The following is a 58,087-nucleotide window of genomic DNA, read 5'->3' on the forward strand; positions in this document are numbered from 1 at the left end:
AGGAACAGTCTGGTCAGGCCCCTGCTACTGCTGCTAGGCCCTGCTGCCCCTGCTCCCCCTGCTGTCACTGCAGGTGTGAGCAGCCTCTAACCCCTGCTGTCATCCTTGTGACTGTCACTTCATATTCAATGTCTCAGGATGCACTACCTGAATTGGGGAGAGGTGACTCTTTGAAAGAAAACAAGTGTTATTATGATGGAGAAATGCAAACTGTGCAACCAAAAAATGTGAAACATTTGCCCTAACAAGCCAGGGTCAGTTGAAGGAGTCCTGACTAGCCACACTTGGTGTCTAAGGCCCAATCCTTCTCCTCACCATGATGAAAGATATCCCTTGTATCTAATCTCTTTCTCTTTCTCTCTCTTTTTCTTTTTTCTTTTCTTTTTTCTGAGACGGAGTTTCACTCTTGTTGCCCAGGCTGGAGTGTAGTGGCACCATCTCGGCTCACTGCAACCTCCGACCATCCGGTTCAAGCGATTTTCTTGCCTCAGCCTCCTGAGTAGCTGGGATTACAGGTGCGCACCACCAAACCCGACTAATTTTTTTGTTGGGGTTTCGCCATGTTGGCCAGGCTGGCCTTGAACTCCTGACCTCAGGTGATCCGCCCTCCTCGGCCTCTCAAAGTGCTGGGATTATAGGCGCGGGCCACTGCGCCTGGCCCAGAATGAATAATCTATGAGGAAAAAGGCATGTTCCTAGTGAGTTTTCTAACTTGATGCATCCCACCAAAGTTAGAAGCAGTAACTTGGCTACTGTGTGGGGAAGGCCTGTTTGAAAACAATAGCAGCACGGAAATCAGCAGAGCAGGAGATGGAGGCAGCAAGATCGAGTCCTGAGGCTGCTGTTCGACACCTTGGCTTTACCTGTGGCTGAAGTCAGCTCTTCCTCTGGATTTTTCAGTTTCGTGAGCCACTGAATTCCTTGTCTTGCATTTGCTAGCATTGTTAGAGGTGTTCAAACCAGAGGGATTCCATCTTGAATAGTGGCTGGGTAAAATAAGGCTGAGACCTACTGGCCTGCATTCCCAGGAGGTTAGGTATTCTTTTTTTTTTTTTTTTTTTTTTTTTTGTGAGATGGAGTTGCAGGCTGGAGTGCAGTGGCGTGATCTCTGCTCACTGCAACCTCCACCTCCTAGGTTCAAGTGATTCTTCTGCCTCAGCCTCTGGAGTAGCTGGGACTACAGGCATGCAACATGACGCCCAGCTAATTTTTGTATTTTTAGTAGAGACGGGTTTCACCATGTTGGCCAGGATCGTCTAGATCTCCTGACCTCGTGATCTGCCCACCTCAGCCTCCCAAAATGCTGGGATTACAGGTGTGAGCCACCAGGCATTCTTAATCTCAGGATGAGACAGGAGGTCACAAAGATACAGGTCACAAAGACCTTGCTGATAAAACAGGATAGGTAAATAAGCTGCCCTAAACCTACCAAAACCAAGGTGGCAATGAAAGTGACCTCTGGTTGTCCTCATTGCTCATTATACACTAATTGTAGTGCATTAGCATGCTAGACACTCCCACCAGTGCCATGACAGTTTACAAATGCCATGACGTCAGGAAGTTATCCTGTATGGTCTAAAAGGAGAGGAACCATCAGTTCCGGGAATTGCCCACTCCCTTCCTGGAAAATTCATGAATAATCTGCCCCTTGTTTAGCACATGCTCAAGAAGTAACCGTAAGTATACTCAGTCAAGCAGCCCATGCTGCTGCTCTGCCTATAGAATAGCCATTTTTTATTCTTTTTTTTTTTTTGAGACAGATTCTGTTGCCTCAGCCTCCTGAGTAGCTGGGACTACAGGTGCCAGCCACCATGCCCGGCTAATTATTGTATTTTTAGTAGAGATGGGGTTTCACCTTGTTGGTCAGGCTGGTCTCGAACTCCTGACCTCATGATCTGCCCACCTCAGCCTCCCAAGTGTTGGGATTACAGGCGTGAGCCACTGTGCCTAGCCTGAAGGCAAGTTTATTAAGAAAGTAGCTGGGGCCAGGTGCAGTGGCTCACGCCTGTAATCGCAGCACTTTGGGAGGCCGAGGCAAGTGGATCACCTGAGGTCAGGAGTTCAAGACCAGCCTGACCAACATGGTGAAACCTCCATCTCTACTAAAAATACAAAAAATTAGCCAGGCGAGGTTAGGCATGCCTGTAACCCCAGCTACTTGGGAGGCTGAAGCAGAATTACTTGAACCCAGGAGGCGGAGGTTGCAATGAGCAGAGATTGCACCATTGCACTCCAGCCTGGGCAACAAGAATGAAATCCCTCTCAAAAAAAAAAAAAAAAAAAGAAAAAAGGGAAAAAGAAAGTAGCAGGGCACGGTGGCTCACGCCTGTAATCCCAGCACTTTGGGAGGCTGAGGTGGGTGGATCACCTGAGGTTAGGATTTCGAGACCAACCTGGCCAACATGGTGAAACCTCGTCTCTACTAAAAATACAAATATTAGCCGGGTGTAGTGGCGGGCGCCTGTAATCCCAGCTACTTGGGAGGCTGAGGTAGGAGAATCGTTTGAACCTGGGAGTGGAGGTTGCAGTGAGCCAAGATTGCACCACTGCACCCCAGCCTGGGTAGCAGAGGAAGACTCCATCTCAAAAATAAGTCAATAAATAAACAAACAAACTTGTTTTTGCTTTACTCTATGGACTCACCCCAAATTCTTTCTTGGGTGAGGTCCAAGAACTCTCTCGGGTCTGGATTAGGACCCTTTTCTGGTAACAGTATGTTTCTGTGGCTTGCAACCAAAAGAGTCCTAACCAATAAACCCTCTTTTTTGAGTGCTCCTCTCCCCTATATAGGCCAGAAATAGACCAGACCTATGTCTACACTCAAATGGAGAGTGGAGGACTGGAAAGCCATGGTCCTTTGCTCACAGGAAACAAATTGAACCCCGGCCTAGAAAAGCTCAGTGGGCACTGGTGATTTTCCTGCTGGCCCAGATACCTGCATAATCTGCAGTTCTGTCCCAAAGTTGGGCCCCAAGTTACAGCTTTTTAGTTCACATTCTAACACTCAGCCACTGTTCTCCAAAGCCGGACACGTAAGAGTGGCTGGACCCAGAGAGATTTCCAGCCTTAGCCAGATGCCATATTGAAACCAGCTTCTCCACTGAACTCTAGGCCTTTGTTTTGGGCCCTGTTTTCCAACCCAAATGCCCACTTCTTGGTAAATTGTCCTTTGTCAGGGGTACTCTGCTTAACCCAGAAAAATTCTCTGAATTTCAAGTCTTGAGAGTTTTATTTCTGTCCCTACTAAAAGACTCTGGGCTGCTATGCAAATTGGTCCACCCCCTCTCCAGGGCTCCTCATACCAGGGAATCTCTAGGAGATGCTCAGTTTTTATCAAGGATGTTGTCAAAGCTATTTAAATTGTACATTTATAGGATAGTCAGATGTGGCCACAGGAGGAAAGATAGGAGAGGCTTGTAGAAGAAAGTTTATTATACTCAGGTCCTAAAGAGGGGGTCACCACATGCCATGCAGAGATCACTGGGGAATGTGGGGGTAGTCAGGAGGCAGAACACTGGGATGGGGGAGAGCTTGGGCCATGGCCTTTATTGACGTTTCTGAGGCAGGGCAGGTTAAACAGTTGAGGAGTGGCCAGTTGAATAATCTTTTTCTTTTTCTTTATTTTTCTTTTTTGAGACAGGGTCTCACTGTCGCCCAGGCTGGAGTACAGTGGTGCCATCACGGCTCATTGCAGCCTCGACTTCCTGGGCTTAAGTGATTCTCCCATCTCAGCCTCTGAGTAGCTGGGACTACAGACATGCCATCACACCTAGCTAACTTTTGTTTGTTTTTTGAGACCAGGTTTCACCATGTTGCCCAGGCTGAAATTTCAATAGGCTCTAAATTAGATGGGTGGCCCCTAGTTGCCTAGTAGCAGGGCCTGGGATGATTAAGGGAAAGGAATAGTCTCTTCTGGAGTGTAAGGGCCAGATAGAGCTAGGATGGCTGTAGATTAGTTAGTTTGCGCATAAAGGCATGCTCTTGGCTAGTGCCTTTGCTATCTCTAAGAATTGGCTATCTCTGATAGGGGCAGTCTCTCCCCAGCTAGAATGATTTTTCAAGATGTTAAAACAGGCTGGGCGTGGTGGCTCACGCCTGTAATCCTAGCATTTTGGGAGGCTGAGGCAGGTGGATCACCTGAGGTCAGGAGTTCGAGACCAGCCTGGCTAACATGGTGAAACCCCATCTCTACTGAAAATACAAAAAATTAGCGAGCATTGTGGTGGGCGCCTGTAATCCTAGCTACTCAGGAGGCTGAGGCAGGAGAATCACTTGAACCCAGGAGGAGGAGGTTTCAGTGAGCTGAGATTGCGCCATTGCACTCCAGCCTGGGCAACAAGAGTGAAACTCTGTCTCAAAACAAAAAACAAAACAAAACAAAACAAAAAAGTTAAAACAGCATAATACACAGAAAATTTAAAATATACACAATGAATCAAGTAACAAAGCCTTACTTTCCCTAGGACAAAAGTGTGCCTTTATATTTGCATACGAAAATAAGCCATTTAAGTGATTTTGCAGAATGCAGAAAATCTGCTCCTAGATGACTTTATTTCTGCTTATTCAGGGAAGCAGCTTCTGTGGTTTTCAAAAGGTAAAAGGAAGAAAAAAAGCTCCTATTTCCCAGTAGCCTGCATTGTGAACAATTTCTACTTGCCAAGTTAGTCTCTGTTTTCTTTCCATATCCCAGCTCCTATACCTTTGCAGTCTCTCAGCTTAACCTTTCCCCTCCCATTTTCGGAATTTTACTTTTTTTTTTTTTTTTTTTGAGACGGAGTCTCGCTCTGTCGCCCAGGCTGGAGTGCAGTGGCATGATCTCAGCTCACTGCAACCTCCGCCTCCTGGGTTCATGAGATTTTCCTGCCTCAGCCTCCTGAGTAGCTGGGATTACAGACGTGCGTCATCACGCTCAGCTAATTTCATATTTTTAGTAGAGATGGGGTTTCACTGTGTTGGCCAGGCTGGTCTCAAATTCCTGACCTCAAGTGATCCACCCACCTCGGCCTCTCAAAGTGCTGGGATTACTGGTGTGAGCTACCGCACCCAGCAGAATTTTACTTTTTCTTTAAGGGTCAATCCAAGATTACACTGCTTATGAATTAATTATATAATCATTTGCTGTCTTGTTTTCCTAAATATTAGTCTTTTCTCTTAACTAGTGTACACATGCTTTATGTGTAGGAACCACATTTTCCTTGTTTATTCTTTAGCGCTTAGCATTAATAATAATTAGTGAGTGAATAATTTCATGAATAATCAAATACCTTTTGTAACAAATGGTACTTCGAATACTTGAATTTTCTTCACTTTACTTCCTTTTTTTTTTTTTTTTGAGACAGGGTCTCACTCTGTGACCCAGGCTGGAGTGCAGTGGCTCTATCTTGGCTCAATGCAACCTTCGCCTCCTGGGCTCCAGCAATCCTCCCACTTCAGCTTCCTGACTAGCTGGGACCTCAGGCACACACCAGCACGCCTGGCTAATTTTTTTGTATTTTTGTAGAGATGGGGTTTTGCCATATTGCCCAGGCTGGTCTTCAAACTCCTGGGCTCAAGCAATTCACTCACCTTGGCCTCCCAAAGAGCTGGGATTATAGGTGTGAGCCACCATGCCCAGCCCTGGAATTTTCATGTAAGTTGATGTAACATTAAAGTCTATAAAGATTGAAGTCTATAAAGCTCTTCATTGTATATTGTCATTAGTGTATTAATTTTTACATATTTTCACCATACATGCATTTTGAAAACAGGATTTTATTTGTTTAACAATCAAAATAATATCTTTTACACATTTCTAAGATTAGTATTCAGAAATTTTACATTTAAATTAATTTTAACATTTTTAAAAAGTTTTTTTTTTTTTTTGAGACGGAGTCTCACTCTGTCACCTAGGCTGGAGTGCAGTGGTGCCATCTTGGCTCACTGCAATCTCTGCCTCCTGGGTTCAAGCAATTCTCCTGCCTCAGCCTCCAGAGTAGCTGGGATTACAGGCACATGCCACTGCGCTTGGCTAATTTTTGTATTTTTACTAGAGATGGGGTTTCTCCATGTTGGCCAGGCTGGTCTTGAACTCCTGACCTCTAGTGATCCACCTCCCTTGGCCTCCCAAAGTGCTGGGATTACAGGTGTGAGCCACCACGCCCAGCCATAAATACATTTTTTAAAAGTAATTTCTGCTTGTCAAAGTCAAATGATTTAAAATTTGGCTTAATTTAATGTCTGTTTTCTGTTGCTATAAAGGTGAATATGCAGTTTGATATTATAAATAGAAAGAGCTTTTGTGTGTGTGTCCTATAAACATTCCTCCCTTAAATCCTCTTGTGGAAAAACATCTAGCTCTGTAAGTCAGTGGCACTGTACCCTAGAAAAATGGTGAAGGGAAAGTCCTTAGGAGAATGGGACATTTCTGAACTCTTAGACTTTCTGTTTAGTGGCTCACTTTGAAAAGTGAAAGGGAGGGAATCACGTACTCCTTTCCCAACAACTAGTTTTCCATAGGTATATATACATACACAGAGTGAGAGAATTTCAATAGGTATATATATCTACTATATATGTCAGGTATACACACACAAACACATACACAAACATACATATACATATCCCTGAGTTTACATACAATGTATAGTTATCATGAATCAGGGACTTTTAAGATAAATATAAGATTCAAATCTCTTTTGCTGACTTTAGTAACATGTGGGAAAAAACCTCTATTTCAAGATGTGAAATTGGAGACTGCTTTTCCATTTCTTCAGCTCCTAATAAGCACTAAGAAGCAATTTGCATCAATTCACCACCTACTCCTTGGCATCCCCAATTCCTCCAGCAGTTATTGCGAAGGTGGCTTCATTTTCAGGCATCTCAGGACTAACAGAATACAAGGGAACAGAAGTTTATAAAAAGCTCTATTTCTATAAATACTATATTCATGTCACAGGCATTATGTGCCCATCAGTCTGAATCTCCAGAGACATCTCAGAGTTGGTACAACCAAATGTGGCCTACAGAACTTACCCAGAAGTATTATTAACCCTCACAAACATTTATTGAGCAACTTCTATATATAAAGTTCTGAATGTCAAGAAAAATTACTCCAAACTTGGAAACAGGTGAAAGGATAACTGGATGTTCTTTCATTTATTTATTTTAATCTTTTTTTTTTGGCGAAGTCTCGCTTTTGTCCCCCAGGCAATGGTGAGATCTCGTCTCACTGCAACCTCTGCCTCCTGGGTTCAAGCCATTCTCCTGCCTCAGCCTCCCGAATAGCTGGGATTACAGGTGCCTGCCACCACGCCCGGCTAATTTTTGTATTTTTAGTAGAGACGGGGTTTCACCATGTTGGCCAGGCTGGTCTTGAACTCCTGACCTCAGGTGATCCGCCTGCCTCGGCCTCCCAAAGTGCTGGGATTACAGGCGTGAGCCACTGCGCCTGGCCAACTGGATGTTCTTTTAGTATAGTGTCAGGCATTGTATAGCAGCCCCTTAGAGGTTTATCTGATTCTATAGGGGTATGCACCTTTCTCATGACTAGACTAATGTAGGAGCAAACTGTAAAATACTTTGAAATAAATTAAAAGATTACTGAGTACCTTCCATGGAAACATAGGTTGTCTAGCACATCCTCCCAGGTTATCCAATTCTTTATTGTTTTTTGTTTTTGTTTTTTTTTTTTGAGATGGAGTCTCGCTGTGTCGCCCGGGCTGGAGTGCAGTGGCGCGATCTCGGCTAGTCTCAAACTCCTGGCCTCAGGTGATCCGCCCACCTCGGCCTCCCAAAAGTGCTAGGATTACAGGTGTGAGCCACTGTGCCCGGCCAAAATCTGTAATTCTTAATTAAACACGTAAAGTGCTGAGAAAGAATATAGGGTATAATATACTGAGTAGCCTAGACTGTAAGGGTTAGGGAAAGGTTCCCTGAGAAAGTGATGTTTAAACTGAAACCTGAAAAACAAATAGAGTTAACCTGGCAAAAAGAAAGGAGGATATGTTCCCATACTTGATACTTACCTTGTACTTAACACAATTTAATTGGAATTGATGATTTCATTATCTAGGTGTATGCTTTGAAAGGTCAGGGACCAAGTCTATGTGTCAATAGAATCCCTCAATCCCTAGTACCTAGTAACAGTAGGGACTTCCCAATAAATTGAATAATTTTTTAGAAGGAAATTCAAACACACAGCATCTGGCAGTAATAATTACAGCCTTGTGGTGGCTCACACCTATAGTCCCAGCACTTTGGGAGCCCAAGGTGGGAGGATCACTTGAGCCTAGGAGTTTGAGACCAGCTCGGGCAACATGGCAAAACCCCGTCTCTACACACACACACACACACACACACACACACACACACACACACAGAATAAAAAAAATTTACCTGTCATAAATCTTGGCAATTCTGAGCTCTCCTCTTCCCTTTCGCAAGCTTATTCTTGTTGTTGAAGCATGAGCCAGAATGTGTCCCCCAATGGGTTTTTTGGGATCTGCCTGAAAGCTGAATTAATAAAATACTCTTTCAGGTTTCATCATATGGACTATACATGGCAATATCTGCAATTACAAGGCAATCTTTCTGTGGTGGATGTCAGGAGTTGGAATAAGTGTATATTCTAAACAAGCAGAGGCTTGTTCATAAACTAAGGAGTGGGGTGAGTTTTGGAGCTGCTATATACCCCATCTAGTCTAGGCTTTTGAGATTCCTATGATAAATAGTTTATATTTTGTTTGACTTTTTTTTTTGAGATGGAGTCTAGCTGTGTCGCCCAGGCTGGAGTGCAGTGGTGTGATCTCACTCACTGCAACCCCTGCCTCCTGGGTTCAAGCGATTCTCCTGTCTCAGCCTCCCAGGTAGCTGGGATTACAGGTGCCCACCACCACGCCCAGCTAATTTTTTGTATTTTTAGTAGAGATGAGGTTTCACTGTGTTGGCCAGGCTGGTCTCGAACTCCTGACCTCATGATCTGCCCGCCTCGGCCTCCCAAAGTGCTGGGGTTACAAGCACGAGCCACCGCGCCCAGCCTGACTTTAAAAAATGAGATTACTGGCTGGGCGCGGTGGCTCGTGCCTGTAATCCCAGCACTTTGGGAGGTCGAGGTGGGTGGATCACTGAGGTCAGAAGTTCGAGACTAGCCTGGCCAACATGGCAAAAACCCATCTCTACTAAAAATACAAAAATTAGCCAGGTGTGGTGGCGTGCGCCTGACGCTTGTAATCCCAGCTACTCTGGAGGCTGAGGCAGGAGAATTGTTTGAACCCAAGAGGTGGAGGCTGCAGTTAGCTGAGATCAGCCACTGCATTCCGGCCTGGGCAACAGAATAAGACTCCTTCTCAAAAAACAAACAAACAAAAACAGAAAGAAAAAAAGAAAATGTGGGCTTAGAAATCATCAATAAGGGAACAGCACAAACTAAAGGTTATACTTGATCAAAATAAACTATGATATAGCATAATAGCTTCAGTTCTGAAAGAATATAGTTACAAGTCAATTCAAGTTGTGCTTGCTCCATTAAAGTGTTCATGATTCTGGTCACTCTAAGCTTCAGGCTTGGTATAGCAAGGATGTAGCTGACTGGCATGAGGTTAAATATTTAGACTGTAGGTTCGTCGGGATAAGAAGCTTTTTGGTAAAGGAGTTTGCTGAGATAAACTGCTACTTGATTAAATGGCTCAGAGGTTAGGACCAGAAGACCCCTGGTTGGTGCTGAATAGGATTAAGATTCAGTAGAAGCTGGACACTATGGCACATATCTGTAGTCCCAGCTACTTGAGAGGCTGAAGCAGGAGGACCACTTGAGCCCAGGAATTCAGAGGCTAGCCTGGGCACCATAGTGAGGCCCTCTTAAAAACATTTTTAAAAAAATGTTTTAAATGCAAATGCAGCAGGTCCAACATAGGAACAAGGACAAAGAGTTAGTTTTGGAGTGAACCACTATCAAGAAAGTAGTAGCCAGACAGTTGAGACTAACGGCAGTTAAGAAGTCAGAAAGCTGGGTTGCTTTGCCAGGCACCTGACAGGGTAGTAAAGCAATAAAGCCTTCTCAGTTGGATAAAATAGCTAGATAAGTGAGTTGTCTCTATAATGCTTACAGATCGATGCCACTTAACTTTTCAGGTCACCCTACCTTACAGGTGGTTCTTCATGGTTTTAAAATAATCTTATGTTCTATATAGATGGGCTGCTTGAGACCCTGAGGATATTCTCAACTGAGCTATGAACTCCGAGCCTGCAAACACTGTATTTATGCTTCTGTAATGTACTTTTCATGTTCTGCCTTTAGTACTATTATTTATTTACTTATTGTATTCCTTCTTAATTCCTCTCTTATTCTCTATCACTAAGCTCCTTAAGGGCAGACTATATTGTGTTTAGTTCTGCACAACCAGGCACACAGTGGGTGTTCAAAATTGTTTTTTCAGCTACGTGGGAGGCTGAGGCAGGAGAATCGCTTGAACTCGGAAGGCAGAGGCTGCAGTGAGCTGAGATTGCGCCACTGTACTCTAGCCTGGGTGACAGAGTGAGACTGTCTCAGAAAAAAAAAAAATAGTTTTTTCAGCTTAAGATATTTATGCTACAACAATTCCAAGGGGAATATTGGACTGCAAAAAGATTGGTGTTTTCACAGAAGTTAAGAAAAAATAAAATTGAGACCAGTTGGAAATTTCTATCAAAAGGAGCTAAGAACGGATAGTCAAGGTTAGCTAAATGGGCAGAGAGAAGTCTGAACACAATGCTACTGCTTCTCCCAGCTAGTCTCTCAATGCTGCTCATTCTCCTGTGTGAGCATGGTTGGCTTTACTGCCTAACCTTCAGTAGTCTCCTTAAGCCCCCTTTTCCATTCTTATCCCCTCACCTTGGACGACATTGCCTGCTATTTTATAAAGAAAATAAGGGCTTGGCCGGGCGCGGTGGCTCATGCCTGTAAGCCCAGCACTTTGGGAGGCTGAGGCAGGCAGATCACAAGGTCAGGAGTTTGAGACCAGCCTGGCCAATATGGTGAAACCTTGTCTCTACTAAAAATACAAAAATTAGCTGGGTGTGGTGGCGTGCACCTGCAGTCCCAGCTACTCAGGAAGCTGAGGCAGAAGAATCACTTGAACCCAGGAGGCAGAGGTTGCAGTGAGCCGATCGCGCCACCGGTGGCCCTCCAGCCCAGGCGACAGAGCGAGATTCCATCTCAAAAAAATAAAATAAAACAAAATAAAATATAATAAAACTAATAAATAAAAAAGAAAATAAGGGCTCTCAGGAGGACATTTCCTCAACTTCTTCTTTCTGTCCACCACCTATATACTTAACTACAGTTGTACTCATGTTTTCTCCTTCCCTCTAAAACTTCCTTTTTTCTGATTTCAGAAAGTCTTCTTATCCTTGATGACTTTGCACACATTACTCCCTCTGAAATGAAATCTCCTTTCCCCACCGTGTCTGCTCATTCAGCTCCTACAGCCTTCAAGTGTCCTCCCTTCTAGGAACCCTTGCCTGGTTCCCTGAAACAGTAGAAACTGGCCTCCTCTGTGCTTTCCAACAGTCTGTATTCTTTTATTAAAGCACACTACAGGCGGGCGCAGTAGCACTTTGGGAGGCCGAGGCGGGCAGATCACCTGAGGTCAGGAGTTCAAGATCAGCCTGACCAACATGGAGAAACCCCGTCTCTACTAAAAATACAAAATTAGCCGGGTGTGGTGGCACATGCCCGTAATCCCAGCTACTCAGGAGGCAGAGGTAGGAGAATCGCTTGAACCTGGGAGGCGGAGGTTGTGGTGAGCTGAGATCGCACCATTGCACTCCAGCCTGGGCAACAAGAGCCAGACTACGTCTCAAAATAAATAAATAAATAAATAAATTAAGCACACTACATGGTAATTTTAAATGTATGGGTCTTATTCCCCAACTATACTCTAAATATCTGTTCATCTTTGAAACTCCAGCGCCTGGAAAAGTGCCTATAATATACAGGGTACTTCATAAATATTGCAGAATGAATACAGAGATGACAATTTGGGACTCCCTGGTCTAGGTCCTTCTTGGACACAGATTTGTGTCATATCTTCAAAACTGTAATTCAGGGAACTTTTGAAGAGTGTTCTGACAGAGGCAAATATAAAAGAAGATAGATTCCCCCAGTTGAAGCACCATGCCTCCCATGCCATTATAGATAACCTAAACAAGACTGGGAAGCTAGAGCTTCTAGATGTATAGCCATGATTTTTTTTTCTTAGCAAACTATTGTTTGCTGTTACTAGTGTGGTACCCAGTGTGCACAAAAGAATAGAGACAATTGCTTGTCATTACTGTAGGTGAAGAGCCTGAATGTTAAGAACATTATTTCCAAAAGGAGATGATTTTGAATCACCCAAATGGGGAAATAAATTATAGCATTTGCAAAAGGGCAAAGAAAACATATAGGAATGAGGCTGGGCACAGTGGCTCACACCTGTAATCCCAGCCCTCTGGGAGGCTGCGGCAGGTAGATCCCTTGAGCCCAGGAGTTCAAGACCAGTCTGGACAACATGGTAAAACCCCATCTCTACAAAAATACAACAATTATCTGGGCATGGTGGTGCATGCCTGGAGTCCTGGCTACTCAGGAGGCTGACGCAGGAAGATCTCTCAAGTCCAGGAAGTTGAGGCTGCGGTGAGTGGTCATTGTGCCACTACACTCCAGTCACTCCAGCCTGGGTGACAGAGCAAGACCTTGTCTCAAAAATAAAATAAAATACATAAAATAAAAGAAAAAAAAGAAAAAGAAAGATATTATGGGGATAAAAAAGTCTAACAAATGATTAATAAACTAAGAAGTTATATCAAAATAGGCTGTGACATAGCAGCCTTAGCTCCAGGAGACTATCAAGCCAATTCAAATTTTGTTTGTTTGATATAATCCATAGGTTTAAAAGAAAGGAAAACAAACAAATTTTGTTTGTTCCACTAAGGTGTTCAGGATTTTGTGTCAAATTTATGGATTTTTTTTTTTGAGACGGAGTCTTACTCTGTTGCCCAGGCTGGAGTGCAATGCCGTGATCGCGGCTCACTGCAATCTCCACCTCCCGGGTTCAAGCGATTCTCCTAGCTTAGCTTCCTGAGTAGCTAGTAGTAGATTACAGGTACATGCCACCACGCCCGGCTAATTTTTGTATTTTTAGTAGAGACGGGGTTTTACCATGTTAATCAGGCTGGTCTCGAACTCCTGACCTCATGATCTGCCCACCTCAGCCTCCCAAAGTGCTGGGATTACAGGCGTGAGCCACCACGCCTGGCCAAATTTATGGCTCTTAACCTTTCTTGTAGGTCACTAACACTTTGCTAATTTAATAAAAACATCCCCCCCCACCAAAAAAAGGGCACATATACACACATACAAAAATTTTTGTGTAAGTCTGGGAAATTCATAACCTTCTCTGGTGTACATGGGTATTAATAATAATAATAATAACTAAGATTTACTGAGTCCTTGCTATGTGGCAGACATTCTTCTAAGTCATCAAATTTTTTCCCCTTGCTTGGATTCCATATCTAGTAAATAATTTCAGATTAAAATTTGGATTCCTATTGAGGTCTACTTACAGGGAGAGAATGTGCTGGTCACATGAATCTCAAATGTAGCTACATTTTCATTGTCAATAAACTGGCCATCTGGTTCTTCATTCAGTCTCATGAGCTTGATTAATGTGTGTCTGCCCCCAAGAAACAGATTGGTTCTTAGTAAGCTGACCAAATCAAATCTCTGCCTGCAAGGCTGAGGGCTCTGGACTATGGTCAATCCACTGGAGAAATGGATACATCCCTGCAAAACCAGCCATTCCCCAGGCAGAAGCAGTCCTGATACACTGTGTGTTGTATGAGCTATGGAATTAGACCTGAGTTCAAATTCTGGCTTTTTAGCCATATGACTTGAAGAAAATTGTTTAACCATTCTAAATCTCTCCTTCTTCTTTTATTTTTTTTTTTAGACAGCATCTTTCTCTGCCACCCAGGCTAGAGTTCAGTGCCAGGATCTCAGTTCACTGCAGCCTCCGCCTCCCCAGTTCAAGCGATTCTCCTGCCTCAGCCTCTGGAGTAGCTGGGACTACAGGCGCCCGCCACCAAGCCCGGCTAAGTTTTATATTTTCAGTAGAGACAGAGATTCACCATGTTGGCCAGGCTGGTCTTGAACTCTTGACCTCAAGTGATCCGCCCCCCTTGGCCTCCCAAAGTGTTGGGATTACAGGTGTGAGCCACTGCACTGGACCTCCTTTTTCTCCTTTTTTTTTTTTTTTTGAGACGGAGTCTTGCTCTGTCATCCAGGATGGAGTGCAATGGCACAATCTTGGCTCACTGCAACCTCTGCTTCCCGGGTTCAAGCAATTCTCCCTGCCTCAGCCTCCCAAGTAGCTGGGATTACAGGCACCCATCACCATACCAGATAATTTTTGTATATTTAGTAGAGACGGGGTTTTGCCATGTTAGTCAGGCTGGTCTCGAACTCCTGACCTCAGATGATCCACCTGCCTCAGCCTCCCAAAGTGCTGGGATTACAGGTGTGAGCCACCATGCCCGGCCTTACTTCTTCATTTTTAATGGGGGATAATAACTGTACTTAATAGTTGTAAAATAAAATGCAATAATTCAGGTAAGGCATAACTCCAGTGACTGCAATTATTTACCTGCTTTCCTAATCCTGACTTAAACATTTATTACCTATATTACCTTGGGGTACCTTTATGAACCTCAGTTTCTTTCACTATAAAATGGGAATAAAAAGACTTTACCTCTTAAGGCATTGTGAGGATTCAAGATATATTGAAATTTTTTTTTTTTTTTTTTTTGAGACAGAATCTCACTCTGTCACCCAGGCTAGAGTGCGGTGGCATGATCTCGGCCCATTGCAACCTCCACCACCCAGGCTCAAGCAATTCTCCTGCCTCAGCCTCCCGAGTAGCTGGGATTACAGGTGTGCGCCATCACACTCAGCTAATTTTTTTGTACTTTTAGGAGATACAGAGTTTCATCATGTTAGCCAGGATGGTCTCAAACTCCTGACCTTAAATAATCTGCCCGCCTTGGCCTCCCAAAGTGTTGGGATTACAGGTGTGAGCCACTGCGCCCGGCCTGAATCTTGAATATTATACATACAAGGCTCCTATGTGCCAGGAACTGTACCTGTTCACTTACATACATTTGTTCTATCCTTACGGCAATCTTGGCACATAAGAGATCCTCGATAAAGGATAATTATTGGCTGGGCACAGTGGCTCACGCTTGTAATCCCAGCACATTGGGAGGCCAAGGTGGGCAGATTGCTTGTTTGATCCTTTGGAGGCCCAGGAGTTTGAAACTAGGCTGGCAACAGGGTGAAACCCTATATGTACAAAAAATGCAAAAAATTAGCCCAGTGTGGTGGCATGTGCCTGGTTCTGTGCTGCCTTGGAGGCTGAGGTGGGAGGATCACTTGAGCCTGGGAGGCCAAGGCTGCAGTGAGCTAAGATCATGCCACTGCACTCCAGCCTGGGCAACAGAGACCCTGTCTCAAAAACTAAACTAAACTAAAATACATAGGATAACTATTATTTAACTAAACAATTCAGCTAAAACAGTCACTCTGTCAGTGAAAAGTAGACCAGGAAACTTTTCTTAAAGTTTCTTTGAACTTCCTGACTATTACAGCAGTTATAACCAAGTCTTGAGGTGAAGTACAAGAAGGTGTAATAGCATTCCACATTCTTTTAGAGGGCTTTAATTTTCTTCTATTTCTTTCCTTCTTTCTTTCTTTTTTTTTTTTTTTTTGACAGAGTTTCGCTCTTATCGCCCAGGCTGGAGTGCAGTGGCACCATCTCGGCTCACCACAACCTCCGCCTCCCAGGTTCAAGCAATTCTCGTGCCTCAGCCTCCCAAGTAGCTGGGACTACAGGTGTGTGCCACCATGCCCTGCTAATTTTTGTATTTTTAGTAGAGACGGGGTTTCACCATCTTGGCCAGGCTTGTCTTGAACTCCTGACCTCATGATCCACCTGCCTCGGCTTCCCAAAGTACTGGGATTACAGGCGTGAGCCACCGTACCCGGCCAATTTTCTTGTATTTCTGACCAAGTAAAAACAGCTTCAGAAAACCACCCACAAACCTCCTTGAGCCTATCATCTTATTTCTTCTTCTTTTATATTTTCTTCTCTTCTTCTTTTTTCCTTTTGTCAGGGAACTGGGGAGTATGGCGAGGAGGAAGAGATGGGGGTGGATATTAGTAGTAAAGAGGGAATGACAATATTTCACTTCTCCCCCTCTGGTTGAACAGGATATGGCATATTATATTGTTGAGGGTAAGACCCAAAACAGCCTGACCTGGCAATGTCAAATTAGGATGCTGGGGTCATGAAACATATATAGAGTTATGGTATAGGATGGGGAAGATGGTACAAGGTTCAAGTAGCATTAACTTTGATGTCAAAGATACCTGGGTTCAAATCCTGGCTCCCACATTTTTAAATTCTGGAATTGGGCAAACGCTAAGTATTCTGAGCCTCTGTTTCCACCTTTATAAATTAGGAATAATCATCATGCCTACCTTAAATACTGCTTAGAGTGTGGATCTTGAGGGGCATGGGCAAGGGCAAGCTTGAGGGACAATAAGTACTCTTGATGCATTTTACTTGCTAAGGAGTGAGATTACAGATGGCATTTTCGAGAAGTGGTCCATTGAGGAGAGAAAGATTGAACTTGCTCAAGAATGAGGAGGCTTTTTTGGAGATGGAGTCTTGCTCTGTCGCCCAGGCTGGAGCGCAGTCACATGATCTCAGCTCACTGCAACCTCAGCCTCCTGGGTTCAAGCAATTCTCCCTGCCTCAGCCTCCCAAGTAGCTGGGATTACAGGAACCCCCCACTACACCTGGCTAATTTTTGTATTTTTAATAAAGATGCAGTTTTGCCATGTTGGCCAGGCTGGTCTCGAACTCCTGACCTCAGGTGATCCACCTGCCTCAGCCTCCCAAAGTGTTGGGATTACAGTTGTGAGCCATGCCTGGCAGGGGAGGCTTTGAGATTTTGGGAAGATGGGGGAAAGGGGAGTACCGCCAAAGAAGAATTTTGAGGAAAGAGAAGAGGTGGTTAAAAAAAAAGGGTATGTTTAAGAAGTTTCGTTAAGTAATTCTCCCCTCTGTCTTTTCCCAAAATATGCAGAAAAATATACACTTTTTTCAACATTTTAAAGATGGAATTCTGGGTTCTTTTTTGGGGGTGGAGGTGAGATGGGGAGGGATTCAACAACATACTGAGATTGGCTTCACAAAAACAAGAGGGAGGTCCAAGGAGGCTGTGAGTTACATTGGGGTCACATGAGAATTAGATAAGATGATGCATAAAAGCACCTGGCACATGGTAAGTAATCAATAAACATAAATTAATTTTGAGAGGGAGGAAAATGCAGTTCAAATAGTTTAAATCACTTGTACAAGGTCACTACGCTAGTGACCCTGGTTTAATGTTTTTTCTCTAATCATATTGCCTCTTAATTTATGCTAATGATGTTGGATCAGAAGGTGACATCCTTAGGATGGGTGTGGTGGCTCACACCTGTAATCCCAGCACTTTGGGTGAGGTGGGCGGATCGCCCGAGGTCAGGAGTTCAAGACCAGCCTGGCCAACATGGTGAAACCCTGTCTCTACTAAAAATACAAAAATTACCCAGGTGTGGTGGCATGCTCCTGTAATCCAAGTTACTCAGGAGGCTGAGGCAGGAGAATCTCTTGAACCTGGGAGGCGGAGGTTGCAGTGAGCCAAGATCATGCCATTGCTCTCCAGCCTGGGTGACAACAAACAAACAAAAAGAAGGTGACATCCTTAGAGAATAAACTGACTGTACATTTACAAGACTGCAAATGTTCTACGGTGACTTTTTGTTTTCCCAAAACAAATACACAAATGAAGTAGGTGGCAACATCATGGTCTTATTTGTTGTTCATCTTGTTATTTGCCCCAGTGTGGGACTTTATGGACTGACACTTTGACTTTTTATCTCCAAGTCTTCATCAACTGGATCATTCCAGTTCTAAAGTCTGTATCTGTAAGCCTCATCTAGGAGCTACTCCTCTTGCTATATCGTATGGCAGCTCCTCGCCTCTATAATTTCGTTCCTTTTTAATAAGATGTGCAATCAAGTATAATGCATGGGATATAAGCCCCAATTATTGTCAGTGTACTTGCGGACTCATACCAATTATAGTGATATTTCCCTGACAGGCCCCAGGGGAACTGCAGCTTGGAGTTTCTTAACACTGAGAAACAAAGATATTTTCTTTATGGGAGGTTTCCTAATAGTATTTAAAATCCTTTAGTTTAAAATTGTCCTTTTTTTTCCCATTTAACTGTGGCAACTTTTGTGCTTTATATAAAGACAAGCATTTAATTTGTATTGTTATAATTTAATATACTTTATTAACATACCAATTATAGTGAACCTTGTTTCCTAACAATTCAGCTAGGTGGAGGAGATGATGTTTCAGAGTTGACTTACCCAGTAAAAATACTAGCCTTTGTCACTTTGTCTAGCACTTTACTTAGCTTCTTCATTTTCAGTCTCCTCCCCATTCCAACTCCCTCTTCAATTATCTGTCACCTCTTTATTTCTTTCATTGTCTTATCGGAATTAATTAAAAATTGTTTTACTCTTTTTGAAACTTTCTACAAATATAAGAAAAAGAACCCCTATCTGACCTAATTTCCGCTGATTTCCTTTGCCTTCTAACTCTAGAGTGACAGTTTTGGCCTCTTCAATGTTCCCTCCCGACACCTGAAGAAAGAACATTGCTCTTTAACTTGTACTGTTTTATTTGAATGCAACCCACTTCCTCCCTCTGAGCCAATGAGTCATTTTCTCTTTTTAAAACGAGCCTTAAAAATCTTCCATTTCTCTTCAGTTTAAAATTATTCTCTTTGTGAAGCACTTCATGTCCTGTGTATGAAAGTCATCCCATAAAACAGAGATGATTGCCTTAACCACTCAGCGACTATACTATAGACAATGTGTGACTTACCAAGACTAAAATTTTGAGTTGAATGGACATCATTTATTGTCTTTCTTTTTTTTTTTTTTTCTTTTTTGAGACAGAGTCTCACTCTGTCACCCAGGCCGGAGTGCAGGGGTGTGATCTCGGCTCACTGCAACCTCCCCTCCCGGGTTCAAACGATTCTTCTGCCTCAGCCTCCCAAGTAGCTGGGATTACAGGCACGCGCATTTACGCCCGGCTAATTTTTATATTTTTAGTAGAGACAGGGTTTCGCCATGTTGGCCAGCCTGGTCTCGATCTCCTGACCTCGTGATCCACCTACCTTGGTCTCCCAAAGTGCTGGATTACAGGAGTGAGCCACCACACCCGTTCACAAGACTTTTTTTTTTTTGAGACAGGTTCTCACTGTCTTGCCCAGGCTGGAGTGCAGTGGTGCAAACATGGCTCACTGCAGCCTTGACCTCCCAGGCTCAAGCAATCCTCCTGCCTCAGCTTCCCAAGTAGTTAGGACTACAGGCATGTGCCACCATGCTTGGCTAATTTTTAATTTTTTTTTAGAGACGAGGTCTCTCTATGTGACTTAGGCTCCTGGGCTCAAGCGATCCTCCTGCCTCGGCCTCCCAAAGTGCTGGGATTACAGGCGTGAGCCACCGTGCTTGGCCGAGGCCAGGATTTTTGTCTTTTTTGTTCACTAGTGAATTCTCAGAATATTGTTACATAGTAGATTTTCAATAAATATTCATTGAGTGAATAAATGATTTCCCCTGCTCAATCTTTTTAACTTGCTTAATAACATTTGAGTAGTTAATATTTTTCACAGGAATCTCTTGTAACTAAGTAGAAAATACTTATAAAAGGGTCTTGAGGCCGGACGCGGTGGCTCATGCCTGTAATCCCAGCACTTTGGGAGGCTGAGGCAGACGGATCACGAGGTCAGGAGATCGAGACCATCCTGGCTAACACGGTGAAACCCCATCTCTACTAAAACACAAAAACAAAATTAGCCGGGTGTGGTGGCGGGCGCCTATAGTCCCAAGCTACTAGGGAGGCTGAGGTGAGAGAATGGCATCAACCTGGGAGGCAGAGCTTGCAGTGAGCCGAGATCATGCCATTGCATTTCAGCCTGAGTGACAGAGCGAGACTCCATCACACACACACAAAAAAAGAGTCTTGAAAAGTGAGAGATAGATATCAAACTGCGAAAGATGAAGCAAAATTGTTAAGGGTAAGTTTGGAAAATGCTTAAAGAGAGACACATTCATTTCAATGTAATTTACAGAATTTACTCCAGCATATCAAATATCTTTTAATATATCTGTCAATGATACATTTAATCTGCTACCATATGATGCATTGCTTCTGTTTTAAAGTAATAGCACTTTGTATTGCAACCATCAGAGTAATAATCAATTTACTCTAATTAATTTAGGCAAGAATCTTCAATGGATGCTAATATAAATGCATGAAAGCTTATTGCAGAGCAAGATATTTACACAGTCTCAAATTATCACACCACAAATTACTAATTAAATATAAAAGAGAATTTTTGTAATTTTCTTTTACAATGGAGACATCATGTGAATATCATCTTAATCATATGATCAGAATTAACATCACTAATAATGGGACAAACTGCCATCATGTGCCTCCTGATATGATATACTGAGAAGGCCATAATATTGCTTATGTAGTTTTCCTGTCAAAATGCTTAACATTTTAAATAATGAAGAAAAAATTCAACTTCAAATTGAGGGACATTGCAAAACAGTTGGCCTGTGTTCTACAAAAATGTCAGTGTCATAAAAGTCTAACAAAGGTTGAAGAGCTGTTCTGATTAAAGGAGACTAAAGAGACATGACAATTACACGCAGTGTATGTTCTTCAATTGGTCCTGAATTGAATGCAAAACAAAAAAACCCCCAACAACTATAAAGGACATTATTGGGGCAACTGGAGACACTTGAATACAACTGTATATTAGATAACATTATTATGCCAATGTTAGAATTTCTGAATGTGATAATTATATTGTGGCTATGTAGAAGAACATCATTATTCTTAGAAGAGGTATGCTGAAGTATTAAGAGGTGAAGTGTCATGATGTCTGTGAATAATTTTCAGTGGTTCAGAAGAAACTTCTCAAATGGTTCACCAAAAAATACATATACAGGCTGGGCATGGTGGCTCACACCTGTAATCCCAGCACTTTGGGAGGCTGAGGTGGGCGAATCACCTGAGGTCAGGAGTTCGAGACCAGCCTGGCCAACATGAAGAAACCCCGTCTCTACTAAAAATACAAAAATTAGCCGGCCATGGTGGCAGGCGCCTGTAATCCCAGCTACTCGGGAGGCTGAGGCAGGAGAATTGCTTGAACCCAGGAGGCAGAGGTTGCAGTGAGCTGAGATGGTGCTGCTGCACTCCAGCCTGAGTGACAGAGCAAGACTCTATCTCAAAAAACAAACAAACACGACTGAGTGCGGTGGGTCATGCCTGTAATCCCAGGACTTTGGGAGGCCAAGGTGGGTGGAACACCTGAGGTCGGGAGTTCGAGACCAGCCTGGCCAACGTGGTGAAACCCTGTCTCTACTAAAAATACAAAAAAAATTAGCCGGGGGTGGTTGGCAGATGCCTGTAATCCTAGCTACTCGGGAGGCTGAGGCAGGAGAATCGCTTGAACCCAGGAGGTGGAGGTTGCAGTGAGCTGAGATCGCACCATTGCACTCCAGCCTGGCAAACAAGAGTGAAACTCCATCTAAAAAAAAAAGAGGCTGGGCACAGTGGCTTATGCCTGTAACCCCAGCACTTTGGGAGGCCGGGGCAGGTGGATCATGAGGTCAAGAGATAGAAACCATCCTGGCTAACACGGTGAAACCCCGTCTCTACTAAAAATACAAAAAATTAGCCGAGTGTGGTGGCACGCACCTATAGTCCCTGCTACTCGGGAGGCTGAGGCAGGAAAATCGCCTGAACCTGGGAGGCGGAGATTGCAGTGAGCTGGGATCGTGCCACTGCACTCCAGCCTGGGTGACAGAGCGAGACTCCGTCTCAAAAAAAAAAAGAAAAAGAAAAACAAACAAAAAACCGTATACACATACCACATACATATACATATGAGAATGTGTGTATGTGTGGAGAAACAAAGGTGTATGTACACCTACACACACACACACACACACACACACACACACACAGGAGAGAGAAAAAAATGTGGCAAATTTAACAACTGATGAACCTAGACAAATGAGTATGTCTTGCTCTGTCTCCCAGGCTGAAATGCAGTGGCATGAATTCATTGCACTAGTTTTTTAACTTCTCTCTGGTAAAAATATTTTCGAAATAAAAACCTTTAAAAAAAATCTTTCTTTTTTTTTTGTTTTTGAGACGGAGTCTTGTTCTGTCACCCAGGCTGGAGTGCAGTGGCACGATATTGGCCCACTGCAACCTCTGCCTCCCAGGTTCAAGTGATCCTCCTGTCTTAGCCTCCCAAGAAGCTAGGACTACAGGTGCACGCCACCATGCCTGGCTAATTTTTTTATTTTTAGTAAAGACAGGGTTTTGTCATGTTGTCCAGGCTGGCCTTGAACTCCTGACCTCAGGTGATCTGCCCACCTCGGCCTCCCAAAGTGCTGAGATTACAGTGAGCCACTGCCCACTGCACCCAGCCTTTAAAAGATTTTTTTAAAAGCTTTTTGGCTAGGCAAGGGGGCTCACACATGTAATCCTAGCACTTTGGGATGCCGAGGTGGGAGGATCGCTTGAGGCCAGGAGTTCGAGACCAGCCTAGCCAACATGGCAAAACCCTGTCTCTTCTAAAAATAAAAAAATTAGCCAGACGTGGTGATGTGTGCCTCCCAGCTGCTCGGGAGGCTGAGGCTGGAGCATCACCTGAGCCTGGGAGGCAGAGGTTACAGTGAGCAGAGATGGTGCCACTGCATTGCAGCTTGGGTGACAGAGTGAAACCTTGTCTCTTAAAAAAAAAAAACACATACACACTTTAAAAAAGCATTATCATGAATTTAGATTTGTTTTGCTTTGTTTGAGACAGTCTTGCTCTGTCTCCCAGGCTGGAGTGCAGTGGTGTGTATTTAGGATTATTTTGATTGCTTATTCAGACACATAATGCTCAAAATTTGTTACGGTGGCAACAAACCTTTGTTTGATTTATCTATTTTTATTATCCTACTTTAGCTCTCTGTGTGTTTCTATTCACTGCTGTCTTTCAGAGTCATCAATAGTTACGTGCACAAACACTTCAACAAATTCTGAATATGCCTAGTGTGAACTGAAATTCTTTTTCTTCAAACAGGAGACTTCTCCCATAGTGCCTCTGATAAATATATCTCATGTATATCCTGTAGAAAGATGACTTTTTTGTTTTTATGAATGGTTTTTATTATACTGATAAGCTGCAATATAAGTTTTTATTTCCCTAGGATCTATTTCTTATTGTCCTCCCATACCCCTTTAGCCCTAGACCAAAGAGAAGCCCAACGTACTGCTGAAAATGGTTAAAGTATCGCTTTATTCTATAAAGAACTAGAGAAAAATAGATTCTGGATACCAAGTGATATTTACAATTATGAAGTCATATACACTGTGCAATAAAGTGATTTTTTTTTTTGAGATGCAGTTTTGCTCTTGTTGCACAAGCTGGAGTGCAATGGCATGATCTTGGCTCAATGCAACCTCGGCCTCCCAGGTTTAAGTGATTCTCCCACCTCAGCCTCCCGAATAGCTGGGATTACAGGTGCACGCCACCACGCCCAGCTAATTTTTTGTATTTTTAGTAGAGACGAGGCTTCATCATGTTGGCCAGGCTGGTCTTGAACTCCTGACCTCAGGTGATCCAACCATCTCGGCCTCCCAAAGTGTTGGGATTACAGGCATGAGCCACTGCGCCCAGTAATAAAGTGATTTGTGATATATTTGTGCCCACATAAAGACTAATGATTTTTAAATTCTTTTCTTTTTTTTTCTTTTTTTTTTTTTTTGAGATAGAATCTTGCTCTGTTGCCCAGACAGGAGTACAATGGCGCGATCTCGGCTTACTACAACCTCCACCTCCCAGGTTCAAGTGATTCTTCTGCCTCAGCCTTCTGAGTAGCTGAGATTACAGGTGTGCGCCACCACACCCGGCTAATCTCTGTATTTTTAGTAGAGACGGGGTTTCACTATGTTAGTCAGGCTGGTCTCCATCTCCTGACCTCGTGATCCGCCTGCCTCAGCCTGCTAAAGTGCTGGAATTACAAGCGTGAGCCACCGTGCCCGGCCTTGAAATTATTTTCTATTCTATGCTCTAACCCTCTTTATATTAACCTCTGTGAAATAAAAAGTAGAATATTGGGGCTTACGTCATAGTTGCTCCTGGATCGGCAGTCATTTGATTGGTCACAAAAACAGCCACGTTATATTCTGCATCAAGAGATAAAATTTTAAAACTATGAGAAAGGCAATATAGATATTTAAAAGTTCATTGTTTAGATTTCAGAGTTTAGACATATTGCATCATGAATTTATTTTATAAATAACATCATATTTCTATTTTTCATTGACAACAGAAATTATTTGTTATTATTAAGGTTAGAATAAATATTTTTGGTTTAAAAAGAGTTGTAAAGCTGGGCTCAGCGGCTCATGCCTGTAATCCCAGCACTTTGGGAGGCTGAGGCGGGCAGAACACGAGGTCAGGAGCTCAAGACCAGCCTGGCCAACATGGTGAAACCCCGTCTCTACTAAAAAAATACAAAAAATTGGCCAGGTGTGATGGCAGGTGCCTATAATTCCAGCTACTCAGGAGGCTAAGGAGGAAGAATTGCTTGAATCTGGGAGGCGGAGGTTGCAGTGAGCCAAGATCGCACCACTGCACTCCAGCCTGGGCAACAGAGCGAGACACCATCTCAAAAAAAAAACAAAAAAAAAAAACAAAAAAACCCCACAAAGAGTTGTATTCTCATAAAGGTAATTTTATTTAAAAAAAAAATCGCTGCCTCCTGACATTATATGCCAAACTTCTCTGCAAAGTATACTTGACAAACATAGTCACAGATGCCATTTTATTTTAAAGATATACCTTCTGAGATTTTTTGGAGTCGTGACAACATCTGGGCCAATTTTTGCTGCCGTTCGGCCAACTCCCCACGGCCACTGAAATCCACTCGAAAAAGTGCCATTATTGAATCGATAATCTACACAGGATTAATGTAAAAATAAACATGCATTTGGAAATTGAAGGAAGACGTTATTTGAATAGAGATCAATAGAAGAAAAATATTATGCTAAATAGCTCTGTGAAAGCAATATTTAAAAGCTTGTACCAATAGCTTGAAGATGCCAGCTTCTTCATGGAACTTTGCTGCTACATAATCAAGTAGCTCCATCTGATGTTCACCTGATGGGAAATGCAGTGAGAAAATGTTATAAAAGTTGAAAGAAGCAGAGGCTAAGATCATTCATATTCTTGGGAGCCAGGCAAAATAAATTCCTTGAAGGATTCTCTTAATTATTTATGACTTTATTAAATATTATTGCAGCAGGGCATGGTGGCTCATGCCTATAATCCCAACACTTTGGGAGGCCGAGGCAGGTGGATCACTTGGGGTCAGGAGTTCAAGACCAGCCTTGCCAACATGGTGAAACCCTGACTCTACTAAAAAATACAAAAATTAGCTGGGTGTGGTGGCGCGTGCCTGTAATCCCAGCGACTTGGGAGGCTGAGGTAGGAGAATCACTTGAAGCCAGGAGTTGGAGGTTGCAGTGAGCCGAGATCATACCACTGCACTCCAGCCTGAGTGACAGAGCGAGACACCATCTCAAAAAAAAAAAAAAAAAATTATTGCATATTCTGCCTTAGCATATATACCAAATGCTACATTATCCAAAAAGAATGTTACTCTTAATTTCAAAGACAAAGAATAATAAATAATTTGAGGGCACTTTATTATCTAAGGACTTACCAGATGATAAAATTTATAGACTGAGTAAATTAATTTAGAGAAAAATAAAATAGAAAAAAAGTATCAAAATGTTGTATCACTCAAGTAGTAAATCAGTGCTGCCAACCTTACATTGACCCAAGCATCCAACTGCATGGGGCTCTTACTAGTATATGCACGTGCATAAAGTACGTTGTCCAGTACTGCATCATGGTCTACATTAAAGCGATCAGCAATGTCCCTAAGGCGATCTGGACGGCTGGAGTATGCCAAGATTAAGGATCCAATAAGTCAATTCTAAAAAAGTTTAGACAACCACTACAAAACATAATATCTTACGTAAATTAACAGAGAAGCCAAACAATGTACCTGTGAAGGGATTCTAGAGGATGCTAGCAACCATTTAAAGTCTATACAAGATTTGTTTATTCATAAGTGCCTCAACTTACCATAGTTAGTGATAATGGTCATAGAAATGTGAGGCAGTAACGACTTTAACTATTAAATTATCAAAACTTTACAATAACCTTGGAAGATAGTTTTTATGGCCTGTTTTACATTTTACAACGTAAGACACTGGCAAACAGAGATGAGGCAAATGACTTGAGCTTATGCAGCAAATCAGTTACAAGAGAAAAACTAGGAACTAAGCTTTGTGAGTCCTTTTGTTCTCAGATCTATAAAAATAGACCTGTAGTAGATAATATCACTGAATTATAATTCAATAACTGCAAAGTGAATTAATTCACTCTCTTCATACCCCTCATTGTTCAATATGAAATAGTTTATTATATTATTAATCACATGTTGTTAAATGATAAATTTGACTACATGAACCAAAGGGTCAAAAAGGTAACTTCAAGGGCCCAGAAGAGAAATATCGACCAAAGGTTTTTTGTTGGCATAGGTTTTCTTTTTCTTTTCAAATCTTACCTGGAAAGTATATAGAGTTTAAAATCTACTTTCTTCTAAAGGAGTTGTTAGCTTTTTTTTTTTGTTTTCTCCTCCTTCAGTCTCCTGAGTAGCTGTGATTACAGGCGCGAGCCATCATACCTAGCTAATTTTTGTATTTTTAGTGGAGACGGGGTTTTACCATGTTGGCCAGGCTGGTTTCAAACTCCTGACCTCAAGTGATATGCCTGCCTCGGCCTCCCAAAGTGCTAGGATTACAGGCATGAGCCACCATGCCTAGCCAGGAGTTGTTAGCTTTCTGAAATTAGCAAATTCATAGGGAAGCAAACTAAGTGCACCTGCAAAGGTATTCTGGAAGAAGCTAATAATCACTTATACCTATAAACTATAAAGGAGTAATAAACATATTTTTTAGGTCTTTGGTGATCCCAACAATATGTCTGAAGTAAAATGAGGTAAAATTAAATGCATGTTTGTGACCTTATTTCACTTTGTTTATAGTGTTTACATAACACTGATCCCAGTATAAGTAACTGTAAATCAAGGACCATTTATAATCTTATTTGTGATGTTTGCAATTAATTTAAATTCCCAGCCATTTATATCCTAATGCACTAGATATGTTCTTGTTAGAGCTTTGGTGACAGTCACAAAAATCTTCCATTGCTATTGAGCATACCCAGTAGATGTTTTTGGTGGACAAGTTAGACAGGGAATTGGAAGAGGCAATAAACACATTTTCATCATGTCGGTTTCTACAAGTCCCAGACACTATGTTGTGGCAGGCCAGGTCTTACTAATGCAGCCTCCATAACAACTGTTTCAGCACTGACTGAGTGGTTAAGTTAAATATTAAAAGCTGAAAGTGCCCTTATACAAAGGCTGGAATGTAACAAGAGGCCACCAAGAGTTTTGCCCAGGCCTTTCCTGGGCCTTGAAGCATGACAAGATAATGAAGAAATTCTTAACAGTACCTGTTTAGGATTAAATGAGTTTTATTGGGGGTCTGAAGAAACTCCCCAGGTCTCCACAAACAAGTTATTGGGGGTCTGAAGGAACTCCCCAAACCTCCATGATTTAGCAGGAGATAAGATAAGGGTAATCACCCCAGCACCTGGACCCATTTAGATTAAGTAAATTTACTGAGGCTCCAGAGGAAGGTCTTTAGGACTCAGATCTTAGTTATAGATCAAAAGAAGTTAATCACTTATATATTTTTAAAATTTTTTATTTTATTTTTTTGAGATGGAGTCTCACTCTGTTGCTCAGGCTGGAGTCCAGTGGCGCAATCTCGGCTCACTGCAACCTCTGCCTCCCTGGTTCAAGTGACTCTCTTGCCTGAGCATCCTGAGTAGCTGGGACTACAGGCGTGTGCCACCATGCCCAGCTAATTTTTGTATTTTTAGTAGAGACAAGGTTTCGCCATGTTGGCCAGGATGGTCTTGAACTCCTGACTTCAAGTGATCCACCCACCTCGGCCTCTCAAAGTGACTTATGTCTTTAGATGAATGCACACTTACAATAAACATATAGCTGAGAAGGTATATAAGTTCTGGAAGACTTCGTAATTTTGAGTTGGTCTGGTGTTATTTTCCAGGTCTTCTCCCTGTAACCGGTTACAGAAACAAAAACTCCCTCCTTTCCCAGTTCATTTGCATCTCATTATTGGGCCACAAGAATAAGCAGCCTGATCCTCAGTTTGGTCTGGGAACAATGTGACCATGGGTGTAAAACTTGGGCTTAAATCCTCAACAAAATACTAGCAAACCAAATTCAACAATACATTAAACAGATCATTCATCATGACCAAGTAGGATTCGTCTCAGGGATGCAAGGATGGTTCAACATATACAAATCAATGTGATATATCAACAGAATGGACAAAAAACATATGATCATTTCAAATGATGCTGAAAAAAGCATTTGATAAAATTCAACATTCATTTATGATAAAAAAAAAACCCTCAAAAAATTGGGTATAGAAGGAACATAACCCAACATAAAAGCCATATACAACAGACCCACAGCTAGTATCATACTGAATGGGGAAAAACTGAAAGTCTTTCCTCTAAGATCTGGAACAAGTATGCCCACTTTCACCACTGTTATTCAACATAATACTCAAAGTCCTAGCTAGAGCAATCAGACAAGAGAAATAAATAAAGGTCATCCAGATTGAAAAGGAGGAAGTCAAATTATCCTTGTTTGCTGATAATAAGATCTTATGTTTGGAAAAACCAAGACTCCACCAAAAAGCTATTAGAACTGATAAACAAATTCAGTAAAGTTGCAGGATACAAAATCAACATACAAAAATCAGCAGCATTTCTAAATACCGACAGGGAACAATCTGAAAAAGAAATTCAAAAATTAATCCCATTTACAATAGCTACGAATAAAATTAAATACCTAGAAATTAACTTAACCAAAGAAGTGAAGGATCTCTACAATGAAAACTATAAAACATTGATGAAATACATTGAAGAGGACACACAAAAAACAGAAAGATACTGCATGTTCATGAGTTGGAAGAATCAATACTGTTAAAATGTCCATACTAAACACAGCAATCTACAGAGTCAATGCAATTCCTATCAAAATACCAATGACATTCTTCAGAGAAATAGAAAAACAACCCTAAAATTTATATGGAACCACAAAAGACCCAGAATAGCCAAAGCTATCTTGAGCAAAAAGAACGAAACTAAAGGAACCACATAACCTGACTTCAAATTATACTATAGAGCTATAGTATCCAAAACAGCATGGTATGGGCATAAAAACAGATGCATAGACCAATGGAATAGAATATAAAACTCAGAAACAAATCCACACACCTACAGTGAACTCATTTTCGACAAAGGTGACAATAACATACACTGGAGAAAGGATGGTCTCTTCAGTAAATGGTGCTGGGAAAATGGGATATCCATATGCAGAAGAATGAAATTAGACCCCTATCTGTCACCATATACAAAAATTAAGTAAAAATGGATTAAAGACTTAAATCTAAGACCTCAAACTATGAAACTACTAAAAGGAAGCATTGGGGAAACTCTGTAGAACACTGGACTGGGTAAAGATTTCTTGAGTAATACCACACAAGCACAGTCAACTGTAGGATATAATAAATTCCTCTTCAAAGGTTTTAGCCTGTAAATGGTTTTTTTTTTTTTTTTTTTTTTTTGAGATGGAGTCTTGCTCTGTCACCCAGGCTGGAGTGCAATGGCATGATCTCGGCTCACTGCAAGCTCCACCTCCCAGGTTCACGCCATTCTCCTGCCTCAGCCACCTGAGTAGCTGCGACTATAGGTGCCCGCCACCACGCCCGGCTAATTTTTTGTATTTTTAGTAGAGACGGGGTTTCACCATGTTAGCCAGGATGGTCTCGATCTCCTGACCTTGTGATCCACCCACCTCGGCCTCCCAAAGTGCTGGGATTACAGGCGTGAGCCATCGTGCCCAGCTGCCTGTAAATTGTTAAGTACAATGAGTTTTGAGATCCTCTCCAAGGAACCAATGTATCAGTATGTTCAGCTCCCCTGTTCTTTGTTCTCCATTTTAAAGGTTAACTTCCTCCTTCTTGCTTTCTTGCCCCTAGTTTCAGTAAACAACCTTTTCCATCAGTTCTAATCAGTAGTTTACATCTGTTCCCCTGGTCATCTGCTCCATGCTGAGTCTCCCCTGGTCAATTGCTCTGTCCTAAGTCACCCCTGGTCACCTGCTCTGACCTGAGTCACCTTTAGTCACCTGTTCCTAACCATCCTTCCTGCCAAACTACTCACTCCACCACTCTGACTCATACCCCTGCTCTCTTTAAAATAGCCAATTGGAATTAGCTTAGACTGTGCAGTCCAACCCTAGCCAATAGGGGAATGACACAGCAGTAGGGGCTACTTGAGTCAGGAATAAAACCCCCTTCCCCTCCCTTGTTCAGATGTGCTCTCGCCATTGCTCCATCAGTGAGTCACACCCTTTTATAGAAGTAAAATTGCCTTGCTGAGAAAATATTTGCAAACTATCCATCTGACAAGGGATTAATAACCAGAATATATAAAAAGTTCAAACAACTCTATAGGAAAAAAATCTAATAATCTTATTTAAAAATGGGCAAAATATCTGAAAAGACATTTCTCAAAAGAAGTGTGAAAGGAAAATATCTTGGGCCTCCAGAATCACTAAGGAAAACTCAAACTGGAAACTGCTTATGGCAAACCTGCCTTTCATTCTATTCAAAGTCACTCCTCTGCTCACTGAGATAGATGCATATCTGATTGCCTCCTTTGGAAAGGATAATCAGAAACTCAAAAGAATGCAACCATTTGTGTCTCACCTATCTGTGACCTGGAAGCCCACTCCTTGGTTTGCTTAGAGTCTTCCTGTCTTTGCTTCAGGTTGTCCCGCCTTTCCAGACTGGACCAATGTTCTTCTTACATATACTGATAGATGTCTCATGTCTCCCAAAATGTGTAGAACCAAGCTGTGCCCCAACCACCTTGGGCACACGTCGTCAGGACTTCCTGAGGCTGTGTCACGGGCGTATCCCCAACCTTGGCAAAATAAACTTTCTTTTTTTTTTTTGAGACAGAGTCTTGCTCTGTCCCCAGGCTGGAGTGCAGTGGTGCGATCTCAGCTCACTGCAACCTCCACCTCCTGGAATCAAGTGATTCCCCTGCCTCAGCCTCCTGAGTAGCTGGGACTACAGGCACGTGCCACCATGCCCGGCTAATTTTTTTTTTGTATTTTAGTAGAGACGGGGTTTCACCATGTTGGCCAGGATGGTCTCGATCTCCTGACCTCATGATCTGCCCACCTTGGCCTCCCAAAGTGCTGGGATTACAGGCATGAGCCACCGCACCCGGCCGCAAAATAAACTCTCTAAACTAACTCAGACCTGTCTCAGATTCTCTGGGTTCACAGAAGACATACAAATGGCAAATAGCTATATGAAAAGGTGCTCAATGTCACTGATCATCAGAGAAATGCAAATCAAAACTACAATGAAATATCATCTCACCCCAGTTAATACGGCTTTTATACAAAAGACAGGGAATAACAAAACCAGGCATGGTGGCTTATGCCTGTAATCCCAGCACTTTGGGAGGCCCAGGTGGGAGGATCACTAGAGCTCAGGAGTTGGAGACCAGCCTGGGCAACATGGTGAGACCCTATCTCTACCAAAAAAATACAAAAATTAGCTGGGCATGGTGGCACGCACCTGTAGTCCCAGTTACTTGAGAAGCTGAGGTGGGAGGATCACTTGAGTCCTGGATGTTGAGGCAGCAGCGATCCATGATCACGTCATTGCACTCCAGCCTAGGCGACAGAGCAAGACCCTGTCTCAAAAACAAAACAAAACAATTTTTTTTTTGAGATGGAGTCTCGCTCTGCCGCCCAGGCCAGACTGCAGTGGCGCTATCTCGGCTCACTGCAAGCTCCGCCTCCCGGGTTCACACCATCTCCTGCCTCAGCCTCCCGAGTAGCTGGGACTACAGGTGCCCACCACTGCGCCTGGCTAATTTTTTGTATTTTAAGTAGAGACGGGGTTTCACCGTGTTAGCCAGGATGGTCTCGATTTCCTGACCTCGTGATCCGCCCATGTCGGCCTCCCAAAGTGCTAGGATTACAGGCGTGAGCCACAGCGGCCAGCCAAAACAATTTAAAATGAAAAAACTTGGGCTTATGCTGAAGGGAAGTTCAGATCAATTATAAATATTTATTAACCAATTACCATATGGAATTAATTGCCATATTAATCAATTACCAAGGCAAAGCATTATGGAGGATACATGGAGTCCTAAGACAACCTATGCCCTAGGTAAATTTAAAACATAATTAAGGAGGCAAAATATAAACATATAAAAAGAAAACTATCAAGAGACAGCAGTATAAGTATGAGACACCGAAAGAATGAGAACACTCCAATGTGGCCCTTGCCACAGTACCCTGCACCCCCACCCAGCTATTCTTCTCCACTCTCTCTTGCATATGACTTAGCTCCTAAGTATTCCTATTGTTCTTAATAAAATCCAAATTGCAGGCCGGGCGTCGTGGCTCACGCCTGTAATCCCAGCACCTTGGGAGGCCAAGGTGGGTGGATCACCTGAGGTCGGGAGTTTGAGACCAGCCTGACCAACATGCAGAAACCCTGTCTCTACTAAAAATACAAAATTAGCCGGGTGTGGTGGCATGCACCTGTAATCGCAGCTACTCGGGAGGCTGAGGCAGGAGAATCGCTTGAACCCGGGAGGCGGAGGTTGCGGTGAGCCGAGATCGCGCCATTGCACTCCAGCCTGGGCAGCAAGAGTGAAACTCCATCTCGAAAAAAAAAACCTCCAAATTGCCCAAACAGTGGCTGCTACTCTGCAAGAACAATTCTTCCCTCTCTGAGATAAGAATCATCCTTAATCAATTGTTTCTGAAACCAGCTGAACTCCACCCTTGTTAAAGCCCTGTACAACATTTCACCCTCCTTCCCCAAGTTAAAAGGCTCTTTCAGAGTCTTCTCATGCCTGGCATTTCTGAAAAGGGACTTTTGCAAACAGTTCTCTGTTTTGTTTTCTAAGTGAGTATTTTAGATAGTAAATTCTATAATAGGTCAAGAAGGACAAGATTTTCTAAATTGAGTAATTAGGGAAGATTAGAAAAAGCAGGCCTTGAAATGAGAGACTTAAATGATTTGTATGATTCAGAAAGACTGTGAGATGGGATGGAAGGAGCAAATACCCAAGAAAATAGAAATATACCATGCAAAGTTCTCTGTGACCAGACAAATTAACAGCCAAGAGTGAGAGCAAAATAAAGGCACTTTCAGACATACTAAGGTTCAAAGTTTACCACCTGGATTACATTTCTGAAAGAAATAAGTATTACAGCAAAACAAAAATACAGGAAAGAATAACATTTGGGATGCAAGAAACCATAATGAACAAAGAAAACAAAAATCTTTATAGTTAAATCTAAATAACTGCTGATGTACAATGTTTTTAGATTTTTTTTCTTTTGGTAGAGACAGAGTCTTGCTATGTTGCCCAGGCTAATCATGAACTCCTGGCCTCAAATAAGCCTCCTGCCTCAGCCTTCCAAGTAGCTGGGATTTATAGCCACCACACCTGGCTAATTTAAAATTTATTTCGTAGAGACACTATGTTGCCCAGGCTGGTCTTGAACTCCTGGCCTCAAGTGATCTTCCTGCCTTGGCCTCCCAAAGTGCTGGGATCACTGGAGTGAGACTAGACATATGTGCAAATTTTGATAACAAAGTATGTTTACAGGCAATGGGATGGACTAAAACAGATTCATCTCTTTGCCTCTAATAGTGGCAATGGTGAGTACTGAGCTTGGAGAGGCAGGCTGGGGCTTCACCGTGAACAGCCTTACAAATGTGCATAGGTCTTCTTTGTTATTAACAAGAATTTCCTCTGAATACCTCCTCAAACTAGTATATTTTTTCTTCCTATTTGTTTTTGTTTTTTTTTTGAGACGGAGTTTCCCTTTTGTTGCCCAGGCTGGAGTGCAATGGCACGATCTCGGCTCACCGCAACCTCCGCCTCCCAGTTCAAGTGATTCTCCTGCCTAAGCCTCCTGAGTAGCTGGAATTACAGGCATGTGCTGCCACGCCCGGCTAATTTTGTATTTTTAGTAGAGACAGGGTTTCTCCATGTTGGTCAGGCTGGTCTCGAACTCCTGACCTCAGGTGATCCACCCGCCTCAGCCTCCCAAAGTGCTGGGATTACAGGCGTGAGCCACCGCGCCTAGCCTTCTTCCTTTCATTGGTCAATTTCATACTGCCTCCCTCCCTTGTTGTTTGTTTACATAAAGCTTCTATCACCTCACCCTACGGCAAATGTTCGCTTGAACTCCTAATTTTGAACTTATAATGATCTTTCTCAGGCTGTATCCTCAAAATCGGTGTGTGTGTAACATTGCTGACAACTCATCGTCTTGAAACTTTCCTTTTGCTTGACTTTTACAACCAGATTTCCTTCTACTTCCTCTGTCTCTGGGTTCCTCATTTTAGTCCTCTTCCTAAATATAAACATACCTCAAAGTTATGTTCTCAATTCTCCTCTCTTCTCTCTCTATAAGTTCTCTTTCCCACTTGGTTAATTCGTCCATATTTCTGGGCCTACCCCTTTCTCAGGCTGAATTCAATATTTCCCAGTGCCATCTGGATATCCTCATGTACATCATATTCAATACATTAAAATGATGGCTGGGTGCAATGGCTCATGCCTGTAATCCCAGTCCTTTGGGAGGCCAAGGCAGGCAGATCGCTTGAGCCCAGGAGTTGGAGATCAGCCTGGGCAACGTGGTGAAACCTGGTCTCTACAAAAGATTAAAAAAATTAGCCAGGCGTGGTGGTATGTGCCTGTAGTTCCAGCTACTCAGAAGGCTGAAGTGGGAGGATCACTTGACCCTGGGAGTTCGAGTCTGCAGTGAGTGTAATTGGGCCACTGCACTCCAGCCTGGGCAACAGAGCAAGACCCTGTCTCAAAAGAAGAAAAAAATTAGGCCAGGCGTGATGGCTCACGCCTGTAATTCCAACACTTTGGGAGGCTGAGGTGGGTGGATCACTTGAGGTCAGGAGTTCAAAACCAGCCTGGCCAACATGGCGAAACCCCATCTGTATTAAAAATACAAAAATTAGCCAGGTGTGGTGGTGCACATTTGTAAACTTAGCTACTTGGGAAGCTGAGGTTGCAGTGAGTTGATACTGCACCACTGCATTCCAGCCTGGGTGATGGAGAAAGACACTGTCTCAAAAAAAAAAAAAAAAAAAAAAGAAGTAAAATTAGTACATTAAAATGAAACATCACCTTTTCTCTGAAGCATGATCTTTCCAGTTCTATTGTTAGCATCACATAACTATTCTCCTAGTATCTAGACAAAAAACCTGAGCGGTTTCTCAAACCTGTCTTTCCTTTGTCTACCAAATATAGCCATCAAGTCCTATCAATTTTCCTAATACTTCTTTTCCTTTTCTTTTTATTCTTACCAGTTCCAACCTAGATCAAGTTCTCATTACTTGCCTAGAATATTGCTAAAGTATCCAGTTTACACCCACTATCCTGTTTCAAAGCCTTTCATGTCTAAGATCCCAATCATCTTTCTAGCCCATATCCTGGAATACCTTACACTTTAATTAAACTGCAATTCTTTGTGTTACCCAAACAGGTTCTGCCTGTTTTCCTTATTAACTTTCACCCTCTTCATACCTTTCCCTTCATTTGGGACCATGACTTTCAGTGAGTCAATAATCTTTCAGCCAGATGCAGTGGCTTACCCCTGTAATCCCAGCACTGTGGGAGGCTGAGGCAGGTGGATCACCTGAGGTCAGGAGTTCCAGAACAGCCTGGTCAACATGGCAAAACCCTGTCTCTACTAAAAATACAAAAAAATTAGCCAGGTGTGGTGGCACACACCTGTAATCCCAGCTACTCGGTAGGCTGAGGCAGGAGGATTGATTGAACCCAAGAGATGGAGGTTGCAGTGAGCCGAGATCGCCCCACTGGACTCCAGCCTGGGCAACAGGGAGATTCCGTCTCAAAAAAAAAAAAAAATATTTTTTCTAACTATTAAGCAAAATCTTTAGAGAAGAGGATTAAAAATGATGATATAATTTCCTCTCATGTATTTGTTTTGTCTCATAAACCCATATGAAGAAGTGAAACCTCATTAAATAAAAAGTGATTTGAGAACTTAACCAGTAATTGTTTTCCCTTTGGTTTGTCTCATTACTACTGGTTTATGGAATGACTACAAAGATTGTATATCTCAGACAAACTCTTTAGTGGTAACATTCCTATATCACACTATTATGTTAGCAACTTTAAATAAAAAGGTTACAAAGTATTTTCTGTATCAATGAAGATAATCTTTCCTCCTGGGTAGCCACCAGCTCCTGGAAGTTGAGCTGTCACTAGGAAGCAATTAAAAATTTATATTAATAGGAGTGAATAAACTTTGTACAAATGACTATAAAAACACACATGGAATCTGCTGTTGCAACTCTTTAGTACATTTTGCAAAGAGTCATGATCCTTTCGTTTCTAAACAACATGTCATATTTTCATATTACTTAACCAGTGTGAAATTATAAGTATTCTGCCAGCATAGTTGTAATTCAACAAATAATTTCACTATCTTTCACAATGGAAGATATTCGTGAAAGTTAGTTCTCCCAAAGAATGGAAATAAAATTTAAATATTACTAATTTTCTTTTTCTTTTCTTTTCTTTCTTTCTTTTTTTTTTTGAGACGAGTCTAGCTCTGTCGTCAGGTTGGAGTGCTGTGGCGCAATCTCGGCTCACTGCAATCTCTGCCTCCCGGGTTCAAGCAATTCTTCTGCCTCAGCCTCCCAAGTAGCTGGGACTACAGGCAGGCACTGCCACGCCCAGCTAATTTTTGTACTTTTAGTAGAGATGGGGTTTCACCATGTTGGCCAGGATGGTCTTGATCTCCTGACCTCGTGATCTGCCCACCTCGGCCTCCCAAAGTGCTGGGATTACAGGCTTGAGCCACCGCGCCCAACCTACTAACTTTCTTTCTACAAGAAATAGTCACAAATATGGCCGGGCATGGTGGCTCATGCCTGTAATCGCAGCACTTTGGGAGGCCAAGGTGGGTGGATCATTTGAGGTTAAGGGTTCGAGACCAGCCTGACCAACATGGTAAAACCCTGTCTCTACTAAAAATACAAAAATTAGCCGGGTGTGGTGGTGCATGCCTGTAATCCCAGCTACTCTGGAGGCTGAGGCAGGAGAATTGCTTGAACCTGGGAGGCGGAGGTTGCAGTGAGCTGAGATCGTGCCACTGCAGTCCAGCCTGGGTGACAGATCAAGACTCCATCTCAAAAAAAAAAAAAAAAAAAAAAAGAAAGAAAGAAAAAAGAAAAAAAAGAAATAGTCACAAATAGGCCGAGTGGGCGGATCATGAGGTCAGGAGTTTGAGACCAGCCTCATCAACATGGTGAAACCCCGTCTCTACTGAAAATACAAAAAACAAAAATTAGCTGGGCATGGTTGTGAGTGCCTGTAATCCCAGCTACTCAGGAGACTGAGGCAGGAGAATCGCTTGAACCTGGGAGGCGGAGGTTGCAGTGAGCTGAGATCGCGCCACTGCACTCCAACCTGGGTGACACAGCGAGACTCTGTCTCAAAAAAAAAAAAAAAAAAGTCACAAATATAATTTATGCTATATAACTAATATAAGTTACCTTTAAATTAATGTATGTCAAATTTTAAAAATGCATTTACTTTTTTTTTTTGAGACAGGTCTCACTTTGTCGCCCAGGCTGGAGTACAGTGGCACGATCTCGGCCCACGGCAACCTCTGCCTCCCAAGTTCAAGTAATTCTCCGACCTCAGCCTCCCCAGTAGCTAGGATTACAGGCATGTTCAACCAGGCCCAGCTAACTTTTGTATTTTTTAGTAGAGACAGGGTTTCACCATGTTTACCAGGCTGGTCTCAAACTCCTGACTTCAGGAGATCCTCCTGCCTTGGCCTCCCAAAGTGCTGGGATTACAGGTGTGAGCCACCACGCTCGACTGCAATTACTTTTTATGTAGTAGTAGTTAACACTAAGGAGCTACTTTATACCAGGTACATACATTATTTCATTTACTTTTCAAAACAATCCTAACATTTGGCATTGTCATTATTTCAATTTTATTGGTGGGGGAAATTAGAGAAGTAGAGCAACTTGCCCAAGGTCACACAGCTACTAATGATAGAACTAGGATTGAAGTCCGGCATTTTGATTCCAGAACTCCTTTCTATTTTTTTTTTTTTTTTTTGAGACGAGTCTTGCTCTGTTGCCCAGGCTGGAGTGCAGTGGCGCGATATCGGCTCACTGCAAGCTCCGCCTCCCGGGTTCACGCCATTCTCCTGCCTCAGCCTCCCCAGCAGCTGGGACTACAGGCGCCCGCCACCATGCCCGGCTAATTTTTTTGTATTTTTAGTAGAGACGGGGTTTCACCGTGTTAGCCAGGATGGTCTGGATCTCCTGACCTTGTGATCCGCCCGCCTCGGCCTCCCAAAGTGCTGGGATTACAGGCGTGAGCCACCGGGCCCGGCCAGAACTCCTTTCTTAACCACTTTGCCAAGTTCCTTCTCCATAGCTCAAAGAAATGCACAGTAGTGTATTTGTGGAAAAGGAGATATCTTTCGTTATTTTGTTTAAAACAATTTTGTTTTTAAGTCTCTCTTAGGGCCAATTTTATGCCATGGAAAGTGAAAGATTCTAGGACTCAATAGATTTTGTGTCACTCTTCTAAAAAAGATATAGAAAAGATGGAATGGGAAAAATTGAGACAGTGGACTTCTTACCAACACATTCATATACCCCTTCAACTTCTCTCTATTTCTACTCAGGTGTTCATAGTGCAGCACATACATCACCTCAAGGATCACACATTCAAAGACCAGCTGTATAACCACGGGCAGTTTACTTAATCCGCCTGTGTTTTAGTTTCCTTGCAAGTATGTTCAGATATGAGATTATTTAGAGTATCAGGCACATAGTAGATGTTTGATAAGTAATAGCTATGATTATTATTGTTATTGTTGTTATATATCCTTACCACAGAGGGTATGAGAAAGCTGGGTTTTTCCAGTACGAAATTCTGTGAAATACAGAAAAAAATGATTTTAAAAATGCATAATTTCCAGATATCTTCATAAAGAATAAAACATGGCTTCAGAATATTACTGTTTTCTTTTTCTTTTCCAACTGGCAAATCTTACTTATAAAGTATCTCGGGTGTTATTTTTTATTTTTTCTTTGAGACAGAGTCTTGCTCTCACTCAGGCTGGAGTACAGTGGCACGATCTCGGCTCACTGCAACCTTCGCCTCCCGGGTTCAAGCGTTTCTCCTGACTCAGCCTCCTGAGTAGCTGGGATTACAGGTGCCTGCCACCACGCCTGGCTAGTTCTTGTATTTTAAGTAGAGATGGGGTTTCACCATATTGGCCAGGCTGGTCTCGAACTCCTGAACTCAGGTGATCCGCCCACCTCAGCCTCCCAAAGTGCTGGGATTACAGGTGTGAGCCACCACGCCCGGCCTTATTTGTTTAATATAAATTAATTTAAACCAAGTTTTCCTTAGTAACAGTCATATAAATGAAAGTTTAAGGCCGGGCGCGGTGGCTTATGCCTGTAATCCCAGCACTTTGGGAGGCTGAGGCGGGTGGATCACAAGGTCAGGAGATTGAGACCATCCTGGCTAACACTGTGTAACCCCATCTCTACTAAAAACACAAAAAATTAGCCGGGTGTGGTGGTGGGCGCCTGTAGTCCCAGCTACTCGGGAGGCTGAGGCAGGAGAATGGTGTGAACTCGGGAGGCGCAGCTTGCAGTGAGCCGAGATCGCGCCACTGCACTCCAGCCTGGGTGACAGAGCAAGACTCCGTCTCAAAAAAAAAAAAAGAAAGTTTAAGACCCTACCACCTGGGGTAAAGTGTGGTGACTCACACCTGTAATCCCAGCACTTTGGGAGGATGAGATGAATGGATCACTTGAGGTCAGGAGTTCGAGACCAGCCTGGCAAACATGGTGAAACCCCATCTCTACCAAAAATACAACAATTAGCTGGGCATGGTGGCTCATGCCTGTAATCCTAGCACTTTGAGAGGCCGAGGCGGGCAGACTGCATGAGCTCAGGAGTTCGAGACCAGCCTGGGCAACATGGTGAAACGCCATCTCTACTAAAAAATAAAAAATTAGCTGGGTGTGGCAGCGTGCACCTATAGTCCCAGCTACTTGGGAGGCTGAGGCAGAATTGCTTGAACCTGGGAGGCAGAGGTTGCAGTGAGCCAAGATCAGGCCACTGCACTCCAGCCTGGGCAACAGAGTGAGACTCCATCTCCAAAAAAAAAAAAAAAAAAAAAAAAATCAGCCAGGCGTGGTGGCAGTTGCCTGTAATCCCAGCTACACAGGAAGCTGAGGCAGAATTGCTTGAACCCAGGAGGCAGAGGTTGCAGTGAGCCGAGATGGCACCACTGCACTGCAGCCTGGGAGACAGAGCAAGACTCCATCTCTAAATAAATAAATAAATAAATAAATGAAAATAAAAGAAAGACCCTACCACAGGAAAGAAAGCCTGGGGTTCCCCTACTGAACTGAGGTCCTTAAAGGGGAGCTGAAGTAGTCTTAAACTGGTGCCATCCCCTAGCTACCAGCAAAAGCAAATTCTTTCTGGAGGAAAACTTTCCTACTTACCAATCCAGGTCCATTGAACTTTCATAGATTAAAATCAAACAATAAGCTCACAAACACCAATAAATACAGAAGAAGGTAAGCCACTAAGACTGAGTCAACAGAAATAATGAAAACCAGATTTAGTGCCCAAGTCAACAGAAAAAAAAAAACAAAAAACAGATTTAGTTCTCCAAGGACAGCAAATACTGGAATTCCCAGATGTGATACACAGTGTAGCTATGCATGAATTGCTTTTTAAAAACAGAGGATAGGACGGGTGCAGTGGCTCATTCCTGTAGTCCCAATACTTTGGGAGGTCAAAGTGGGAGGATTGCTTGAGTCCAGGAGTTCGAGACCATCTTGGGCAACATGGTGAGACCCTGTATCTATTATTTAAAAAAAAAAATAGAGGATATAATCAGGGAAGAGGGAATCTAGTCTCTATGTTCATGGAACATTAATTGCCTAGAAATAAAATCAGCCTCATTATTCAATTACCTTTTGAACAAATAAGTGAAAAAAAATCTATTATCAGCTGGGCGCAGTGGCTCACGCCTGTAATCCCAGCACTTTGGAAGGCCGAGGTCAGGAGATCAAGACCATCCTGGCTAACACGGTGAAACCCCGTCTCCACTAAAAATACAAAAAAATTAGCTGGGCGCGGTGGCAGGCGCCTGTAGTCCCAGCTACTTGGGAGGCTGAGGCAGGAGAATGGCGTGAACCCGGGAGGCAGAGCTTGCAGGAAGCCGAGATTGCGCCACTGCACTCCAGCCTGGGCCCGGGTGACACAGTGAGACTCCGTCGCAAAAAAAAAAAAAAAAAAAAAAAATCTATTATCTTCTATAGGAATCACAAATAAAAGATGAAAAGTGTTGATAAGACCCATCTGTTAATGTTCATATATATTTTCGTTGCAGTACAGAATGATCTCATGTTATGATAATTGAGATTTTGTAAGTTCCAAAACACTTACAATTTATTATTGGTTGTTTATTTAATTATATGTGTATGTATACACATAGATGTGTATGTGTGTGTGTATAATATTTCATTTAACAAAATATTAAGGTTCTACCTACCTCCAAAAGCTTCTGTAATTGCCATACTTTCAATTCCACCTCCTAGCAACTTACTGGAAATAGAAAGAAAGCATTAGTAACAAGAACAGAAATAGAAATATTAAGAGAGGAGAAAGTATTCATATCATTAGTATCCTTCCCATCTATGTATCTATCTATGTATCTATGTATCTATCTATCTATTCTATCATCTACCTATCTATCTACAGAACATGAACAGCAATTCTTGGCTGAACAAATAGCATGCCACTTGCTAGATCACAGGTTCTATTGTGTATGGGAAGTGGATCAGCAAAACAAATGATAAGCCCTATCGTTCTTACTTCAATAGTAAATGGAACCTGGGAATACTGCATGCTGTAGGCTTAAAAAATAATAATAATAAATTATTTTAAGAAAAAACTTAAAAAATAGTAAATGGGTTAGCAACGCCTTATGTCTTACTAGTCTTTAGAATCGAATTGGAGTTACAGATCATCTTAATTATTATTATTTATTATTTTTTTTTTCGAGATGGAGTCTTGCTCTGTCGCCCAGGCTGGAGTGCAGTGGCGTGATCTTGGCTCACTGCAGCCTCTGCCTACCAGGTTCAAGAGATTCTCCTGCCTCAGCCTCACGAGTAGCTGGGATTACAGGTGCCTGCCACCACGCCAGGCTAATTTTTGTATTTTTAGTAGAAATGGGGTTTCACCATATTGGCCAGGTTGGTCTCAAACTCCTGACCTCAGGTGATCCGCCTGCCTTGGCTTCCCAAAGTGCTGGGATTACAGGCATAAGCCACCATGCCCAGCCCATCTTAGTTATTAATTGGGTATTTAATATTGTGCTGGAACTATGTTTCTAAAGTCAATTGAATTTTCAATGTTTTTTCTTTTCTTTTTCTTTTTTGAGACAGGATCTTGTTCTGTCGCCTGACACAGGGCTAATTTTTTATTTTTTGTACGGCTGGGGTCTTGCTATGTTGCCCAGGCTGGTCTCAAACTCCTGAGGCTCAAGAGATCTGCCCACCTTGGCCTTCCAAAGTGCTGGGATTATAGACATGAGCCATCATGCCTGGCTTCAGTTTTTAATATACTGAAAAACATGAAAAACAGGTATTAGGAAAATCCAGTGATTGTCATTATGGTCAGGTTATCTCACATAAACCAAATTTTATGGAGGACATGTCAGAATAGTAAATGTCAAAGATGTTGTAGGTAATGCTAGCAGTTAGAAGAGTAACTGTCAGATTTTGACAGCATACATTTAATTGGTAACCCAATGTTGTAGTGCATTTAAAGTTCTGAATATGAAAAGGCCTAAATTTAAGTCATGATCTCATTCATTCATTAAATGCAACACATATTAATTGTGTTAATTGTGCTAAGACCTGGTAGGGGCACTTTAAAAACCTTGTATGTAGTCTATTAACACGATTTTCTGGGATGTGATCACAGGTCAGACAAAAATTTAAGATATATAGATAATCCAATAGATTTACATTTACATAGTTTAAGAGAGCAATTTAAATGTAAATTGAAACAATGTTGGAAGTTATCCACAAATTTAGTGAGGGCTTCAGACTTCAGTAAGGAAAAGAAAAATCTAGATAGTGACCTGCACAACTTAAATCTAAAGGACATGGGCTAAGCGATCAACCCATTTGGAGGGAATACACTTGGAAATCTTTTAGGCCAAGCAAGTATTTTTTTCTTCAACTTTTATTTTAAATTCAGGGGTACATGTGCCAGATATGCAGGTTTGTTACATAGGTAAACGTGTGCCATGGTGGTTGGGCTAGCAACTATTAAAGAAAGCTTTATTTGTCCCTCTTCTTCCTGAGAAAAATTACCCGGGAAAGCTATACCTCTGGAAAATCCCAGACAAAATTCCTGGTTGATATGTAATCTCAATCAGCTGAAAAGGTAACCCCAAAATTTACCTGTGAGGATACCCCAAATTATTTGGGATAGCACAATTGTTTCCTTTTTGAGACTCAGGAAAATTTAGAATTAAGTGTAGAAATAGTGTTTTTAAATATAGGGAGATGTAAAAATAGAGACACAAATCAAACCCATAGATTACTATTTTCATATTAAATTTGGCAATATGGGCATGGTGGCTCATGTCTGTAATCTTAGCACTTTGGAAGGCCGAGGGAGGTGGATCGCTCGAGCCTGGGAGTTCAAGACCAGCCTGGATAACATGGCGAAACCCAGTCTCTACAAAAAATACCAAAATTAGCCAGGTATGCTGGCCTGTGCCTACAGTCCCATCTACTCAGGCTGCAGTGAGCCGTGATGGAGCCACTGCATTTTAGCCTGGGTGACAGAGTGAGACCGTGTCTCAAAAAATAAAATAGAATATAAATAAATAAATAAATATGGTAATAACCTGTGCATATTTGCTATTTGAGACCTTTTAACGTTTAAGATAATTTGACCTTTTTGTAATGGATTGGCCTCTGACTGATTAAATGGTACATTCCTTCAATTTTCAAGTTGATAACTAATTTTATAAATAGTATTTGAACATTTAAGGGTGCCTACAACTCACTATACTTCTAAATTTATTTGAGTTACAAAAGATATTTAGGTAATTGGGAAGATTTTGCTGTTAATAACTAGATAATTAGACAAAGTTCTTTTTTTTTTTTTTTTTGAGACGGAGTCTCACTCTGTCGCCCAAGCTGGAGCGCAGTGGCGTGATCTTGGCTCACTGCAACCTCTGCCTCCTGGGTTCAAGCAATTCTCTGCATCAGCCTCCTGAGTAGCTGGGATTACAGGCACCCGCCACCATGCCCGGCTAATTTTTGTATTTTTAGTAGAGACAGGGTGATCCTGTCTTTAGTAGAGACCTTGTGATCCACCCGCCTCAGCCTCCCAAAGTGTTGGGATTACAGGCGTGAGCCACCGCACCTGGCTGACAAATAAAGTTCTTAAAGAAAATACAATACACTAAATGTATAAACGTAATTAAAATGTTTAAGAGAATTTAATCTTGTTATAAAAGCTCCCTTAAAATGTGCTAGATTTATAAAGGGACTTAAAGCTTAAGGAAAAATGTATAATATTTTAATTAATTAAATATTAATTTTTAAAAACCTAGCTCCTGGCTGGGCGCAGTGGCTCACATCTGTAATCCCAGTACTTTGGGAGGCCGAGGCAAGTGGATCATCTGAGGTCAGGAGTTCGAGGCCAGCCTGGCCAACATGGTGAAACTCTGTCTCTACTAAAAATACAAAAATTAGCCCAGTGTGGTGGCACACACCTGTAGTCCCAGCTACTCAGGAGACTGAGGCAGGAGAATTGCTTGAACCCAGGAGGCGGAGGTTGCAGTGAGCCGAGATCATGCCACTGCACTCCAGCCTGGGCGACAGAGCAAGACTCTGTCTCAAAAGCAAACAAACAACAAAAAAAAACCTAGCTCCTGAATGATCTTTTCTGTTCTCAAGAGCAAACATCAAGGGCACCAGAAAACTCATAATAACAGTAATTATTTCTTTAGCCCAGTGGTTCTTAGACCACCATGTGGTAGAGTAACTAAAGAAAATCAGGTTGTCATTTGAATCAAGTGTTTTGTTGATCAACCTCATTTTGACCAATTTGCCTAGGGGTAGGATTTCCCCAAGCCTCTTCCTTAACTTTACTTGAAAAAAGGGTATGTGATTTTAAAAGTCTGGGACGATGCTGGGTTAAACAGGTGTTTTCTTTTTCTTTTTCTTTTTTTCTTTTGAGACTGAGTCTCACTCTATTGCCTAGGCTGGAGTGCAGTGGCACGATCTCGGCGCACTACAACCTCCATCTCCCGGGTTCAAGTGATTCTCCTGCCTCAGCCTCCTGAGTAGCTGTGACCACAGGCACATGCCACCACGCCCGGCTAATTTTTTGTATTTTTAGTAGAGACGGGGTTTCTCCATGTTGGTCAGGCTGGTCTCGAACTCCTGATCTCAAGTGATCCACCCGCCTCGGCCTCCCAAAATGTTGGGATTAAGGGTGTGAGCCACCGTGCCCGGCCATTTTTTTGGTATTTTTTAGTAGAGACAGGGTTTCACCATGTTGGCCAGGCTGGTCTAGAACTCCTGACCTAAGGTGATCCACCCGTCTTGGCCTCCCTAAGTGCTGGGATTACAGGTGTGGGCCACCGTGCCCTGCCAAAACAGGTGTTTTGTGTCACTGCAGGATTTCACAGGCTAGTGTGCGCTGTGACTCTTCAAGAAGAATATATAGTATATGGTACTTCTCAAACTTATTCACTATTTGTTTATTCATTCATTTAGTCATTCAACAAATATTTATTGCACACCTAGTTTATGCCAGGGATTGTTTTGTGCACTTGGGATAAACTAGAGAACAAAAGAGACAGAATTTTTTTCTCTCACGAAGCTTACAATCTAGTGAGAGATTAGATAATAAACACAAATAGGCCAGGCGCCGGTAGCTCACACCTGTAATCCCAGCACTTTGGGAGGCTGAAGCGGTGGATCATGGGATCAGGAGTTCAAGACCAGCCTGGCCAAGATGCTGAAACCCTGTCTCTACTAAAAGTACAAAAATTAGCCAGGCGTGGTGGCGGGCACCTGTAATCCCAGCTACTCGGGAGGCTGAGGCAGGTGAATCGCTTGAACCTGGGCAGCAGAGGTTGCAGTGAGCTGAGATCACGCCACTGCACTCCAGCCTGGGTGACAGAGCAAGACTCCGTCTGAAAAAAAAATAAATAAATAAAATAAAAAATAAACACAAATAAGTAAAATATGTAGTACCTCAGATGTTATTAAATGGTATGGATAAAAATAAGGCCAGGAAAGGGGACAAGGAAGACAGAGTATGAAAGTGAGGAGGTTATATTGTCAAATAAAGTGATCAGAGAAGTTCTCATTGAGACGTGGACATTTTTGCCAAGACCTGAAAGAGATGACAGCAAGCCATGTAGATCTAAGAGGAAAGAATATGATAGGCAGAGGCAGCACAAAGTGCAAAGGCCCTGATGCAGGAGTGTATCTGACATGTTCTGGGAATAGCAAAGAGGTCACTAGGCTGGTACATAGAAAACCAGAAAAGTGAAATATTAGAGATTGGAGAGGACTTTGGCTTCTTTTCTGAGTGAGAGGGGGAATCATCAGGGTGTTATGAGCCACTGCATTCCAGCCTAACCTATGTTTTAAAGTGACCATTCTGGCTCTTTTGTGAATTAAAAAAAAAAAAAAACAGTAGGGGCAAGGTCTCAAGGAGGGAGGTTAATTAGAGGTTATTATAATAATCCAGGGGAGATATTAATAGGTGGTAGTTTAGTCCAGTGAGGTAACAGTAGAGGTGGTAAGAAATAGTTGAATTATATTCTCACTCTCTATGTACACACACACATATACACATAAAAATAATATATATTATATATTAATCTTTTATTATAGAAAATATCAAGCATAAACAAATGTAGAAAAAAATAATGAACCATCGTGTCTATCACTCAGCTTCAACAATCGTCAACTATGAACTCAGGGTAAATCTTTTTTCATATAGACCACTAACCATTTACCTCCCTTCCCATATTATTTTAAGCATATACTAAGCAACATATCATTTCATTATAAATATTTCAGTATGTATCCCTAAAAGATGAAGATGAAGACTCTCATCTTTAACAACCATATTCCCACTATCACACTTAAATTTAGTAATTCCTTAATTTTTTTTTTTTTCAGACAAGGTTTCTCTCTGCGTCATCCAGGCTAGAGTGCAGTGGCATGATCGCGGCTCACTAGAGCCTCAACCTCAACCTCCTGGGCTCTAGCAATCCTTCTATCTCAGACTCCTGAGTAGCTAGAACTACAGGTGCGCACGATCACACCCAGCTAATTAATTTTTTTTTTTTTGTAGAGACAAGGTCTCAGTTTGTCGTTAGGATGATCTCAAGAGATCCCCTCCCCACCTCCAGCCTTGGCCTCCCAAGGTGTTGAGATTACAGGTGTCACCCACTGCACCCTGCCAGGTGATATGTCTTTTAAATCTCTTTAATCTATAGGTCTTCTCCCTGACTCCATCTCTTTTTTCCTCCTTGTAATTTATTTGTTGAGGAAACTGGGAGGTTTGTTCTGACTAAATATATTTTGAAAGTAGAACAGACAGGATTTATTAATGGGTTAGAGTTAGGGTGTGTGAGAGAAAAAAGATGTCAAGGATAACACCCAGGTTTTAGGTCAGAGGATCAGGAAAGAGATACATCTAAGATGAGGGAGACTTTGGGAGAAGCAGATTTGGGGCAAAGGTCAGAAGTTTGATTTTTGGACCTGTGAAGTCTGAGCTATCAATTAGACGTTCAAGTGGAGGTATATTTGACTATGAAATCCTTTTTTTCTTAATGTATCTTGTGAGGCCAGCGTTTTGAGAAATACTTAGAGGAAATACTGCTTTTGTTCTAAATGCTCTTGGGCACTGCTGTAACACATGAAACACTAATTCTTTCTAGTAAGGTAGGGAGAAAAAACCCACATTTTAGTAAACTTGCATTGAGAAGATGATGATATGTCTTGGGGATCATAAAAGAGTAAATAAAAAGGGATGTTAAAACTTCTCCTGCAGAAGAGCAAAAATAACTGCAATATTTCTGAAATATTTAATCTAACAATTGCTTTTTGAGTAAACCCAAAATGTGCAATGAAACATCCTTCATATGGAGAAGGAAAGTAAATGAAAAGTTAAACTGATTTTTAAAAGTGGTTTGAGATTAATATTGGCTGATTCAGAAACTAGATTTTGGGTCTGAATTTCTTGTAAGACATTTAATCTTGCTCCTCCAAGCAGTCTAGAATTTGTTTCAGTTATCATTTAGAAAAACAAACAAACAAACCCAAACTTCAAATGAAGAAGCTACTTCTACTACTTATAGTAGAAGTAACCAGAAAGAGGAAAAGAAACATGGTATTCCAAAGATTATGCTTAGTGATTATAAAAAAGTAAGATACATACTCAAATTCCTGGCTCCCGGTGGTGATATGGAAAACCATTTTCCTCTTTTCACTATACTCAAATGCAGTCAAGAATCCCGGTTCCTACAGAAAGATAAAAGGAAATGTTCAAAAAGAGTTTAAAGATCATGGTTTTATTTTCAAATGTTGCCCAAAATGATATACTCAATTATTAAGATCATCATTTGGTATAAGCTACAGTTCACTTGTCCTTGAAGGCAGTACAAGATTATGGTTAGGAACACAGGCTTTAGAGCTGCCCTTTCTAGGTTCAAATCATGTCTCTAATCGTTATTAGTTCTATGATATGTAGTAAACTACTTAATCTTGCTATACTTCAGCTTCCTCTTTTGGGTCAAACAGATAACAGTGTTTCTTCAAGGAGTAGCTGTGAAAATTAAATTTTATATATATATACACACACGTATACACACATATACATGTACACATATATACACACATATACATGTACACATATATACACACATATACATGTACACATATATACACACATATACATATACACATATGTGCATACATATACACATATACGTGCATACATATACACATATACGTGCATACGTATACACATACGTGCATACGTATACACATGTATGTGTATACGTATACACATACATGTGTATACGTATACACATATACACATACATATACACATATACACATACATATACACACATATATACATATATGTGTGTATATGTATATGTGTGTATATGTATATGTGTGTATATATGTGTACATGTGTGTATATATATATATATATATTTTTTTTTTTTTTTTTGAGACTGAGTCTTTCTCTATTGCCCAGGCTGGAGTGCGATGGTGCGATCTCAGCTCACTGCAACCTCCACCTCCTGGATTCAAGTGATTCTCCTGCCTCAGCCTCCCAAGTAGCTGGGATTACAGGCACTTGCCACCATGCCCGGCTAATTTTTTGTATTTTTAGTAGAGATGGGGTTTCACAATGTTGGCCAGGATGGTCTCAAACTCCTGACCTCAGGTGATCCACCCGCCTTGGCCTCCCAAAGTGCTGGGATTACAGGCGTGAGCCACCGTGCCCAGCCAAATGAGATATAATTATGGCATAAAGCAGAGGGTATTTTACTAACAATTCACTTTTTTTCATTCAACAGCATCATTTTTTTTTCCAGCTGTAGAAGTTTCAAGGGGCACAGAAATTCCAGTTTTCATTATTCTTGAGACAACATTTTTCACATGTTAGATATACTACTTATTGACTGATTAAAAAGGTACAGCTGATACAGTGGAGGACTAGTGAAAATGGGCCCCAATGTAGTCTAATGGGTGTCCCTCTTTGTTGTTTTATACTATGACTGTGGTTCTTAAACTTTGGAGAACTTGGAGAATGGGGACAGCCAAGTCCAGGTCCTATCCTACTTGAGTGAGCCAAGTCTGGGCTTCTGTTTTCTTTATTAGCCACACTAGGTGATTCTGATACACATCAGTGTTTAGAACCACTGTATTATGAAATTAACTTCCTTTCTTTCTCTCCTCTCTGTCTCTCTCTCTCAATCACTTTCTCTGTCTCTAAGAATAAACAACTGGGTGCAGTAGCTCACACCTGTAATCCCAGCAGTTTGAGAGGCTGAGGCGGGAGGACTGCTTGATGCCAGCAGTTCAAGACCAGCTTGGCCAATATAGTAAGACCCCCCATCTCCACAGAATTTTTTTTTTTTTTGAGACAGAGTCTCGCTCTGTCGCCCAGGCTGGAGTGCAGTGGCGCGATCTCGGCTCACTGCAAGCTCCACCTCCCGGGTTCACGCCATTCTCCTGACTCAGCCTCCCAAGTAGCTGGGACTACAGGCGCCTGCCACCATGCCCGGCTAATATTTTTGTATTTTTAGTAGAGACAGGGTTTCACCGTGTTAGCCAGGATGGTCTCGATCTCCTGACCTCATGATCCGCCTGCCTCGGCCTCCCAAAGTGCTGGGATTACAGGCGTGAGCCACCAGGCCCGGCCTCCACAAAAATTTTAAAAAATTAGCTGGACATGGTAGCGTATGCCTGTAGTCCCAGCTACCGAGGGGGCTGAGGTGGGAGGATCGCTTGAGCCTGGGAGGTCAAGGCCGCAGTGAACTGTGATTGAGCCACTGTACTCCAGCCTGGGTGATAGAGTGAGACCTTGTCTCAAAAATAAATGAATAAATAAAACTGGGCACAGTGGCGTATTCCTGTAGTCCCATGTACTTCAGAAGCAGAGGCAGGAGGATCACTTGAACCCAGGAGTTCAAGCCCAGACTGGGCAACATAGTGAGATACCCTTCTCTCTCTCTCTCTTTTTTTCTTTTTGAGACAGAGTCTCGCTGTGTCACCCAGGCTGGAGCGTAGTGGCGTGATCTTGCCTCACTGCAACCTCTGCCTCTCAGTTTCAAGTGATTCTCCGTCTCAGCCTCCCAAGTAGCTGGGACTACAGGCACCTGCCACCATGCCTGGCTAATTTTTGTATTTTTAGTAGAGACGGGGTTTCACTATGTTGGCCACTATGTTGGTCTTGAACTCCTGACCTCATGATCCGCCCGCCTCAGCCTCCCAAAGTGCTGGGATTACAGGCGTAAGCCACTGCACCTGGCCTGATACCCGTCTCTTAAAAAACACAAATAAAAAAGAATAAACAGTTTAAGCAAAGAAAGGAGAAGATTCTTGGTGCAGTAGTGGGTGCTTGAGAGAGAGGTTCTTTTCTTTGGTAATAAGATTTAATTTCCAAAGAAAACAACTCTAATGTCATAGAGCAGTTTCCCAAACCCTGAGTACTGCTCCAGGGCTTTCTTCAACACCCTGGCAGTTGTGGAATTGACTTGTGGGTACACTGCCTGAGTGTACTCAGAAGCTAGAGCAACTGAGCTGGGTTCAGAGTAATTCAGTTCGGTTGAGTCCTCTCCAAGTTCAGGATCACACTGCCACTTGAATCACTCTCCTCTCTTGACTGCCTCTGAAGAAGGAAACCAAATGGCCGTTGGTGAAGAGAGCTTCTCAGACTCACTGGGAATGAGACCCTCACATACCAATAGAGAAATGGAGAGGCCTGCTATTAAATGAAGAGGAAGACTTAGTGACTACCTTTCTTTGCTTTCCTATTTCAAGAGCTGGTACCTCTAGTGATTCCCAAAAGCTCTACATAAAAGCTTGGGTCAAAGGTATATATGCTTTTGTCTGGCAGCCTGGCAGTTGCAAAGGCCCCTCACAGTCAGTGGGCCCTGCTAGAAAGTAGTAAGGTAGGAGATGGGATTTGACTCCAGAGATGGGGCTTAGACACCAGACCAAGTTGAGAACTAGCTAAAACAGGGTCCAGGGCAGAAGCAACTTTCCATAAGACCTGCCCACCAATGTGCCATGTCAGTTTACCATTGCTATGGCAACACCTGGAAGTTACTGCCCCTTTCCATGGCAATGACCCAATGACCCAGAAATTACCACTCTTTTTCTAGAAATTTATGCATAAACTGCCCCTTAATTTGCATGTAATTAAAAGTGGTTATAACTATAATGGCAAAACTGCCTCTGAGCTGCTACTTCTGGGCATACTGCCTATGGGGTAGCCCTGCTCTGCAAGGAGCAGTACCTCTGCTGCACTGTACTGGGCTGCTTCAACAAAAGTTGCTGTCCAACACCACTGGCTCACCTTTGGGCAAAGCCAAGAACCCTCCCAGGTTAAGCCTCAATTTGGGGGCTCACCTGCCCTGCATCAGTATGGGTTAGCTTAGCTCAGCTGCTTCAGTGAGCACATGCTTGGTCATATCTATCTCAACTGCACATATGTAGACCCAACCACTGTTGGTCTTTTTCTAACCCAGTGCTCTCTTATCAATTGGCTATATCAATTGGCTATATATCAATCTCCTATACCAGGAGAGAGCAACTTCTTTGGTACTTAGTGCTTCACAACAGCCATAGGTATGATATTTGAGGAGACAAGACAAAACTGAGGAGGAGAAAGGTAAAAAATAAAAATGAAGGTCGAGCATGGTGGCTCATGCCTGTAATCCCAGCACTTTGGGAGGCCAGGGCAGGCAGATCATGAGGTCAGGAAATCGAGACCATCTTGGCCAACATGGTGAAACCTCGTTTCTACTAAAAATACAAAATTAGCTGGGCGTGGTGGTGTGTGCCTGTAGTCCCAGCTACTCAGGAGGCTGAGGCAGGAGACGCTTGAACCCCGGAGGTGGAGGTTGCAGTGAGCTGAGATCACGCCACTGCACTCTGGCCTGGCGACAGAGCAAGACTCTGTCTCAAAAAAAAAAAAAGGAAAGGAGAAGGAAAGGCAGAGACAGCCAGAAAAAGTAATATAAAGAGAGACAAAAAGTTCTGGCAAAAATAATTACCTTCATTAGTGTTCCAGGTCTCTTAATCCCTACCTTCATCTTTCAGAAATCAGTTGCTGTTGCTTTGAAACTGAAGTGATAAAAAGTTAACATGGGGAGTATAATATACTGTGATCTACAGGAACTCAGTTCCCACAATAATTTCTAGTTTTCATGAGAAAGCCTATAAAGATTCACAAGGCCCTGCCAAGCTAAAACAGCAAAGAATGGATTTTGCTTACAATTAGTTTGTTCGCTGCCTCTTTAATCTTGTCTACTTTGGCTTCTGAGAGTCCTTTGACATTGCATAGAGCTCTTCTTGTTGTCATCTGTATACCTTTGATGGTACAGATTCCTACTGATTTCAGTTTCTTAATGTCAGCCACGTTCTGTAAATTAAAGAATGGGCACAGCAGACTGATAAGATGCCAGCCTGCAAGGCTCCCATACTATGTCATGTGTTTCTGTGTCCATCTCCTTCCACCATGATGCCAATTTTATACAAGCTGCCAGGTGGAACCCACCCACCATGTAGCCAAATGTTCTGGAAATATCTGAGTAGAACATACTCAGCACGCTGCCAAATGTTCTGACTGTGCCCTGATTTCCCAAGAATGTTAGTGAGACCATGGCAATGTAACAAGGAATTCAAAAGAAAAGCCTGTTGGTGGAAAAGCTAACAAATTTATCACACATTCACCCCCTCAGTTCAGCTCCTTCCTTCTACAGAACTTCATTACCAACATGTTCTTTTAAATTTTTAAAGATTTTTTTTTTCCTCTGCCCCTGGAGAATGCAAATAACTACATCACCAAAGGACCAGGATTTTCTCTTGCTTCTATTTTCTAAAACCACTGAAAGAGATTAAATGTTAGGGCTACAACAGATAATGTCAGCACAGTTTTACTATCAACTGATTGCTGTTGAAATCCACCCAGGTCATTATTCAAAGGCTGGATTTCTGCCGACATCATTTATTCCAGTTGCCTGACATATAGAACTTAATTTTGTCCTCTGGATACACTTGACAATGTCTGGAGACATTTTGATTGTCACAGCTGCAGGGGTGCTACTGGCATGCAGTGAGTGAGTAGAGGCCAAGGATGTTGCAAACACCCTACAATGCACAGGACGTCCCCTTGCAACAGAGAATTATCCAGGCCCAAATGTCCATAAGGTTGATGCTGAGAAATCCTGAATCAGACAATTTAACACAGCATTGAAAAACTACTTACAATTCCATGTTTCTGTAACAGGTCAATATCTTGAAACAAAGATTCCTAAAGGAGATGAAACAGAAAAAATGAAGTTTTGATTCTTCATATCCAGCTATTTCACATCTTTTAAAGAGGTAATTAAATACTATGAGTCACTCCAAAATGCCTCAAATTCCGCTTCTCTAGAGATTGAGGAAGGATCAATACCGTTTTTCAAACACATACTTAGAAGAAGCACCAACATTGAAAGGGCTGGGAAGCCAGTTACCTTTGTCATGTCCTCCGTAAAATTTTAAAACCTTTACCCAAAGGACTGGAACAACATTTGATCTATTTTAAATATGTTTTCTCAACCCTCTTCCCCTCCAGATCCTAAACTCCTTCCTCTAGGACCAGGCTGCTATTCGGTACCAGTGTGTATAGGTACCAGTATGGCCATACCAGCTGTTAAGTCATTAAAATACTTTCATACCAGTTGCTAAGTAGCTAATCTTAGCATCCTTGCCAAACAAGTTGTTACATATTTGCAATATATAACTATGTGTTATTTCTACTTTCAGCTTCTAAAAATAGTAGCTAACAGGGAAGGAACTTGATTTTTGTGGAATGACCAAATGTCTATATATCTTTCAACATTTTAGTCATACCTCTTCATCTTGGAATCCTGGTTCTTCCGCCACAACTTGATCCTCCTTCATATTGAAAAGTGAGCAACAGAAAAATAATCACTTCTGGGAAAATAAGAAATATTATGTAAGAAGTAGTCCTTTGTCCAGGGGCCTCTGATTTCATTTCAAAGTCAACAAGGACTAGAAGGACAGTAAGAGAAGCATTTAGCTTGGAAAGACGAGGCCAGCCTATCTTCTTTCTGCGAGACATGTGACATTATTTCTTGTGTGTGTGTGTGTGTGTGTGTGTGTGTGTGCATGTGTGTGTGTGTCCCCACATGCACACAGATGCCTGAGGGGCAAATTGGGGGGTGGTTATTTAGTTTCTTCTCTTTCCCCAACAGTGATCACTTATCATCTGGTTTCCATTGCACAGCTAATCATGACTTTATTACTGCCTTGAATGTTATTTAGAATTGCATATTGCTTTTAACCTTTCTTGTTTATGTTTAACAACAATACTCTAGGAACCTTGACATTATATCATTCTTCCTTGTGTCCTCCCTGACACCTCCAACTTTGTCCTCAATAAATGGATTCTATTTTTCTCATCTATGATGAATGCCTTCCTGCCTGCTGATTATGAATGGGTACTCCTGTAACATCCACCTTTTTGTTTCATAGAACATTAGCTATACTTTCTTTCACAGTATTTACTAGTTTCATGATTTTTTTAAGATTTAAAAATATGGTGGGCCGGGTGCGGCGGCTCATGCCTGTAATCCCAGCACTTTGGGAGGCCGAGACAGGCAGATCACGAGGTCAGGAGTTCGAGACCAGCCTGGCCAATCCCCGTCTCTACTAAAAATACAAAAAAATTAGCCGGGCGTGGTGGTGGGCGCCTGTAATCCCACCTACTTGGGAGGCTGAGGCAGGAGAATCGCTTGAACCTGGGAGGCGGAGGTTGCAGTGAGCCGAGATCGCGCCACTGCACTCCAGCCTGGGCGACAGTGCGAGACTCCGTCTGAAAAAAAAAAAAAAAAAATTGGTGGATCATAATATTCTATTAAGGCTGATAAGCAGTTAAAGTTTTTAACATTGTAGACTCAAAAGAAATCTCAGGAATCCACAAGGCGTGATTGTGTTTATTTATTACAATAAAATGCGGTCCAAATAATCATTTTTCTTGGTCGATTCCATTTCCTCATTTGATACCAAAGTCAGGGGTTGGACCCTAGAACAAAGGGAATGAACTATTAATACTAAGGCAGGAGCAGGGTCCTACCACCCAGCACCTCAAACGGCAAAGGATGGAAGGCAACCGAGACCGTTCGGATGGGATCTTCGGGGACACTGTCCTTCAGATGGCTAGCTATGAGTACCCCAATTCCACATTTACTGTCCCCATCGAAGAGAAAAACAGCATTCATTTCTTCTCCCCGTGATGAAATGAAAAGATTGTCCCCCATCTCTCAAGGAGCCGTTGATAGACTGAACCGTTGGATTGAAAGTAGGGCTCCCCAATCCCCCGGTTTAAGACGACCCAGCTGTCCCCTCTGGTGGGGGCAGCAGCGCGGTCGGGTCGCCCTCGACGTCTCCCTCAGCAGGAGGCCTGGGCAGACCCCCTGCGGCCGCCGGACATTTTCCTGACACCGGATTCCCTGGTCAGGAGGATGAGGCGGGCTCTCCTAGACTCAGGTCCGATTCGATTGAAAATGAGGTTGGAAATCCCTCAAGATCACTAAAATTCCTCCCCAAGGGTCGGAGCGGAACGCTCAAAGTCACTAGCCCAGGGACCCCAAAAAAGGAGCGAGAAAGGGAAGCGCGCCTTCTCAAAACGAGCGTCCCCTCAGAGTCTTCGCACGCTGTCCGTTTTTGCCACTTACCCCCCTCGTACCCACAGTCTCCCCGAGATTTTCAAGGTGAAGCCCCTCTGCCCCGCCCGACCTCCTCAGCTGACAGGATTCTAACTCCGGCCTAGAACACGGAGCCTGGAGACCCGCGCGCCGTTGACCACAGGGTTTGGCGCCAAACGAGGAGGGCGGGGCGAGGACCAAGGGGCCGGGGCGGGGCGCAGGGTGAGGGTGGAAGGGCGGGGAGGGAGCAGGCCTACAGTGGGCGACGAGGGGCGGGGAGCAATGGGGGCGGGGCGAAGACCGAAGGGCGGGGAACGAGCGGGCTCACAGGTGGGGGGACCAGAGGGCGTGGCCTGGAGGGGGCTCAGGGCGAGGGGGCGGGGCGAGGGCTGAGGGACGGAAAACGAAGAGGAGCCTCCAGCGGGTGGCGAGCTGGGATGACGGCGGGAGGGAGGGAGGGAGGGGCGCTGTGGAGGGAGCGCGCTGAGGAGCGGGGCCTTGAAGGGAGACCGTTGAGCTGGGGCGTCCCTCGAGCTGAGCACCTCGCTAAAGTCCGGGAGAAGACCCTGAGGCGAGGTTCTGAGGAGGTAGCCTTGAGTCGGGGGAGGGGCGATGAGCAGAGGTGACTGACTTTGGCGATAGGTCTTGGTCGCGAGGGTCGCAGATGGAGCCTTGGGTTAGAAGGTCGAATCCGGGCCCGTTTCCCCCCGCCCCCGCTGCCCATGGCTTCTCTTTTCACCTCCAGGTTTTCATGCTGGCTTCAGAGTTTGGCCGTGCTCCCTCAGCGTTCCTAATTTCCCACTTTCTGACTCTCACCATTTGCCACTCTTGTCTGTGATTGAGACACCCGAGGCCCATTCAGGATGGAGAGTAATTTTTTCTCTGTCTTAACTTGAAGTTTTAAATAGACCACAGACGCCAAGTATATTTTGGTTCAGCTTTTAAATAGAAGTCGCAGGCCAGCCTTCGTGCCAGCAGCGCCATCGCTGGCAGCATCCTCCTCCTCCCCTCACGCGGAGACTGACTTGGGGA

At 42.7% G+C, this 58,087-nt stretch overlaps 1 protein-coding gene across 7 annotated transcripts; it reads right to left on the minus strand.

The window, feature by feature from the left end:
• Nucleotides 1-3,412: 3,412 nt before the first annotated feature.
• Nucleotides 3,413-57,298, minus strand: DMC1 (DNA meiotic recombinase 1). Of its 7 annotated transcripts, none has more exons than XM_055105716.2 (15): nucleotides 57,086-57,298; nucleotides 56,118-56,223; nucleotides 55,239-55,322; nucleotides 54,610-54,654; nucleotides 53,617-53,763; nucleotides 49,036-49,118; nucleotides 42,092-42,144; nucleotides 39,397-39,438; nucleotides 29,111-29,162; nucleotides 26,068-26,159; nucleotides 25,283-25,356; nucleotides 25,039-25,153; nucleotides 24,320-24,380; nucleotides 8,374-8,490; nucleotides 3,413-6,864 (listed from the first exon to the last, which is right to left on the minus strand). In XM_055105716.2, the coding sequence occupies exons 3-15, from the start codon at nucleotides 55,287-55,289 to the stop codon at nucleotides 6,795-6,797; spliced, it is 1,002 nt and encodes a 333-aa protein (XP_054961691.1). In that variant the 5' UTR covers nucleotides 55,290-55,322; nucleotides 56,118-56,223; nucleotides 57,086-57,298; the 3' UTR covers nucleotides 3,413-6,794. The 7 variants fall into 7 exon arrangements, with proteins under 7 accessions (XP_054961691.1, XP_054961689.1, XP_034804518.1 ...); XM_055105714.2 differs by lacking the exon at nucleotides 29,111-29,162 and adding an exon at nucleotides 36,662-36,734; XM_034948627.3 differs by lacking the exon at nucleotides 29,111-29,162 and adding an exon at nucleotides 36,662-36,734 and having other exon boundaries at nucleotides 56,118-56,433.
• Nucleotides 57,299-58,087: the final 789 nt, after the last annotated feature.

The sequence above is a fragment of the Pan paniscus genome, chromosome 23 (assembly GCF_029289425.2).
Source record: "Pan paniscus chromosome 23, NHGRI_mPanPan1-v2.0_pri, whole genome shotgun sequence".
Lineage (NCBI taxonomy): Eukaryota > Metazoa > Chordata > Mammalia > Primates > Hominidae > Pan > Pan paniscus.

Coding starts and splice junctions, on each gene's coding strand:
- DMC1 (XM_003821593.4), bottom strand. CDS start 55,289: ATGAAGGAGGATCAAGTTGTGGCGGAAGAACCAGGATTCCAAGATGAA. Junction 54,655..55,238: donor CAGGATTCCAAGATGAAGAG/GTATGACTAAAA, acceptor CATCTCCTTTAG/GAATCTTTGTTTCAAGATAT. Junction 53,764..54,609: donor TGTTACAGAAACATGGAATT/GTAAGTAGTTTT, acceptor TTTAATTTACAG/AACGTGGCTGACATTAAGAA.